We start from the raw sequence: 72,089 nt of genomic DNA on the forward strand, positions 1-72,089 counted from the left end.
CGCCATCTTCCTCACTCCAATATATCTGAGATCCCAGATCTCCAGGATGAATATAGGTAATTCATTTAACAAACTAGACCATGCTTTTTGTACATCAACCATATCTACTTACTTACTGTAGCACATATATATATTTTTATATAATCGCTTCATTTATTATTTTTAGTATCAAAATTTTAATCTGTGTCATTTGTTCCACAATAAACATATTGTTGAGATAATGGTCCCATTATATAAGTACTAGCTAGCTAGCTACATTTTGTACTCCCAACGGTTTATGCTACTATATGATTAATTTTATAATGTCCTTCAGAATATTCCAAATGATACTAGAAGTACTTTTAAAACAAACTCCCAATTTAATTAAAAGGCATCCTTTTTTTTTTTTTTTACACAAAAGGCTCTCTATCTCATAATATTAATATACATGTCGATAATAATTAATTATAATTTCAACAGGAAGGTGATGAAGGAATTTGCATTAAGGTTGGAAAAATTAGCAGAGGAACTCCTAGACCTGTTATGTGAGAATCTTGGACTAGAGAAAGGTTACCTGAAAAAGGCATTCCATGGATCAAAGGGTCCAAATTTTGGCACCAAGGTTAGCAATTACCCTCCATGCCCAAAGCCAGACCTTATAAAGGGTCTTCGTGCCCACACAGATGCTGGTGGGATCATCCTACTTTTCCAGGATGACAAGGTCAGTGGTCTCCAGCTACTCAAAGATGATCAGTGGATAGACGTGCCCCCTATGCGCCACTCCATTGTTATTAACCTTGGTGACCAAATTGAGGTATACTCTAATCTATATATGAACCAATTTGTGTTAATAATTAATATCATCATCGATCAACAAAATTTTGGAGATATCTAACGACTATGTATGATGCCATATATGCATTTAAATATAAATATAGGTCATCACCAATGGGAAGTACAAGAGTGTGATGCACAGAGTGATAGCACAAACAGATGGAAACAGAATGTCAATAGCTTCATTCTACAACCCTGGGGGTGATGCTGTTATATATCCAGCACCAACACTGGTGGAGAAAGAGGCAGATGAGAACAACAATTTGTACCCAAAATTTGTGTTTGAAGACTACATGAAGTTGTATGCTGGCCTCAAGTTCCAGGCCAAGGAGCCCAGATTTGAAGCCATGAAAGCCATAGAATCTAATGTTAATGTGGGTCCAATTGCAACAGCTTAATCCCACATTTTTAATTACTAGAATAAGAAAGTGTGTTGTCTGTTAAGGCCTTGGGGAAGTGTGACGATACTACCAGCTTTAAGTAAATACTAGTCGCTAATCCGTGCAATGCACGAGAAATTTATTGGGTATGATATATGATTTATTCTTGGTTTATTTTACTGCAATTGCAGATATTGAATTTATAAATAACACCCATATTAAACAGTTACATGTTATGAAATGAAGAAAAAAATGTATTGTATTGTTATTGTTATTATGTTAAATTGGAAATTACACCCTAAAGTTTGGGGTATTTAAATTTTACAAACTAAAGTTTCAAAATTTAGATTGTCCTCTTAAGTTCGGAGTGTTTGGATTTTACACCCTGACGTTTCAAAATTTGGATTTTACCTCTTAAAGTTTGGGAGTATTGGAATTTTACACCTCGAAATTCTGAAACTTTAGGGGATAAAATCTAAACACCCTCAAACTTTAGGAAGAAATTCCAAATACCCCTAAAATATAAGGGGGAAAAATCCAAATTCTGAAACATCGGGTGTAAAATTGAATATGTTCCCCAGTATAGAGCTCTTGATCTTTTTTAATTAATTTTAAAAAAAAAATTGATTAGTGCAGCACTTGAATTTTGATAAAATAAAATTTACAAATTAAGAATTTAATACATTAAAAAAGTTTGATATCCCTAAATTTATTGTTTAATGACTGTCTACGATAGTAACTTGCTGCAATACTTGTCGATATAACCACAAACCCCTTAATCCCACACTATCATTTGATTGAAAATCTGTTAAAATCCATAATTCATAACCCATAACTCATAGTTTCCCAATTTAAATAAATAAATAAAAAACAAACAAACAAAAAACAACAACCATATGAAATTCTATACCCATTTAACAAAATCTACTTCATATTGAATATTTTCTAATTATTTAACAAATAGACAATCTCTTCTATAATATCCAACAAAAATACCTTATAATAACCCAACTTAAAATTTGGAATGATAAATCCTATTAGTGGATAGCAATAAAACAAAGATTTTTCCTTTTGATTAACTATAACAGAGGCTAAATGTCTATAGTAGATTTTTGTATATAGAGCTAAATTAAATGACTGGATTAATAATAAATTTTCACCAAAAAGAGAAAGAGAGAGCGAAATAAAAAAACATTTTATATAGACAATTCAAAGAAAGCTTTTAAGAACCTGAGACCAAGAACTTAATCTCCACATAATAATATAGCTTTCACCTAATATGACAAGTAACATAGTTGGGTTTACAGTTTAGTTGTTTACATATTGATTATTTGTAAGACATGGAGCATGTACTGTTGTGTGCTTGTTAGACATTGAGCATGCTCTGTTATGTATTCTATAATTGATTAGTAATGTGAGTCAAACTTGAATTCAAGCTAATGAGACCTACAAAAATGGACATGGTACAATTTCCAAAATAGGAACAAAAAAATCAAGTATTTTGTCAACCAATTTTAGTGCATGAAACATAGAGTCTCGTTAATTAAGTCCACACCAAAATAATAAAGAATTTTTTTTTAGAGCAGTGATTGGCAGAGAGAGACAAACAAATCAAATCTTCAAAAAAACAAAATAGCCAAGCACTGAATTAAAAAGTGAAATCGAGGTGACCTAATTTTTGCTCTAATTAGGTTAGACAAAGGTCAAGAAAAGTTACCTACGTGTGGGGGGTTTAGAGACAAAGAAGACTCATGGTGGAAGCTATAGGAAGCAATTGTTGAAGCAATTTGAAAGTCGATGACCTCTTCTATATAAAAAGCGTAAAAAACCCTTTTAACTCTAATAATATTCCACTTGAAATCCAACGTAATTTAATTCCAAGCAATGTCAACCCGTTGCAATTGCTTCCAACCCCTTATTTCTCACATTCATGCTCTCTGTCAATGCGGTGCTTAGGTGCAGAGTTGGGTTTTAAAAAATTCAATTAAAAAAAAAAATTGTGCTGACGTGAAAAATAGTGGGAACTTCAATGGCTTCGGTTTTATATGTATAGGTAGATTATATAATTTATACCGTGAGATAGGTTTTCTATTTTTTTTGTTAAAAAAGAATGGTGATTTAGAATATGTTAAAGGAAGAACTAGGGTTTTGTTAGCATTTGGGAGTGCCATGGGCTGAGGAAATGGGCCAAATTAGGTTTTTTTTATCATACCAAATTTATTATTTTTGGGTATTTTGTATCAATTTTGCTTGATTGGGTTTGACTTTTATTGGATTAGTTAAAATTTTTGTGCAGCCAATTCTAAAGTCTAAATAATTTTCAAGGGGGATAAAATTTTTGTTTAATCTGTGATTTTTTTACCAGTGTTGAAGGAAATTTTAAAAAGCCAGGGCCCCTTTGGCTTCAACACAATCCAAATCCTAAATCTCAAAAACCTAGTCAAACTCTACCTCCACGTCGGTGAAAACACCCGAATAGCCAAATGGGTTCTCTCTAATAAACTCACTTCTTACTCTTTCATCAAGCCCTCTCAGATTGAAGAACAAGGGGATAATGATGATGATGAATTAGAAGAAGAAGAGCAAGAAGGTGAAGATTCTTAGGGTTTTGAATGTTTGAGTCCAAGATTAGAGTCGAGTTACTCTAGAGATTCAATTGAAGACTTCTTGTAAAGACCTCTTGTACGAGTTTTTAAATCTCATGTGTCTCTCACATTAACCGTTAGTTTTTTAACACCAAATTAACAGACGTATTGATTTGGCAGCTATGTATAGTTTAGGGATTAAATTGGCCAATAAAAAGTTTAGGGGTGTCTTGGCCAGTATTTGAAAATATAAAGGGTGTATAGACATTTTTCCCTTGTTAGATTGTAGAAACATTGTGTCGTGTGAGTTTTGATCTTTTTGGCGTAGTCATTGGCAACAAGTTGAAGGAGTTGGGGTGATTGAGGCCTAGAAAAGCTAGGCAAGTGGAAAGAAAATTTTAATATATGTGATGTTTGTAAACGTTGGTATTAGGTGGTTTTGATTTTTGGGTGGTTTTTTTTTCTTTGTGATTCTTTTGGATTTCTTTGTACTGATAGCTTTACCGTGTCATCTAAAGAAAAAGATCCTACAATGGTACTTGTCTTTATGGGTTAATGACTTAAGGAGGCATTTGGTTTGTTGTAATGTGTTCTTGATGTGATGCACATTATGACGATGTAACCTTAAAGTGTTTGGTTTATTTTATTTTCTCTAAAATTACCATAATCTAAAATTATAAAATATGTCACATCACATTTTTTTTAGAGATAATTACAATATGCTGTTAATCTTGCAACTCGAACATTTTCCCCCTTAAACCCCCAAACACTTTGTGCATGAGGAGATACCAATTCAGCTACAAGGCATTTGGCATGTCACATCACCTTAATTTCACCATCTTTCTAAACAATGTAATGTTGTATTCTTGTATTCAGATTACATTAATGTTAGTCCGTTTGGATTGAGGGAGGAGGTGGAGTAGAGTAAAATTGACCTAAAATTAACCTGTTTTTAGCCAACTCTAAGATTACAATAATATAATATTACTATGTAATGTAACATTATAGCGAACCAAATGTCCCCTCAATGTCATCCAATTTGGTATAAAATCTCTTTTACCGGCACTTTCTCTTCTCTTTGGTATAATCAATTCCCCCCCCCCCCCCCTCTGGATTTTGGTTAGTAGGACATTATTATTATTATTATTATTATTATTATTATTATTATTATTATTATTATTATTATATGTGAATTTAATTTGTTGATAGAATTGTATAGGGTAGTATTTCTAATGATAATATTCTATGAACATGCAGTCGAATCTAAATATATTAGATTTAAAAAAAATTATTATAAAAATGTAGGGAATGAACGTTGTTTAAGAAGAGGAATTGCAATTTCAAATCTTTTAAATTCTTTGAATACAGTAATTGATGCTTGGTTGAATTGTGATTTTATTTAGATTTTTCCATTTGTTAATTTTGTTTCATATTTGTTCGGTTTGAAGAAATTTACTTTTTTGGGTTTGATTTTGCTCACATTCTTTTTTTGAGTTGTGCGCATCTCTAAGCATTTCTAATCTAAAGAAGTTTTTGGCTTTCAAAAAAAAAAATCTAAAGAAGTTTTTGACGATTTAATAAAAGATCATGTTAACAAATGTCTTTATGGCAATTTTAATAAACTATAATAGGAAAATTTTGACTCAACTTTTATGAGAAATATAAAAAGCTATTAACAACATTTATTATTGGGTAAATTACAAAGTTAGTCCCTATCCTTTACACCGACTTTGAATTCAGGTCATAACCTTTCAATTGTGCCAATTTGATCTCTAATCTTTTTAGTGTTGTGTTACTTTAGTCCTTACTGTTATCTCTTAGATGGAAAAAGCTAATGTGTCAAATGGAACAATAAAAAATTATTTTCTATGCCACATCAATCAAATCTCCACACGTGAGATAAATTTGGGAAACTAATAAGAAGAATCAAAGCGCCGGGAAGTTCCAGCCCATATGTAGTTACGGTCATAGTCAGTAAATCGATAGTAAAAAATATCCAATTGATTATGACTATTTGGTTGGATAGCAGATATCATGCTGGCAGTGATAGCAAATGAATGTTGATGAGTGTTTTGCCTGGGCACAACATAAGATGCGTAGGAAGGCGTGCAACAGAAAATGAGATTCTTTTATATTCCAACTAAATGAAGATGGGAAGGTAAGGGGCTGTTTGGTTTTTTTTTCATCACTCATCACTCATTACTCCTCATTCAATTTTCGTCACTCGTCACTCATCACTTAAAATACCCCAATTTCCTATACCCACTCGTTTGGCACATTTTTTCAACTTCTCATCACTCAATTTTTTCTACTTTTTATGGGACCCACACTTGACTCTCACTCAATGATTTTTGTTAGCCTACCCATGAGAAGGTGATTTCTGTGAGATCCCTTGGCCAATTTTGGTGAGGATTTTTTCCGCAAGGAATCTAGATACAGTCTTAGGCCTCTAATGTAATCTTTTGGCTATCCAATGTGCTTCCAAAACCCAAGTAAGAGCATAGCATAGAGCTTTTTCTCTACTGCAATCTTAGGAAACACCTCCTTTTTAATTGAAGTGGGCCGCAATTCAATCCGATCAATAATAGAGTGGATCGACAGGTAGATTCCAGCATTGATCTTGGTGCCAACAAATATTTTTGGTTTCTCTACAAATATTCTAGTTCTTCTTCTTCATTTACCTCCTCCTTCTTCTCCATCAAACCCAAAACCCCATCTCCAAACCCCATTTCCCAAAACCCCATTTCATCAAAGCCTCCACAAACCCATCTCCTCCACTGCAACAACAATTAAAACCCATCTCAGTCTCCAAACCCCGCCGCCCACTTGACGAAAATATCTGCGATGAGGGTCGCCGCAACAACCCAACATACTCCCACCTCTTCTCCGCCAAGTAAATCCCTTTCAACTCGGACCCATCTCACCAAACCTCTGATGATCGGTGCAGTGGCGCGAGAAGGGTTTTTACGAGGTCTGGGCGGCGTGGGTTGGGTGAGCTTTGATCATTGAAACCCATTCGTGTTTGAGAAGTACAATAAAGAAATCTAAACAAGTAATGGGTATTTTGAAATGTTTGTTCTGTAAAGAAGAACAAAAAAAAAAAAAAAAAACTGATGCTTGCAGTGAAGAATAGTGAAAGAAAAGTTTGTTTCTTGATTTTTTTTTTTTTTTTTATGGGTCTAAGATGAGAAAGGCGAAAAGGAAGGAAAAAAAAAAAAGAATTGATGCTTGGCGAAGAACAGAGAAAGAGAAAGAACAGAGACAAAAAGAAAGAAAAGTGGAGAAGAAAGAAAGAAAAAAAAAGAAAAGAAAAGGGGAAAGTGAAGTCAAAAGTTGCGGCTGGTGGGTCCCAAAATGTGTGTGTATTTACAAGATTGCCATTATAACTCTATTTTCATAACTTGAAAACACCTATAATTTGTTTTCAGTTTCCATAGTTCATCACTCAAAAATCAGAGAATTGAGTGATGGAAACATAACTTGAAAACAAATCTAAACTGAGTTTTTTCTTTCTTCGTGGGACCCACATATTTTGAGTTATGGGTGATGGAAACAAAGTTATGAGTCATGAAAATAGCAAATCCAAATAGCCCCTAAGAGTTTCAGTCAGTCAATTCCAAGTAAGATCCATATAGATTGCATTATGTAATAACATTAAAGCATAAACACGATCAATCAACAGTGATTGAGAAATGTCGTGGGAAAAAAAAGGCACAACACAACAGCGACGAAAGTGAAATATTGGAAATGTATAACCCAGAAATAAAACATTTGAAAGCGAAAAAGAGTAGCCATACTGACAGCCACAACCTCTGAGGCCATGCTAGCCTCTTTGATCTGCAACTTCAGGGATTTTAAAGGAGATGAGGGAGAAGAGATGGATTTTAGGGAATTTAGAACCTATTAGTTTCCCTAAACTTATCTCACGTGTGTAGATTTTAATTTGGTTTTTTATTTTTTTTAAATTGATGTGGCGGTACAATTAGTAGTTGATGTGACTTGAATTTTTTTCTTTTATTATTCTATTTGACACATCAACTTTTCCATCCAAGGATAACGGCAAGGATGAAATTGACACAACACTGAAAATATTAGGGACCAAATTGACACAATTGAAAGATTAAGGAGTAAATTAAAATATGGTGTAAAGGATAGGGACTAATTTTGTAATTTACCCTTTATTATATTATCATTCTTTCAATAAAATGTTTCTAACAGTAGCTCCTAAACCAATACCCTAAGGGCATTAGTTAACATTTCATTTTATAAAATTAAGACAACATAAGAAAAATCGTTGCTCATGGTCAAAGGAAAAATGAGATTGACTCAACCAGCAACTCAAAACGTAATTCCCACGGGTCCTATGGTGACTCACAATTCACAAAGATTCCCACTCTATTTTCGCAACAAATAGTGGAGCAATTCCTGATTCATCAAAAAATAAAATACATAGCGATTCTTGCAATAACTCTGACAAGATAAGGACTAATTTTGAGTCCAATCAAGTTCCAATAAATGTACTACTACTTAGGTAAGATTTTTTTATCTTCTTAGAATTGACACTACGCTTATCATGGAATTCATTATAGCATAGGAACTGTTAAGCAATATGCTATAAATTATTATAAAATAGCCATGAATTTGGATTCTATTTAATATATCATGGAATGATTGGTGCTTTTGAAATTTTCAGATTCTATTCTCAAATTTAGAGTTTGAGAATTTAGATTGAGTTTGTTGCAATTGACTACAATTGTAGACGACTAAATTTCTTAGTTTGAAATAAATCAAACAAGTAAAATAGTTTTACAAATGCGAATTTGTATTGATGAATATGTAGTACAATTCTTTGTAATTACAAAAGAGTGATCCTCTGATTCGATCTCCTTGAAAGATTTGTTGATTGGAATTGTGGTAATATGATTTTGATTCGAACACCGAATATACTTCAATTTAGCTGAAGAATGGATCGAAGATCCTTGAAACAGAATTACAATGAATCTCTGGCTATGAGCTTGTTAGAAATCCTTTATTCTTCACGTTCTCCGTGTTCTTTGTGTGTTCTTCGTCTTCTAAGATTTGTGGTGGAATTTCTTCAGGGTTTTAGAGGCTTGAATTCGTAGAGCTTCACTGATTTGTGGTTTGTGAGGTTTCTGGAGGCTTTTGAGTTTGATTCTAGTGAACTTTGAGATCTAGGAATATGATTTGGATGATTCCTCTTCGATTGCTCTTCGTATTTGAAAGTTTGTGGTGGAAGTTCTTAGGGGCTTTGGAGGCTTGAATCCATAGAGCTTCCCCAATTTGTGGTTTGTTGAGGTTTCTGGAGGCTTTTAAGCTTGATTCCAGTGAACTTTAAGATCTAGACAAGTAGTTTGGATGATTCTGCTTCGAATGTTGTTTATATTTGAGATTGAAGTTCTTGAAGTTCCTGGAGGCTTCAGGGCTTGATTCTAGCAGAACTTCTGTACTTCTAAGTGCTTCTGAATCTTCTTTGATGCTGTTTGTGCTCTAGATGGCTTGGTGTCTCCTTAAATGTCTTAGGAAGACTTCTATTTATAGGAGTTTAGGGATGGGTGAGCGACACGTGGCGGAGTCTGATTGGTGACACATGTCACAGCCTGATTGGTCGACTTATGTCGTTGCTTACACGTGCTGGATTGCTTGTGTCATCGCTTACACATGCAGGGTTGCTTATGTCATCATTTACACATGCTGATGTGTTTTATGCCCTTATTTCAATGACACTTGGCAAATTTCTGTTGGTTTCTAAATAGTGATAGCAAAACCTAGTAGCAGTATGTGGCGTTTTGTAATTGATTGTATTTTGTGGACTTGGTAGTATGATGTGTCAGCTTGTGATAGGTTGGGAATTTTCCCTCTCTACAGCAACGTTGCCAAGTTAGGAAAGCAGTTTTTTTTTTTAATTTTATTTAAGATAGAATTCTACTCGAGTTTAACCTAAGTGCATATATGTTTAAAGCTCATTCCTAGAGACTTGAAGTCAGACATTTACTTCCAAACCCCATAAGCACTTATTCCTGTAGAATAACTATCACGTCAATGGTGCGCAGTAGTCGAAAACAAAATTTTGACTTGGTGGTTGTTTGGCTTTTTTTCTTTTTTTATTTAGCTGTAAGCATTACTCAATCCTAAACATTAATTAGTATTCATGTTTGTAGTTGTTTATAATGTAATATTGAAGGCGAAACTACACTATTGGTCCCTGAAGTTTACCTTGTGTGCGCAATTGGTCCCTCAAGTTTGAAGCGAGCACAATTAGTCCCTTAAGTTTTAAAACTGAGTTGTATTGGTCCTTTTACTAACTGCTATTAACGGTGTTACTTATGTGGCTAACGGAACAATGACTTGGCATTTTCGTAATGATGTGGCATGTTTTTAATTAAAAAAATTACAAACTAAATTTACATGTGAAAAAAAAAAAAAAAAAAAGAACCCATAACGTGAGGGAGGGAAGAAGCTAAACCCAGAAAAATTAGTACAGCAAAAATGAAGCCAAACTAAAAAGAAAAAAGAAAGAAAAAGAAAAAGGTGAACAAAACAGTAATATTAGAAATACCCAGAAAGCTAAATCCAAAGAATTTGAAAGAATGATAAGGAAAACACAGATTAAGAACAAAGCCAAGATCAGAAAAAAGAAAAGAAAAGAAAAAATAGTTCCAACATTGTAGACCACGATATCGCTGAGAAACTTCTTGTCAACTAGTCCACCGAACACGACCACCATCGATTTGTTTTTGTTTTAGATTTTATTGTATTATGAAGGTTACTTTTGGATTACTCTTTACAGAATATTAGTTAAGCAATGCTGAATAAGTCTTTTTTTTTTTTTTTGAAACAACGTTGTGGGTTCTTTGTCAGATAGAAAGTAAATTTTTTAATTTACTTGTGAATATTTTTTCCCACATGTAAATTTAATTTGTAATTTTTTTAATTAAACGCATGCCACATCATTAAAAAAATGCCAAGTCATTGTTTCGTTAGCCACATAAGTAACACCGTTAACAGCAGTTAGTAAAAGGATCAATACAATTTAGTTTTAAAACTTAAGGGACTAATTGTGCTCGCTTCAAACTTGAGGGACTAATTACGCACACAGAATAAACTTTAGGGACCAATAATGTAGTTTCGCCTAAAATAAAAATATGCAATAACAGTACTCTTTCTTGGGCCATTGTATTGGGCCTATTGGCCGCGGTAAACCAATTATGAGCCTCTGGGGTTTCCAACGACATTGGCACCAAGTGAGTCTAGGAAGTTTCCTATTATATCAAATTAAAATTTGACGTTCAAAAGTTTTAAAAAAGGGTAAATAAATAATAAATATAGAAGAAAAAAAGTATAATCCAAGAGAAAAAAAAGATACAAAACCTATTGTTTACCTTTCAAAAATGTTACGAGTTTAACTTTAAATTATTCAGTAATTAAGTGACCTCTATCCTGTGAACATGGACAAAAGCATTGTGTTTTTGACATGGGTATTGGACACAACACCCTCTTGTCTTCTTTTCACGAACACGGAAAGTGGGTCACAAATCCAAACAATAATAATAATAATAATAATAATAATAATAATAATAATAATAATACAGTTCCAAACAATTTATGCAGCCCATTCCCTTTCCTTTAAAAAATTGAAACTATACTATATATAACTAGTCACCACCATTAGGTTAATCTGTGTCGGTGACTAAGGTGTGTCATATTTCGTTTTCCAGTTTTTATTGAATTAAGTTTCTAGCATTTCCAGTATAAAAATATAAATAAAAAAGAACAAAAAATAAAAAGAAGGAGCGTGGAAAGTGGGGCATGGTTAAAGTTAAACACAAGGTAGAAAGTAGGGCAGGTAAAATTCAAGAGAAATGTTACATCCACAACATTTTTACAATATTTTCACAACAAATTATAAGTGGTTAGTTGTCATTGGTTCAAATTTGAACCTAACACTAAAATTACTTTTTGCCCCAACAATAACAACCAATAACCACCTGCCACTTAAGATTTGTTGTAAAAATATTGTACACATATCATTTCTCAAAATACAATGTAGAAAGTGGACCATGGTTACACGTTATTGAAAAATGCTAAAGTCAAGAATAAACATAGAAAGCGAATAGAATTTTGTACGAAAATCACTTCACGCATTATTCATCATCCATTTCCTCTAAAAACAACCATGCAGTCCACAGTCCACACTTTATAAATTGATGTCTAAATTGATGAAAGCAAAATCAACAAAACTTTAATGCAGGAGTTATTTCCTAATGTACTCTTTCCAAGAACGTGGAAAGTGGCTAGGTTTGAAGACTGAATTAATTCTTCATTAAAGCCTTAAACGTATTGAGCAAAAATATATTATGCGTGTGTTTGGCAAAAATTAAAAAGTAAACTTATTTTACTATTCAGCTTATTTTTGCTACAATTCATGAGTCCCACTACACTTCTTGGTACTATTCATGGGATCTCACTGTATTCTTTCAACTAACTTTTACTTTTATTTACAGTACTTTCAGCAAAAAAAATTCAGTTTCAGCAAAATAAGCAGATCCCAAATAGACCCTATATATCACTTTTTCTTTTTTAACACATTGCATGTCAATTTAAATAATTATTTATTTGTGGATTCAATTCGATATCTTATTAAAATCATATTAACTTATGCAGGAACCATTCTTTCCTCAATTTGTCCAAAAAGTTTTCAGTACCTTAGATGTTGTTCCTTAAGTTCCTCTCTTAAGATTCAGTCATGTGTCTACTTAACTAAAAAATACACTTCCATCCCATGAGAAAAAATCCACATAAAAAATCTTAAAAGGGGAACCTAAAGAACAGCACCTAAATATTGTACCTAAGTTTCTCTCTCTCTCTCTCTCTCTCTCTCTCTCTCTCTCTCTCTCTCTCTCTCTCTCTCTCTATATATATATATATATATATATATATATATATATATATATATATATATATATATATATATTCACAATCCAAAAGCCATGAATTTTTTTTTTTTTTTTTTTTTTGCAAAATGAAAAAAAAAAAAAAAAAAGATCTTTAGTGTAGATACATCAACCTCACGCCACGTATTGTAAGTGTAATACCACGTGTACCACCGAGGTCTTGATGGAACTATAGTTATGGGCACAATACATTTGTTGAATCACCACTGCTATTAAACCACTCAAATCATGCCAAGCATCATGTGAAGTGATTCGAGTACTTCTACCATCAAGGCACACCCTATGGTAAAATCCAAAAGTCATGACTAGTCAATTAATTTCTAACAAAAAAATATTTTTAAAAATATATGATTTTGATCAACAGATTAAGAAAAGAAAATTAATTCTTCTCAACAAAAAATAAATAAATAATCAAAGCATACTCTAGATAATTTCTAGGCATGGTGAAGATCTGTTATACCAAGATGGTGCTAGTGTAAAACTTCTTTAGAAAATCAAAAATACAAAAATAATATTGTCTTTGTACTTGATTTGATTGTCTAATTCCAAGCGCTTTTTCCTTTGTCTCTCTTTATCTTAGTATCTTACTCAAACAATGATGATGAAAAGAAAATAATGGCTAGGGCTCCATGTTAAGCAAAAATGGGTTTTTGCCCCTTTCGCCTAGAAGATGTAGCAAAATACCTTTATTCTGAAACTATTTAGCAAAATAGCCCTATTTTGAAACTCGATTTTCTAAAAATCGAGTTTTACATTGAAATTCGATTTTTAGAAAATCAAGTTATAGGCAATCAAACTTTTAAAAAAAATTTATGAAACTCGAGTTCCATGTGAATTTTTCCAAATAACTTGATTTTCATCAAATCGAGTTTTACATTGAAACTCGATATTCTAAAAATTGAATTTCAAAACAACGGCATTTTGCTAGATAGTTTCAAAACAGGGGCATTTTACTAGATAGTTTCAGAACAGAGGTATTTTACTACATCTTTTGGGCGAAAGTGGCAAATGCCTATTTTGGCCCTCCATGTCATATATACAAATTTCATCAGATATTTTCCTAGTTTCTTAATTTTTGTTACTTTTAGATTTTGGGTTTTTAGAGAGGGAATTTAATTTCATTATTTATTCATTTTATTTAAAATCCTTTCCAATTTTATGGTTGTGGAAGATTTGCAATATGGGAAATCACGCAAACATTAATTTTAATCTCTTGCTGACTTGCGGGGAAAAAAAAATCTAGGATTGTGTTCTTGGTTTTCTTGTTTTTCTAGAAAAAAACCTCTCAATTGTCCAAACGAAGAGACTAGTGAGGAAACTTTCTTTTACGTAGAGATGCCTCAGAGATTCCGATGCCTACCCTATGTGTAATAGAGAGCCTGAAACGATCATACATAGGCTTAGAGGGTAACCTTCTGCTTTGGTTGGAGATGAATTGTAAAGATGGCTCTCACAAGGTGCGGCACCATCCTCCTTGGAAGATTGTTTTTCCTTTTGCCATTTGGTGCATCTGGAAGGGCAGAAACAATTTTGTGTTTCAGAATAGGTCTACTCAATCGAACATACACCACGACATTGTTTTAAAGCCTCAGAATTTCAGCATTGCATCCATAATGCAAAACGTTTGGACAGCAAGACTGTGGTGAGAGTAAGATGGGAGAAGCCTCAGGTTGGGTGGGTTCGGCTCAACACTAATGGGTTAGCAGCTGGGAATCCTGGCAAAGCTGGAGGGGGCGGCATTCTTCGGGATGATCAAGGGCGTTGGATAGCAGGTTTTTCAAGGAATATTGGGCTATCAACCAACTTTATGGCAGAGTTATGGGCTCTCCGTGATGGACTTAGTCTTTGCAATAATCTTAACTATAGTGTTGTTGATATTCAAATTGATGCTAAAACTATTGTTGGTCTGCTATCTAAGCCCTCTTATTCTAATAGTTTTGCCATGCCTATCATTGATGACTGCAGGCAGTTAATTTCTCGGATTCCCCAGGTCCGGATAGGTCACTACTACCATGAAGCAACTTCTTTTGCAGATTTCCTGGCCAAGGTGGGATCTGTTCAAACTAGGGAGTTTATTTTGTTTAGCGATCCGCATGTGGGTCTTGAAGAGCTTATAAGCTCGGATGTTGTTGGCTTGTACCATAACAGACTACTCTCTAAGCTCTCTTTTCCCCCTTTGTTTCCCTATTTTAATGAAGTTTCCATTTTACCAACAAAAAAAAAATTCCTATAACTTTCCAAAATTCTCCAATATACACACCCACCCCCATCTGATTAATGGAAAGAGAACTATATAAATTATAAAGACACCACGAAATTACTCGCTAGCCTCATCTTCTTGGTAGGTGAGAACAAAAAAGGGGAAGATGCATGCAGTAAAGAAAGTGGGGGAATCAAATCAATGACTTGCTGCAAGTCTTGCTATAGCGTTAAAGACTGTAAGTCAAGGGTACAGGCACTCAAATAAAGTCTTTAAAAGAAAAAAAGAGATGCAGACATACTTCTAAGAAATTGAAGTAAAAATAGTAAGAAATATAACAGAAGAAAACTTCAAATCTTGAGGAACAAAGAATTGCCTATTTGAAAAACCCACATAAATTAAGTTCATAATTTCCTTTAGCACTTTCATTAAACACGATGTTTCAACACTTGTGAGTTACTAAAATATGCATTTATAAGCATGACACCATTAGCTACACAATATTTATGTAATTGGTATATTTTGTGGTGTTTTATATGTATAGTTCGAAACCTACCTCTAGCTTTCCCTCCCCACTATCAAAATCAACCTATAATAAAAATATTTAAGCAAATTGGAAAACCTAGGTGATCAAAAAAAATTAATTAAATCTCTGCTACCTGTACAGATTGTACTCCTTTGGTTGACTATAATTATGTGACTGGCACGAGAAGTACTAATGACACACACTTCTGCATGACTTTGGCCACAACTCGCCACATGGCGAGTTGTGATTGGTTAAAATGTGTCCCCACATGGCCCACTAATACACTCTAACCAATCACAACTCGCCATGTGGCTAGTTGTAACACAAAATTGTGCAAAAGTGTGTGTCCCTAGCATTTCTCCTGGCTATACTAGTCATCAAGTCTATAGTTTACGCCTTGGGTTACGTTAGATCAATTGCTAATTCTTTTGTGATTAAATAAAAAATTTTGATTTAAATTTTATTTAGACTAAAAGTAAAAATCAATTTTTATCTATGTCTGGTGATAAAAAAAAAATTATTATTATAAAATTGATAGTTTTTTTTTTTTTTTCTGAGAAGGATAAAATTGATAGTTTGACTTTGATACTATAAACTTAACTCTTATCATATAAAAAAGGAAAAATAAAAGAAAATAATTGTATTTACCATTAACACTAAAGCAATTTATGCAGCTAATTCCATTTCCATATATAAATTGTACTTTATGCTTTATAGTTTTTTTTTTTTAAAAATACTAAATATTTTTAACACACAGAGGGAGAGTGGAGAAGGTCTTAAAGAAAGCTAAATTCTATATAACGGGATCTTCATGAACTCCTCCATCATATTCTGTTAGACTGTATTTGTCATATATTCACTAAGCTTATTCAAAGCAAGTGTAACTCTTTTCCATTAGAAATATTCTCATAGTCAAATTAATAATCTAAATCAAGTAATCAAGTAATCAATTAATCAAGAAATCTTCTCTATAAAAATAAAGACTAAAATTTGCCATCCTTTTATAAGACCTATAAAAACCTCGCTCACTAGTAGGTTGTCCATGAGTTACGTTTCCATGACATTTATCCTTATTTTTTCTATGCTCCAACAATGCCATTTTAATAAAGATATTTGCAAGTAATGGCTCTATGTCATGTAATACTTGCTAAGTGCCATGTTGATATTGAATAATTTCCATCACCAAAATTGTTACTGTTTTATACGTTAGCCACCAAACCAAGACAAGTTAAGGTTTTGATATCAATTGATGTTGTGAGTGTGGAATTATAAGAAACGTAACATACGTCTATTTTTAAAAAATAATATCCAATTCACTATAAAATAATAGAGAAAAACTCTAATTTTTATTAAACTAAATCAGAATTGTTAAAAAAAAAAATTTTAAAGTTTACAAACAAACTTGAAGACCTATTTAAAAACTTAATAAAACTCGATAAACAAAAAAAAATATTTTTTAAAATAAGTTTTAATTTAATATTTAACAATGATAGAAATAGATGATAGATCTAAAAAACATTAAAACCATCTATAAATTAGAAAATGTTAACTCTAAACTAAAAATAACAAAAATTATATAAAAAAAATACTAAAATTAATAAATTATAAAAATTAAGTCGTAAATTCTGTAATAGGGTCCGTTGGGTAATATAGTTCTAGTAACGTTATTTGTATTTTTTGAAAATACGTGTAGGTGAAAAAAGTGTGTAGAAATACATGTGATGTTGTTTATAAACTGAAAACATGTGTTTAAACACATGTACCAAACAGGTCCTATCAAAATCACGTGTATTTTGTTTTCTTTTAGAATTATGCTAGAGACACAACCTTTGGCACAACTTTGTGTCACAACTCGCCACATGGCGAGTGATGATTAATAAAAGTGTGTCCCTATATGACCCACTGATATACTCTTACTAATCACAACTTATCATGCGACGACTTATGACACAAAATTGAGCCAAAGATTATTTCTCTAGGATAATTTTTTCTTTTAAAAAAGACAATGGACGTGGCTTTCAAGAGAGAAAAAGACTCGTTTTTTTATTGTTCTACTTTTTCAGTACGTTCACTTCTTTCACAAGAAAAAACAATAAAACTTTCATGGTACTTTCTTGTTTTTCATATGTTGACAAATTAACTTGGACTTGTACGGTAAGTAATCAAGCTTTTTCAGCCACACATTTCACATCGAAAAAACACAACAAACTTTAAAAAAAAAAGGTGTTTACTGGATATAGCTGGTTCACAGTTCACACGGTTAAGATGTGTGCCTTTAAATCTTGTTGTATAATGTTCTATATGACACTATATGTGCATTTTGCGCCCCCCACATCTGCATTTTCTATAAATTTTTTTTTTTTTTTAGCTTAGCGCCTCTTGCACTGTTCATGAACAATGCATTTAGATATGTGAACAGTAAAAATTTTGTGAATAGTAAGCTTTTTTTATTATTTTTTTATTGTTTTTAGTTTTCAGTTTTCAGCAAAATAAGCAGTATCTAAACAGACCTTATGTATCATTTAATGTTATAATTAATAAAGTTATTTTATTATAATCTAAAATAATGATAACATGAATATTGAACATTATCATATAGTCCATGAGATGTATAGTATGTGATTTATATGAAAACTCACAGAAGATATAAATTACAAGTTATTGTAAACTCAGAATTATAGTTCGTAGTCAGTGATGAAATTGGACATTTCATTTATGAAGACTATAACATATCAACTAAGATGATTTGTCTTAATCATGGAAGTGGAGATTTCTAGTTGGTATGTTGATATGTTTTAAGAGTTAAAGACATATTGAACTGGACCACTGTGAGATTTATTATTCTCCTAACAACTGTCAAATGAATAATAAATCTCATGACTTCTATTTACATGAACTCTTAATCCTGAGAGAATAATGGACCTAATCATGAAATGTAGTTTACTTTGATATATCAAGAGTGAGATCTAAAGACAAGATCAAAATTTTAGTATGTTGGGCAGCCACATTTAGTGTTGATGGAACATATATTCTCAAGATGGAATTCATAGTCTCAAACGGAGATACAAAATATTCTCTTGAAATAAGTTTAATGGGATTGGTTATTCAGAGTGTTAGGTCTAACCACTTTAGTAAGGAGTTACTAAAGTATATATTTATGAAATTGGATTTTATAAATATATGATGAATAACATAAATGATTAAACCAGGTACTCAAGGACTAAGATATAGTAATTTACAAAGTGGCAGTCTACATTAATGATTTTGTATTATTACGAATATTTTATGAAAGGGTTGCATGTATAATAAATTCTTGAAATATAATTTATTAATAAGGCCTAGAGTGCAATTATATTTATATAGTGATATTAAATATAGTTAATGGTAACTTTGGATTTGTCAAGAATTAACAGAAAAGCCCAAAGCCCATTGGAGCTAGTGTCTCATTGGTCCCTTTTGGTCCCACTCCAAGCCACACACTAAAGCCCAATTGAAAAAGCCCAAAAGGCTAGCCCAATTAGATAATCAGTTAAATACAAAGAGAGAAACATACAGAATTTTATGAGGGGGTGTGACATCATTGTAAAATGGTGTGTATGTGAGTGCGAGACACTATATTATTCTCCCTTTGAAAACTGACTGAGAGACCACACTTCTTGAACGTAAAGTGGAATTGGAGTGAAGATTAAAAGTGTTCTTGAGTACTTCTAATCCTTAATTTTGAATTTCACCGCATTAAGGTACGTTCTCTTATTCTTGAATTCTGACATTTGCATAATACATGTTAATAATTGCGAATGAAGTAGATCTATTAATTTTCCGTTACGTATGTTTTACATGCGATACAAACAAGTATTTAACCAACACACACCTCATTTTTTACACTAATAAAGCAATCAGCCAATGACAATTGACTAAACAATGGTCTAAAGTTAAAGTTGGCTAGGCTTGACTACAACGTTGAATTGTCGTTAAAGGTATTGAGTTTTTACAGGAGAAAATATCTAAGGGCTTTTCAGGAAAGTGAATGGAAAGCGATCATCTTAGAGTCCGTTTGGAAATGTTGATCTAGTAGCGTTATTTATATTTTTTGGAAATATGTGTAGGTAAAAAAGTGTGTAAAAATATATGTAATATTGTTTAAAAACTAAAAGCTATTGTTTAAGTTGTGGTACCAAACACTCCCTTATTCACGAATATCCAAAAGCCCTGATTATTTGACTAATTTTTAATAATAAATATTAATTATTATCCTATTCATATTTAAAAATGATTGTTATAAACGGTTTAATAAAGTTAAGGTTGTGTTTGGCATTAGCTTAAAAGCCAATTTTTTTTACTATTTAATTTATTTTTATTATTATTTAGTTTATTTTTGCTACTATTTATTGGTCATATTCACAAGTCACACCGTATTATTTCAGTTACCTTTTAACTTTATTTACAGTATTTTCAGCAAAAAAATTTCAAATTTAGCTAAATAAGCTATTTCCAAACGGACGCTAAACTAATTGAAAAATCAAAGCATACTTTACATGATTCTAGTGTGCGCTTATAAGCTGTAGCTTCACAAGGCATGCATAGTGAAAAATTATTAGGGAAAAACACTAGTCCAACTACCACTAATTACCAATTACATCTCAAAGGAAAAAAAAAAAAAAAAAAGGTTGTAAAGGACAAAAAGAATTGGGAAGAAGGGACTCAATATCGTACCGGGTGGTTATTTTAGTTTGGTTAAAAAAATAAAATATTTCAGTACCTATTAATACCGGTGTATTCTTTCGGAATTATCACTAATTTTATATAATAAAGGAGAGCACGTATTATGCTACTGAATTATAAGGCTCTTGAATTTTACATGGAGACATTTTTTTATTATTAAATAGCTAATTATCATGATTTCTTACTCTGGCTTAACCAAAATTGCTAAATTCCACTCACAATTTTTAATGAGACAAAAATTTTCCTCTCTTTCGTATTAATTGAGTCACTTTCTTGAAAGAAACAAACAAATTTACGGATGCATGAGGGAGAAATTGCCACCAGCAAGAAGACTCTATCCTCCACCATGTATCTCTTGTTTATTAATTTTTATCGTGTTTTGACATATAATCAAGTGTGTGTTTGGCAAAAATAATTTTTGCCAACTTATTTTACTATTTAACTTATTTTTACTATTATTCATGAACTTCACTGCACTTTTGGTACTATTTATGGATCTCACTGTACTATTTCACCTAACTTTTACCTTTATCTACAATAATTTCAACAATTTTAGTACTTCATGCTTTCTTTAAATAGTAGAATATATATACCTTATTCAAACACAATTATAATGAATGCCTCGTGCTAGAATATAAAGTTCTACGTACAAACATAATCATAATAAATGTCTATTAATAACTATCATAATTATCAAATTTCAAATTAAAAAAATATTATGTTATATTTCTCATGTATTGCATGTGTTGCCAAATAATTTAGAATATTTTAGTAACTATAATGATTAGTCTTTCCTAAATCCTTCCCAAGTATTTTCTATTGTTTTCTTTTTTATTTTTAGGTCATGTAAAGGATATCCTTAGGGCAATTGTTAACAAACTATTTTAGGAAAAGTTTGATACCACTTTTATGAGAAATAGAAAAAGCTGTCAAAATATTAATTGTTTTTTTTTCTTATAAAAACTTTCCTAAAATGATTCACTAACCAATACCCTTAGAGAATATGTTAACATTTCCCTTTATTTATTTATTTATTTATTTTTTATACCAGATAGAATTCTACTCTAACTTAATCTAAGTGTATATGTGTGTGAAACTCTCTCATAGAGATTTGAATCCCGGTCCTTGCCCCCCACACCTCACAAGCACTTATACTTGTGGAGTGACCATCGCACCAATGGTGTGCGGTGGTTTATGTTGGTAAAGTAGTGACGCAAATTGAAATGAAAAATATTGAAAAAGTGAGAAATTGGTGGGAGATCCAACCGGTTTTTCACTTATAAGTACTTTTTCTTTTTCTTTTCATTCATGCAAAATATTGTAACAACTTTTTTTATGAATACATTAATAGGAAGAAGGGATTTGAAGTTTTGACCTTAGTTGTGTATGAAAAATTATATACGTTTTGAAAAAGTTTCAACTTATGGTGTCCGCTTTTAATAATAGTTTTTTATCATCAGACCAAGATACCGATTAGTTTTTGGTGTAGGCGAAAATTGAATTTCAGATCTCTTATACAACCATAAGAGATTTTACCAATTGAGCTAACTGAAACCCACAAAAAAATTGTATACATTAAATTTATATTATTGTGGACATTGAATGTACAAAATTATCATCCCATGGCAAACTTGTGAATGATTTCAACCGAAAGTTTGGTCAACAACATGTTTATGCATAAAACCAAACTAATGAGTCAAATGAGGGCTTTATATAAAACCTTATTCAACCCAGCCTATGCACATCCCACCCCAGTATTTCTATTAGTATGATATTTCTTTCTGGTTCATTACCGGGCCCATCAATACGCTACACTATTTTTTTGGGCCTTGCTCTATCATCAAAACTCAGCCCAGCCTGGCCCGTTAAGACTTCATTCATTCCCAGCCCAAGTAAAAGCCCATATCTCCTGCTTCGTCTTCTTTGCCGTAGAATCTGCCAGCTTATAGTTCAGCAGCCACAGAAGAAAGCTAAAAGCTCCAAACTTTGGGAACCCAAAATCAGAACAATGGCCAAGACGCTGATGGTGCGTCCGTACGTTTTCGCAGCATCGTCACGAGCAGCCAGAAATCTCTTCGTCCGTCAAGCTCAGCCAACGAGACCCTTTGTCTCTGCTGTGCTATTCAACAGAGCACGCACCAGTTGTACCAAGCTCCAAACTCACAGTAATAGTAAAAACAGTGTTGCAGAAGAGTACGGTTGTGGAAATTCATTGGGGTTCTGGTTTGGTCCGGCGAGTGGTCGAAGGTTCAGCACACGGGCCACGAATGTCAACGATGCTGGGTCCATCGACTCGCCTCTCATGCACTCCATGGAGAAAAAGGTTTGCAACTTTCTGATAAATGATATAAATTTTTGATTTTGATTATTGGGTTTTGTGCTTTTATTGTTTTTGATTCTGGGAAATGAAAAAAAAAAAAAAATTAACTAGCTTTGCTTGTTTTAGTTTTGCTATGATAGTTGAATTGTTTGAGAGTGATGGGGTTGTGTTTTAATTATGCTTTTTTTTGTTGTTGGGTCTTCGATATTTGATGCCAATTCTTACAAATTAGAGTTTAATTTGTTTTGTTTTCATCCATTTTTTAATTTTTTATATATGTCTTGAAATGGGTTAAATTGCTTTTGAAGATCAATATGGATGCAATGGAATCTATCTGTAGAATCTCACTATGCTGGGTCAAGCAAATACTTCATTGTGAACTCAAATGGATTTATCAACATGACATGACATTGCAGTTGCTAAATTGTTTTCCAATATGATCTAACAAGGTTCCTAAACAAGAGCTTGAAGTGAAGGCTCTATTGTCTTGCCTAGAAAAAACAATAGCTATTTTGGAAAGGCATCGCCATTTAGGCCATGATTACCCATCTGAATGAAATTTCTGATATATAAGCTCCTAGCTTCATGCTTCATGCTTCATATTATTGAATAATACCACCATCCTTTATTATTGTATTTGTTTTTGGTAATTTACATAGCACCCAATAGGTCCTGGACCTACAACCACATCCTCCATCCTTCCTTATGAGAGGAGGAAGTGCAATTTGAGTCAGAATCCATTGGCACTGGCACAATCCTTTATTTTATTTTATTGATAAGTAAATAAATTCATCAAACCAAATACTCAAATCAAGCACGCAGGAAGAATAACATAAAAAGTGCTAAAGAGAAAAACATAACGATTATTTAGTGCCCAGGGAGTCTGAAATCCAGGAACCCCTCAATCACAAAAGACATTGAGCACGTTGTCATCCACTCATATAAGGAATTCAAAAACAGAAACTTCAACTCCATCATGCTTAGCTTCTAGCCCTGAAGCATCTCGCATTTTGTTCATGCCAAATACTCCATATGAGACACAATGGGACCACTAACCAAATGCCCCTGCTGTTCCTCCTCCCATACAGCCCCTACCAGCTCACCAGAAGTTCTTATACTGAATACAGCACTGCCACAATCCTTTATATTGGAGGAGGTTTTAGAGAAATTTAACAGGAGGATGCAGGAAGAAGATACTGCACTCTTCTATTGGTGTGGAACTGGAGATGGAGGAACGGGTAACTTTTTATTCTGCATACATGTGTGCATGCGTGTGTGAGTGAGATCCATTCTCAGGGGAATCATAGGCTTTAAATGGATTCGTCAATCTAACTTTTCAAGGAAAAAGTCATGTCACCACATTTTCCCACTCTCATATCTGTCATATTTTTCGGTGTGCATGTGTGTGTGTGTGTGAGAGAGAGAGAGAGAGAGAGAGAGAGAGAGAGAGAGAGAGGTGATGAAACTGTTCACTGGCAGAGATCAAAGAAGAACCATGCTGAAATTTCACAACCACATCAGTTGCTATGGAGTTGGACTTGTGGGATAGAGAGGAAGGTTACCTTATTTATGCACTAATTGATGTTGGAGGGCGATACTGATGTGAATTATAACAGTAGCACTCTGTGAAAAATTCACAGAAAAAACGAATAATTTGATGTTGAGTGTTAACATCTACTGAAAAAAAAAAAAAAGTTTGTGTGTCATTTTTTAAGGAAAGCTTGTGTACACCTCCAGTGTATAGCTTTTCTCATCTCAAAGTATTGTTTATCAAAATGAGTCTACAGAGAAAAAAGAAGGGAGGGGGTGTGGTTCTGTTTCTATTTCTTTCTAGAGTTGATTATGTTTGTCCTTCTTAATTCATAGGCTGTTAGTTTTTTATTTCAATAACCATATTACCAGCTCTCTTTGCCAATAATATGTTGCAATTTGCCTCAACAGATCAAGGAACATCTCAATGCAGAATCAGTCACTGTAAGAGATGCTTATGGCGATGGTCGGCATGTCAGGTAAGATCATGTTATTGTTGGCTTATGATTATAGCCAAATAATAATTTTGTTATATATTATTATAGCCAAATAAATAAATGCATGTGAACCACCTTCAATTGATGTTTTTGGGCTTTTGTCAGATGAATTAATGGAATTTGCTTGGTAGAACGATTAATGGAAGTTCTCAGTATTAATTGTTATATATATATATAAATATATATATATATATAAATATATGGTAGTATACAAATGTAGGTGCTTATCCAAACAAATCTGTTGTTAATGATAACATCTTACTTTCTAGGTGTTCTAGTGGTTCCATGTTCTGATTAGCACAGCAGCTTTCTCCACATAGTATGATATAATTTTCTCCTAAACAAGAATTTGGATGAATTGTTGTAACGGCCATTGCCAAGTGTTGGTCACTTGGTCTCCTCAAAAAATTTCAGAAAACCATTGTTCACGATAGATATCAAGGATCTTTCCATTCCTGACATCAGTGATCTTTTTTTGCATGGAAACCTTGTGTTTCCATAAATGCAAACTTGAAGATGATTGACCCTATCTGCATTTCTGTGACTCACTTTTTATTGTTCATCAATGCAATTGGGAGAATGACAATGACAATGTGTTACTTATCAATCATTTAACTTGGAGCAATGCAGGTATAATCAAAATGTTGAAGTTCTACCCTGATAAGTTTGAAAGACCATGCCTTTGCAATATAATTTGATTGAAGTATCACTTAAAGAGTTAGGGCAAATTTGTTTTCTTTATTGTACTTATTGTTTTTATAGTGAATCATTATTATATCCTTTAATCTTGCATTTACAAATTAACTTTAGTGATTCATTGTCTCTCATTTTTCTTTGAGTACGTACGAGAGATGTCTATGTTTGAATATGGTGGGAAAAATGCACTTCTGCCCGTTTCCTAGGCAGCAAATGAGTTTTGGTTCTTGATAATTGTGGAATATTGAGTTTTGGTTGGTGATAATTGTGGAATGTGCTTGCAAATTGCCTATGGTTCAAATGGCACTTCTACCCTCCACGCCCCATAATTATGGGGTGGTGGGTGAGGTATCCCCTTGGATGCATGAGGATATACCTAGCCCCAAAAAAAAATGTGGAATATGCAGGTGAAATTTTTTTTTCCTTCTATTGCTTGTGAGTTTGGGCTTATCAATGTGAAAGGCTTACACTGTTAGTTATGGAGGTACCACCTCTCATAAGGGATGTTTTCATTTATTATTCTATTAAGCTAAGAATTTTCTCTATGCAAGTTACGATAACCCTATCTGCATGAATATCAGACCATTTGGATCATGTGGTTAATTAGTTACGAAACTGATTTATTCTGCTACATGCTTGCAGCATTGATGTCGTCTCTTCAACCTTTGAGGGACAATCGGCTGTTAACAGGCAGAGGATGGTGTACAAAGCCATCTGGGAGGAGCTTCAGACCACAGTGCATGCGGTTGACCAAATGACTACCCGAACCCCCACTGAAGCATCAGCTGAAAAGTGACGCAGCCTGATCAGTAGCTAGACTCCCTTTAATGGATTTCCTGGTTGTAATGAAATGAAACTGTTGCATATGTTGCCTCATGCCTGTTGAGGAGTCCCTTTTATATCTGAACAGCTTTCAGATGACAGGATTCATTGCTAAAATTATTTATTAGTCTCTTGGGATGGGTGGTGACTCCCTTTTTCTCTCTTAAAAAAATTAAATTTTGTACTTTAATCTAGCTTCATCGAAACCTTAAAAAGGACCCCTTTTGATGTCCCTTTTTGCCAATTCTATGCTTTACCTTCTCTAGTTATTACGTGCTGGAGAGTGGAATCGTGGATTTGTGTTGTCAGCATAAGCTTCATAGGTATACCCAAACTAGTGATAACAACATAGACTAGCATCCGTTTGGAACAGCTTATTTAGCTTAAACTTAAAACTTTTTGCTGAAATTGTAGAAAAAATGTTAAAAAAATATTAAAAAATAAGTTGAATAGTACAGTGAGACTTATGAATAGTATTAAAAACAGCGATGCTCATGAATAGTATTAAAAAGTGCAGTGAGACTCATAAATAGTAGCAAAAATAAGCTAAAACTAGAGATAAGCCGAAAAATTCAGCTCATTCCAAACGCACACTTCATCATCCAAAAAATCCCACACCAATCGATTTCACTGTTCACAAAATTCGACATCAATCACTCTCACCTTGTTGTCAAATGTCCTCTACTTGTGCCTTAGTGACTGTTTGGATCCACGTATCTGCGTCCACATTTGTGCGTTTGCGCGTTTTCTCCTTCTTCTTTTTTTTTTCTTCAACGCTTATGAACAGTAACCAGTATTGTTCATGCACGTGATTACACTATACAAGAGACAAAGTGACTGTTACACACTTTTCACGCACAGTTCATGGGACCCACAAGCACTTCATTCAGAAAAAAAAATTATTAAAAATGAGTCTCACGATACTATTCACACATTTAAAAATTATTTTGCTACAGTGTTTTTAGTTTTTATTTTTCAGCAATAAGTTATATCCAAACAGATCCTTACTCGCTGAATTTGTACAAATACATATTGATGATGAAGCCCATTTATATGTGCATCATGGTTTTTTTTTTTTTAATAACCTTCTTTTTCTTTTTTAATTTGTGTACGGATTTTTTAATTATAATAATTTGTGTATTTGAAATATATGTTTGATTGATATGCTTATTATTAAATAAATGTATTTAATATGTTTGTGTGAAATATAATATAAATAAATAAAAATTATATTATTTTATGTAATAGGAGTATGAGAGTAAATCCATGTAAACTATATTTTTCTTACTCTTATTTTTCTTTTTCCTAACCAAACAAAGGAAATTTATGTTAGTTTTCCTCCATTTCATTTTTCCATTCTCCTAACCACACTAATCCTCCATTTCATTTTTCCATTTTCCTAACCAAACGTAGTGAAAAATTAAATTATTTTTTATCCTCTCAGTTTTTACTCTCCCAATATTTTTCATCCTCCCAACAAAACAGAATCTATGTTACCTAACATAGGTCCGTCTTTGGATATTAAGGTATTGTACCTTTTTTTTGTAAGCACAAATGATTGCACTATAACAATGGTGTACCATTCCAAATAAATATCTTTCTAAGATGATGACAACTTCTCAGGTTTATATCTTTTGAAGATGATAAAAACTTCTCAGGTTTATGTATGGCTAACCTATATGATCTTTGGGACTAGGTGTGACCTTTTTAGAAAGTATTGTCCTATGAAAAAGTGGGCTTGTATCTATAATTGGGGCACTAGAGTTCTTGGTGAGACCTTTTTAATACTCTGTTTATTGACGCTAATTTTTATATGGGATCTCCACACTAATAACACTATCATCCTAATATGGAATTAAAATCTTCACCTCCCTCGTTTATTAAAACTAATTATGATCACTCACCATTGTCAGATCTTATTTGAGTAAATACATTATCACAGATCCAAGTCACTTAAACATATTTTCTTTGATATTGATGACAGAGCTCAAGATCCTCTCTAAAGAGGATGAAATTGTATAAAATTCAAATCTCTCTCTCTCTCTCTCACACACGAAGTTATGTGTTGATATTTGATATTCTTTTTCTTTTTCATATTTTGTGAAAGAACAAAACTTAAATTACCAAATAAAAAAAAAATCTGAATTCAACTTCTTTTTTCAATTTGTTAATATCATAAATTTTGCTTATCTACTACCTTTTATAAAATTGAGCAAGTTGTATATTATTGAGTAATTGAAAGAGCTATGAGTTATATATATATATATATATATATATATATATATATATATATATATATATATATATATATATATATTGCAAGTCTGTGTTCAATACTTCCTGTAAAGTTAATATGATATCACCACTGGAATATGTCACCTCTGCCGGGACAAATTCCTGAAAGGATGTTGCATTACTGGATTTTACTCCAGAAGATGCGCCTTCATGCATTACAATAGGGTATCCCGCTGGGAACCTTTTGTCTTGAGGAAAGTCCTGTGCAGGTGCTTTTCCCTTGTCCTTCTTCTCTGCCAAAGAAGGTAAGTGCTTTAACTGTGGCAAATTTGGCCATTTCAGTAAAGACTGTAACCAAAAGCCTGGTAAGTTAAAAAATAAGTTGAACATGTTAAACATTAATAATAATGATCAAAATGAGTTATTTCAGATTCTTGAATCTGCTGCTTCAACTGATTCCTTTGAAGAGGACTTTTCCTCCTCATCTGATTCTGATTATCACTCCCGTAGTGATGTTTCTAAATCTCCTAATATTAAACTTGGATGTAGAGATTCTTGTTGTAATGTGATTAAATCTGTTAAAATGTTAACCAAAAGTAAAAAGAATGATGATTTACTATTAACAATGATAAGTAAGATTGAAGATCCTAATTTACAGAAAGATTATCTTGATAAGTTTTTGAAAAACTTAACAAAAGAAGATAAGGTTAAAAGACCTAATTCTACAATAAGTTTTGAAGAAACCTTGAAAAGATTTAATAAAAATAAATCAAAAGAAATAACTATTAATGATCTTCAACATGAAATAAAAATTTTTAAACGAGAAATAATTCAATTAAAAAATGATGTTAAAACTATTAAACATGATAATGATCATCTTAAACAAGAATTGTTAATTCTAAAAATTGATAAAACTATGGATAAGTACCAATCTGATGATGATGAGCAAAAGGACGAAGATGAATCCGATCAACCAGCTTCTCCTTCTGGTAATGTTTCTGATCGTACTTTGATTAATTTGATTGATAATCAATTGTCTCTTGTTAAACATATGCTACCCAAATGGTACACTAAAGTCAAAATTGTTATTGCTCATGATTATGCTTTTGATGTAGTTGCTATGATTGATTCTGGTGCTGATGTTAATTGTATTCAAGAAAAACTGATTCCTTCTAAATATTTTGAAAAATCTACTGAAAGATTAGTTTCTGCTAATGGAACAAAAATGAAAATCAAGTATGAATTAAACAATGCTCATGTTTGCCATGATAATGTTTGCTTTAAAATCCCCTCCGTACTTGTTAAAAACATAACTGATAAAGTGATTCTTGGTTTGCCTTTTATTGATTCTTTGTACCCTTTTCTTACTGAAGATGATGGAATTACTACTGATCCTTTTGGACAAAAAGTAAAATTCAAATTTTGTTCAAAGTTTGAAACTCATATTGATAATGTTAATAAACATCTTAGCTTTTGGTTAATTACTACTACTGTAATTCAAAGATATATATATATATAATTTGATTTAAATTGAGTATTAATATGACATTTATAGTATAGATTTTTAGTTTTAATCTATTATGAGATCATTTTTGTTTTAGTGAAACTTTTAACTTTTTATAAACATTTGAATTTTTATTTAATACACTAGATGCCGCATTTATTAAAGAAAAAAAATTTTGAGAAACAAACACACAAGGGAGAGAGAAAAATGTTCTAACATAAAGGCACACCACAACTCCACTCAAAAGTCATGGTAACTTTTAAGGGAGGGTGGGGCAAGTTATACTACACACAACACACTCTCTTAAGCAATGTGAGACAATTACCCATTCTTTTTTTTCTTTTTTTTCTTTTTTTTTTTAGAAACAAACACACACACACACAAGGGAGAAAAAAATGGGTTCTAATACAAAAACACACTACAACTCTACTCAAAAGTCATGGTAACTTTTATTATTAAAGAAAAAATTGACCCCGCTAATAAAAAAGTAATACATCAATCATTCATCATTGTAGGCCACTATTATTCTAATTAATCTCTATTTTCTTTTAAATTTATATGCCATGTAACATTTCACTATTCTTTCTTATCCCAAAGATCAATAAATTACATATTATAAAACAATAAAAAATAACAATAAATTTAAAGAAAAAATATTTTACTTAAGAAATTATGGGAAAAAAAAAAAACATATTGAACACATAAACTAAAAAGTGCATTATTGGAAATTGGTTGAGAAAACATAAAGCTACTTAGACAATATTTTATTACTCATAATAAGTAGGTTTTTTATTTTATAATTTATAATGAAATTTATTTAGCTAGATTCCTTAAATATAATTTTATTAGAACAACTAAAATTTTGTCTTGCATAATTCCACAAAAAAATAATGAATTTAAGTGGAGTTTTTATAAAATTTGTATAAGCTGCTTATAATTTTTATTACTCTTTATTGAATATAACAAATTTTTCACTTGTTTTTGCGCTCCATTTGTTTCGACATTAATGTTTTATGAAAAATGAGTATATAAAATAAATAAATAAAAACATTTTCTAGAAATTATGTCATTTTTCTATGTTTGGTAGCAACTGTAAAAATGAGCTTTACTCATCTATTTCATATGGTGTGAGATAAAGTTGTTTTATGAAAAAAAAAAATTAATGGAAAAAAATCTCAAAAACAAAAGTCATGAGTTTTACATTGATCAAAGATTTTTTTTTTACCTATTTTTTTATGTTACCAAATACAGGAAAACATGAAGAATTATCTTCACATAAGGTTTTTTATCAAAACCTTAATTTCCTTAGTCCTAACAGAGCTCCATCTCTGGACTTGATAGTGCAACTCAGATACGAAGGCAAAGAAAATTTGAAGTTTGTACAATATATTAATACAATGTGAGATGAAACTCATTTCTTCCTTTCTTGTACAATCAACTGAAATATTTGCATCTTCTATAAAAATAAAAATAAAAACTGAAATATTTGCACAATGATGTAGCACTAAAATATTTCCAAAGGATTATTATGGGTGCGTTTGGATACCGTTTATTTTGTTAAAAACTGAAAACAATAAAAATAATAATTTATTATTACTGATCACACTAAAAAATACTGTTCATATGCATTGATGCACTGTTCATGTCTCATGAACAGTGCACCAGGTGCTGGTAAAAAAAAAAAAAAAAAAAAGGCTAAAACGCCAAACGTGGACGCACTAGACGTGATCCAAACAGGTACTATAAATAAATAAAGAAAAATGTTTCTAATAGAATCACGTCTAGCGTTCACGTCTCTTCTCCTCCAACTATCAAATTATTAAAAAAAAAAATAGTAATAATATTATCAGAAAATTAATTAAGCTGAAACGAAATAATACCAACAATATTGAGCTTGGAACCTTCACTTTAGTATTCTACATGATGTTTGTCTTTAAAAATCAATCTTCAACGTATATTCATCCATTGTGTCGCCTTGATGGTCCAGAAGGTGGAACTGGCTTTGGTTTTTTGTGAGGGAACCTAAATTTTGGGGGATGAGGAGATTCATGATGGTGGTGACAGTTCTTGTGGCATTTATGGTGGTGGTAGTGGTGGTGGTGGGTTAAACGATAGATTATGTATTTTGCTCCATTTCCTAAGTGGGGGACAAGGTAAATAAGCAAGAGAAGAATTAGCACAAACTGTTTAGAAGCCATGAGAGCAAAGATTTGACCTTGATAAGTACTGCTTATCAGTGTTATGCTTGCATGTATATATATATATATACTGCTGTAAGAAAAAAAGTGAGTGATAAGTCAAAGAAAAAGAAAAGTTGGGTTCATATGGTACCTTAGTTTGGGAGATTGAAAATACAGAAAAGAACAAAGTGAAAGACTCAAAAGGTAAAGTTGTCCCAAACGATGCACTAATTGGGGGGTCTAAAATGTCAAAGTTTTGCAGTGTAACTGACATTGTTAGAGCTAAGTTAACATTGTTTTTATAGAAAATTAATATGGTTTTGACAAAAAGGTAATGAGAATTAAGGTGAGAGTATTAACTGAGGCAGAAACGGGTTTGCGAGATTGCAGGTGGGAATAGATGAAAAGTGTTGGAGCATCTCATTTATAGGTTTCTTACCTTTTATTGGACTTCTCTCTCTCTCTCTCTCTCTCTCTCTCGTAAAAGTCATGATTTTACATGAGATATGGGGTATAGCTAGAGGTGTAATAAATTCATCAGTTGCAATGACAATAAAATAGTTCACACTACTTTAGTTTCTCTCTCTCGTAAAAGTCATCATTTTACATGAGAAATGGGGTATAGCTAGAGGTGTAATAAATTCATCAGTTGCAATGACAATAAAATAGTTCACACTACTTTAGTTTACATTTCTTTTAATAAAGGGAAGTCAAACTCAACCCTATATAAATAGTTGGCAAACAAGTCAAACTCGAGCTCATCATTTTAGATGAGGTGCAGTTGTAGGCGCTGCTAGACTAAGCGGTCTTTCTCTAAGTTTAGTTCACCATTATATATATATGTGTGTGTTTTTCTATAAAAAAAAAAAAAGTTTAAATTTGAAATTAATTCATTAGTATTGGGGTTGGCGAGGCCATTTAGCGTAGGTTTAATGTAAGTTTAACTCATCACCGTGGAAAGTGAATTGCTTTCAAGATCCCACATTTTTCATTTAGCCAAAAAAAAAAAAAAAAAAATCTTGTGGTATTTTTCAGTCCTTTGACAGTTTTGGTAGCTTGAGAATTTATTTTATTTTCATAATTGCAAAGAACATCTCACATTCAATATCAACTCAAACCAAGTTTGGAAGTTTGTTAAAAGCATTTTAAGGTTTTGGGTAATTTTTCACATATAGTATAGGCCTCTGGTTTCTTCTTTTATAATTACTAGCATGTAACTTCATGCAAACGCATGGATGCATTTAAAATTAAACAAAATATTTATTATAAAAATATAAATAATTAGTCAAATTAATTTTTTTTAAAGCATGTAACACATGCATTCATGCATACATATAGATACATTTAAATAATTAGTCAAATTAAATTTTTTTTAAAGCGTAACACATGCATTCATGCATACATATATATACATTTAAAATTAAACACAATTTTTATCATAAAATATAGATAATTATTCAAATTATTTTTTTAAAGTAAATGTAATTAGTCACATATTAAAATTCTTACCAAAATTGGATTATAATTTCAAATTCTAATTCAATTTTCTCTAAGCATTATCTATTAATATATATATATATATATATATATATATATATATATATATATTGATGACTTATAAATTTGATTTTTTTTTTAGTTATATGATTATATTTTTTATGGTTTATTATATTAGACTCCTCATTTTCTACACTAAATTAACTAATTTAGCACAAAAATTTTAAAATTTAGATTAGATGGGACACGTGACACAAAATTATACTCTAATTAAAATTCAATTTTTACACTAAATTAACCCACTTGGCACAAAATTCTAAAATTTAGATTAGATGAGACACATGACTCAAAATTTGACTTTAATTGAATTCTAATTTAAAATTTAATTAGATTTTCTCTCTGTTTTACCTATTATTATATATATATATATATATATATATATATATATATATATATATTATAGAATTACATTGTGTTGTTAATATAAATCTTACATTATAGACTAAATAAATGTATACAATGTTCTACACATTTACAAAAAGTGTGTAATTAAGAATTTTCCTTATTTTATTTTATGAAAATATTAGCCTTCTTCTTGCTAATGGTCTTATGGTCCAATGATATATGGCCCTACCTTATGCGGTTTAATTCTTTACAATTACATTTAGAAGAATAAATTAAAATCTAAAATAAAAAATCTGAAAACAAGCCTTCCTATAATTATTTTTATATACAAGTATTACACCCCCTCACTTTCATAAATATGAGTTCCATTTGTGGGACCCACACGTGGGCTCTACTCTTATGTGAGAAATAAAAGTGTAGAAAATCAGATGCGCGTAATAATTTCACCTATACTGCCATGATAGATCACATTTTAATTCATCCTAATTTGGTTCTCTCATTTCATAGATATTTGGTTGAAACTATCTCAAAATATTAAGCCTTCTTCTTGATAATGGTCTTATTCTAATGATATTTGGTCCCACCTTTTTTTTGAGATAGTTTCAACTCACAACATTCATTCCTAATGGTCTTATCATCAGATCAAGACACCAATTAGATTTTTATGTAGACAGAGATTGAATTTCAAATCTCTTATTTAATCATCAAAGACTTTATTAATTGAGCTAATTAGAATCCACAATATCTAGTCCCACCTTATGCGATTTAATTCTAGGGTTCAATTCTTTACAATTACACTTAGAAGAATAAATTTATTAAAAAAAAAAATCAAAAGTCTAAAAACAAGCCTTCCCATAATTATTTTTGAAGGGATAAAAATAGGAGACGGATCTTTCCTCCGGACTTGAAGGGACAGAGAGGAAGAAGACGGATTAACACCGTAGGAAATGCGTATAGGACGGTGTAGGTCATTGAGTATCCGTCATATATGGATTGGTTATAAATTCTTAGTTGTATGTCACCTGATATGTTTGAGTTGACTTTTGCTTTATCTCCATGCAAGCGTGTACACTTGAAATTCTTACGTTACACGTTTGTTCATAATAAGAAGACTCCTATATGAAAAAGAGTTTAAGAAGGAAGTTGTATCTTAAAAGGAAAGGCAATTCTACGTTAATATAAATACCCCAGAAACCCTAAACATCAAGGTACGCACAATTGACTCAACCCTGGCACTCTAGGGTTGTACAGAAATTCTAACTTGACCTTCGGAGGGTTTTTGCCTGGCACCACACCGGTGCTCTCTTTTAGGTCTTTTTGTTTTCTCTTTGCAGGTGTTGTCTCGAATTGGAGAGTGCTTGCAGCTTATTGGTGATTTTTTCGACTTCATCAATTTTTATATACAATGTATTACACCCCTCTCCTTCATAAGTACAAGTTCATGTGTGGGACCCACATCTGGGCTATACCCTTATGCCAAAAAGAAAAGTGTAGAAAATTGGATGCGCATAATAATTTCACCTATATTGCCATGATAGATCACAATTTAATTCATTTTAATTTGGTTCTCTCATTTCCTAGATTGTCTATAATAAAAATCGTTAATACTGTTGGAATGATCATATTAAATTAAAGCACTCAGTAAATGTGATACCCTGAAATATAATTATCATATCGAGAATAAATCTTTTGTTCATGTATTGAATCGTATCGTGGGAGAGCTGAGCTTGCAAGTGTGTCTGGTAGGGAAAATAATTGAAATAAATCTTGGCTCTCTGATGAGAAGTGCAAAGAGCTGTTTTTGATTAGTGTGGTTTACGGGATGAACCAAAAGACATTGAGGCACACAAGAGTTGAACATCAGTGTCTTTTGGTTCATCCCATTAATCACACTGACAGCAGAGGAGACTGAAGCTTTGATGAATAAAATCCAGGGATTCTGTTTTGTGTTAGTAGGAATTGTATTAGTGTGGCTGATATTGTATTAGTGTGGCTGATATTGCATGAGGAGGTTCCTGCCATTTTAAGAGATGCTGTTGTTAATCTGATTTAGTCAAAGTTTCAATATGAATAAATTTGCTATCAAAAGACCAAACCTTGAAAATTAATAAAATACTATAAATTCATATAATAATTATACATATATAGAATCAAAGTAAAGCATTTATACTCACTCACCTCTTACCAATCATTTTTAGTATTTTATACTTTTTTTCTAGCTTCATATTTGACTTCATTACTTTTTTTGGTCATAGAAAAATCTAGAATATTTTCAGTTTTTAGAATCTCTTACATTTTTCCATTGTGTATAAAAGATTATAAACACTCTCAAAACAAGTGCTAGTTTTACACCAAAAGTAACATATACAAACACGAAAGTAATATATAGACTTTTTTAAACAGTTTTTTTTTCTAGCTTCGTATTTGACTTCATTACTTTTTTTGGTCATACGATTTTTTATTGAAAAAAAAAATCTAGAATATTTTCAGTTTTTAGAATCTCTTACTTTTTTCCATTGTGTATAAAAGATTATAAACACTCTCAAAACAAGTGCTAGTTTTACACGAAAGTAGTATATACAAACACAAAAGTAATATATAGAGTTTTTTAAATAGACTTATAATATATTACACAACCAGAATACCACTACAAAATAGCCTAACCTTTGTAGTAGCCTGGGGTTATAATAATTATACATATATAGAATCAAAGTAAAGCATTTATACTCACTCACCTCTTACCAATTATTTTTAGTATTTTTATACTTTTTTTCTAGCTTAGTATTTGACTTCATTAGTTTTTTTGGTCAGGATTTTTTGTTGAAAAAAAATCTAGAATATCTTCGGTTTTTAGAATCTCTTACTTTTTTCCATTGTGTATAAAAGATTATAAACACTCTCAAAACAAGTGCTAGTTTTACCCAAAAGTAGTATATAAAAATACAAAAGTAATATATGGAGTTTTTTAAACAGATTTTTTTCTAGCTTCATATTTGACTTCATTACCTTTTTTGGTCATAGGATTTTTTATTGAAAAAAATATAGAATATTTTCAGTTTATAGAATCTCTTACTTTTTTCCATTGTGTATAAAAGATTATAAACACTCTCAAAACAAGTGCTAGTTTTACACGAAAGTAGTATATACAAACACAAAAGGAATATAGAGTTTTTTAAACAGACTTATAATATATTACATAATCAGAGTACCACTACAAAAGGGTCTAACATTTGTAGTAGCTTGGGGTTATAAGGACTGAAACTTTAACACACAACAATGTGAGATAAACATCCTTTTTTTTTTTAGGAAACAAATATACTTATTGGAACACACAAACACGAAAGTAGTATATAGGATTTTTTAAACAAACTTATAATATCTTACATAACCAGAATACCACTATAAAAATGTCTAACTTTTGTAATAGTTGGTTTCTCATTTAAATGATGATAACATTATAACACTAATCAATCAATCATTAATATCAATCAATCATCAATATATATATATATATATATATATATATATATATAAAAGTAGAAACCTCATGTAGAAGTGCATAAGGCTCTGTCATGTGATGCTTTGTATGAGTACTTTTTCGTTTAGCCTTTCACCTCCCTTCTTCTTATCAATGATTAGTTTAAGTCATAAATGTAAAAAATTAAAAGATTTGGTTCTACTACCTTTCCCAACTTCTTGAACTCTTCCACTTTTAATTTCAATTTAAAAAATGAAAAGTTTTCTCCATTCAGTATTAGTTTTCATACTTTTTTATATATTCCAGTTTCACAAAATATCGAAAGGCCAAAAGAAAAATAGGACTGTGGAGATAGAGAGACAAAGAGTGAGAAATTAGTGTAAAAAAGAGTATGAAATTGGCTTTGGTTTCAGGTGCATATGATCTAAACTTTTTAACAACACTATCTAAGCTTGATACAATGCTTTAACAACATATGGGGTTTCTAAAAGGTATGTGTTTTTTGTCTTTATTTATATTTTTGAAAAGTGTTTAATCATTGTAAGTAATTAAGGTACTCAGAGGAAAGTAAAATTAAACGTAAGATATGATATAGTATAAGTTTATATTTCCTTGTTCAATTATTGTTTTATTTTTAATCTTTTGGCGTGTATATTTAGTTTTGCAAATTAGAAATTATAAACCTTAAATCTTAGATGTTTAACCTTCAAAAGTTCACAGGTTTTCTTTTAAAAAAATAAATACCTCTAAAAGAGAAGAAAATGAAATAATAAAAAAATATATATTGAAAATGGTCTAATGTAAGAACTAAATATACATGTATACCTGATCAAACCAAAAACGGCATATTTACTCCAAAAAAAAAAAAAACCAAGAAGGGCATATAGTGGCATTTTTAGAGTCTAATTAATTATGATTACTTATGGATATATTGTGTTACAATTTTTTTTTATTCATTAATTTAGTGACATATAATCCATAATCGAAATTAATTTTCTAAACATTATAACACATATGAGTATTATAAAATAACTAATAATGATTGCGTGCATCGCATGGAACATCCACTTGTTCAAATAATAGCATCACATTAGTTACAATGTTTTGCTCTTTGTATATTATTATTATTATTATTATTATTATTTACGGTTGACATGGTTATACATCAAATCTCCTATATTGAACTTCTCAATCATTTTCATTAAAAACTAAAAGGAATTATTTGTAATATTATAATAGCAATATCAGTGTAACTCATCATGATTCATACTACATGAATCTCTACAGTATACACTATCAATATTTTTTTTTTTTTTGATAAGTAATAAAAATATATTGAAATAAAAGGGGTGTCACCTGAGTATATAGGAAGTATACATCAAGGACAAAAACAAATCAAGTACATAAAGTACAAAAGTCTATGAAACCATGGACAGAAGAAAAAGAACGAAAGCCAAATATTGTAACCCAATCCAGAAGAGACTTAAGAAAGAAGAGTTTAAGATCTAAAACAGATCTCTCTAAATTCTCAAAATGCCGATTATTCCTCTCCCTCCAAATGCCGGTTATGCCAGTTATTCCTCTAAATCTATCAATATTAAGAACAAAGCAACCCACAGACTACCAAAACTGAAGCATAAATTACAATCATGGCAAAAGCAGAAGCAAAAAAGCAGACAAAATCAATTGCAAAAATCATCGGCAAATATTAAAACTCATGGCAGAAGCAGCAGCAGCCATCAATTGGAGAACATATCTAAGGAGAACCTACTACACCAGAACCACCACTCAAGGTAATCTGTTGGAGCTAGTAGAAATTTCAGAGTAAAAAATTAATTAAAACTGTAACCATTCTCTTCACTAATATTTGATGCATTCAAATTTTATACAAGTTAGGAATTCTAAATGTGTGTCGTTTATATACAAATCTAATCAATGGATACAGGATACTTATGCAATTACTATAATGCTTTTTCTGTTGACCAAATAGATGGCCTGCTGTACATGAATTTATGTGGAAGCAGATGCTGATAGGAAAAGAGAACAAGCATCTTCATAACAGTTGTGCTTCCAAATAATCATCAATTGAAGGAATAAGAAAAAATATGTAGTCGTTCCTCCTGTGCAGTGTTAACTAATGGAGGGCAGCATTGGATTCATGCCAAGCCCAGATCCCCCAAAACTATCAGGCTCTGCATGCTTCATTTTACCAAAATAGCGGATATGACGCAACAGCCTTGCAAGGAAGGGGTTGTGGCATATTGTTGAGCTATCACACACAACTGCCACATGTTTGCGTGCCCTAGTTATGGCAACATTCATTCGCCTACTGTCCCCAAGGAATCCAACAGCTCCTAAAGTGTTTGACCGCACCTAATACAGAATGGAAACAAGCATCATACATCGTTAAGTAATACAAACATGAGTAGATGAAATTATTTCAATAGCCAAAGTTGGTCATAGATTTTGGAACTACTAAGATTCAATGATTTTTAAAGATTGAAGTGATCATCACTAACTGTGAGTCATTTGAATGTAAAACCATCTATGCATCAGTTCACGAGAATTGTATTGACAGGTGAGGTTATAAAGAGATTACACAATTACAAACCAGACCCAACTTAGGAGCATTGGTGAAACGTAGCATGCCTTTCACATGGTATTAAGACACATTACATAAGATTCTTTGACGAGAAGACTGATCAATGTATTCAGCTAAAGGCCCTTGGTTATCTAATGTATGATCATAGTTTTCAAATTCCATTACACCCATGTATAATTTAAATAAAAATCTACCATTCAAGTGTAGATCAATTGAATTGTAATACTGTCACCTAAATTTTGCTAAATTATAAAGGACATGACATAACGAGATAGATTGTGATTAAACATAGTGTATATGATGCTGCCAATGCCTATCCTCTTCTTATTTTAAAACATGCCAAGTAAATATCATTGGAAACTATAAATGGTATAAAAATCAAATGAAACTAAGTCACATGATATACTTTTTACATTATATCTTTTTGAAAAGTAAGACATTAGACATTATCATCATGAGAGACCTCACCAATCCATAGAGAGAGAACACCAATGACCAAAGATTTCTAGTAATTGAATGATATCATAATGGGAAATCAACTATCTTACTGTTTTAGAACAAACAAAACCAATCCACAGTTATTATATTGCTCTTAACAAGATTCCAACCATCAAAATATTCTTAAGGTTGCAGTCCAAACAAACAAATAAAAATGAAAAAAAAAAAGTAAAAAAGTGACTTTCAAGGTGCTGTAACCTGCCATACAATCAGAAGACTCACACAAGACCCTAATAAGAAGGGACATCAACCGAACCATTTCACCTCAACCTAAAACACATTCTATCCCCTCCACTACCTGTACACTGGTGTTGATACAATATATAGGAAAGAGAAGCAACCAGCTTTAGCTCCCAATCATGGATTGCTTCGACTAACCTAGGATTCTAATAAATTGAACCTACCCAAAGTATCCAAACACAGCTATAGATGAAGTCTTTATCCATAGCAACATGATACAAGTTACAGATCATTTTGAACAACCTATCCATACCATATATCATGTGGACCTGACTACCATCACAAATTGCAAATGCAATATTACTTGAAAACAGCACCCAACCACCGCTTTTCCCTTCCTATAAACCCAACCGTGAAAACATTTTGATAAGTATAAGCTGAATCCTTTGAGAAAATTGAATTCTATCATACAGCTGTTTGCCTCCCCATCCTTCATATAATTCAATTACACAATGTTCAAGCCTTATAAACAAGAACCATGTGGTTTTATCGTCCTATCCAAAGTATCCAAATACAAAGCTGTAGATGAGGCCTTATCCATATAGGAAGATGGGATACAAGTTAGAGATCTTTTTAAGCAACCTCTTCACATCACGCTTATCCCTTTCTATAAACTTAATCATGAAAACCAGCTGATACGTGTAAGCCAGCCTTTTTAAGAACCAAAAAAAAATTTCTGTCCAGCAAATTGCCTCTGTCCTTTCTATAATTTAAGCCCCCAAACAAGATGCAAGTTGCAACTCAGGTATGTTAGGGGCAAGAACCCACCTTACAGCCCACTCCCCTATTATACTCCTAACTCCTTCTATCCCTTTATGTTGGTCTTCTATTACATTCTGGAACATCTCAAGATATAGTCCTATCAATAGGCATAATAATTTTCCTAACATACTCATTACTTTATTTGAAAAGTCAACACCCTTTTTTCTTTAGCTTTAGCTTAAATTAAACAGGTAGTTTTAGAAATTTATAGTTTTACTTTGAAAAGACATGTATTAATTGATGTTCCGTAAAGAAGTTGGATTTTACAAAAAAGACCAACAAAAAGTGACATAGGGAGTATCTAGTGGCATTTTAATCTATTTTTAGTTTTTCCATGGGCGAGTTTCTTACAATTAAATGTTGATCTAAAAATTGCACAATGAGAAGATAAGTTGTTGGACCACATACAATTGTTTTATTGTGCTTTGGATTTATCTACCATTAAAGTTCATTCCTCGATCTAAAACACCGGAAAACTGACTTGGCAATACAATATATGCATATGATGAGTCAAAATACAAAATCAGGTTGAGCAGCATCTGTTCATAGAATATACAGTATAAGGTTTCTGGAAGGTATCAAAATAATGTTCATTTTTTTAAACTATTTGGCAGATAAATGTGACTAAAGATCTAAAATAAGAACCATACCATTGATATAATTACTGCATCAGCTTCCCGGCCTTGAAAGCTATCAATGGTTGCCACCTCAATACCTGCAGCCCCCGGAAGCTCATCAAGTCTGTCCCTCAGGAGTTTTACTTGAGCTACATAAGGAGACTGAACAGCAATAGCTGCTGGGCTAACACCTGTAGAAATTATTTAAAATAAATATGAATGTCCTTGTTTACTCAACAATTTCATATGGGAGCCATAAAAAACATTCAACCAGTACAAATGCTTGATTAGGTACACTTCACAAAACAAATACAGAGATCCACAACAGTATCAGCAGATCCAGGTGTTAGTTTAGCCAATAAGATAGGAATATAGGGCTATGAAAGGAATAAATTTGAAAAGAGGCTACAACAGAAACAACTTGAAAGCTGCTTACAGATGTAAACTGCTACAAGTGCATAGTACATGGATTCTCAAACAGGATAGAAGATTTCTACAAAGAATGATGATCATGAGTTAAATTACATTGGTTGTCATTTCAGGTTAGTCAACCAGGTTACATGGTATCAAGTAGAGGTAATAGTGGTGTTGTTGGTTATAGTACTAGAGTTAACAATGAAAATTTATGTATTAAATCTTTTGTTTTCACACCTTAGATCTATATGTGCTTAATACCAGTGAGCTATATGTGTGTGTGTCTAAGCGAAAATTTTATTACCAAAAAAATGGATAAGAGAATTACACGTAAAAGGATGTGTACAAAGCCCTTTCAAAGACTACAACTCACAAACAAAGAGAATAATTCAACAAAAGACATCGGAGGGACACTGCCTATGGCATGTATCCAATCAAAGAAAGTATGCAAAACACATTCTTTGATTACATTAGAAGGATGCTCCACTCCATCAAAGACTCACTAGTTCCTCTCAAGCCATAGATTCCACATGACACATACAGGCAAAGCTCGTCACAACTTAGCTGCTCTATGATGCTGAATATAACCTTGCCAACACTGCACCAATTCAAACACTAATTTAAGCATCACCCAAGTTCACCCAAACAAAGTGAGGACGCAGGACCAAATATCTGTTGCCATAGAGCAATGGAGAAGTAAATGATCAATAGATTTCCTGCTACTTTTACTCCTACAACACCAATCAACTATTAGTAAATACCTCTCACAAAGGATATCAATTGTCAGGATTTTACCATGAGTTGCAGTCCACACAAAGAATGCCACCTTCCGTGGGACCTTAGCCATCTAAATGCTCTTCCATGGAAACAAAAGGCACGTAGTACCCCTAAATTTATTATTATACGATCTAACCTCAAACACTCCTTCTTTACTGGCATCCATAACCATAAGACTCAATCAGGACCAACAAGGAATGCAATTAGCATAAAGAATCTAAAAAAAAAAAAATATCAACCGATTTCAACTCCCAATCTTGGCAAGGCCTGATGAATTGGAGATTCCAATGTTGACCCCCTTCCCCCTTTTCCCCTGTTCAAGTAGGTTATCAAGGGACAATGAGATTGAATCCTCCTTGTCTACTGCCAAGGCAAACAGGTTTGGAACAAGTCCTTAACAGAGCTGTCCCCACACTGAATGGTTGTCTAGAACCAGACTTAAGATCCATCTCGTATCTCAAACCATAAGTATTTGGAGAAAGAATCCCATCCCCCATGTATACCCTTCCACTGGCTAACTACATGTGCACCCCTGTATCTGCTCCGTGGAGCAACCTCCCCATCCTTCACCATATTTTTCATAAATAAATCTCCTGCAAATATGGTACCGTTCTAGTCTGAATTTTCATAACCACTTCCCAATAAGTGATTGAATTAATGAACTGAGTGTTTTAATACTTAAACCTCCCCCTTTGATGGGGGAGCAAACCACACTCCAATCCACCAAATAAAACTTTGGAATCACCAATACCTCCCAGTAGGAAATCATTCTGCAGTTTCTCCAACTTATGGGCAACATGAGTAGGCATTGTACCCAAAGACATGAAATAGGTCGGAATGGAAGATAGCGTACTCTTGATCAAGGTCACCCTTCCTCCTTTGGATAGGTAAAGCTTTTTCCATCTTGCTAACCGTTCTCCCACCTTTTTCAAAATAGGATTCCACATATTGTTGGATGTGAGAAAGAGAGAGTGAGAGACAGAGAGAGGAGTCCTCAGTCAAATTGAAATGTATACATGCATCATAATTAAGGTAAGGACTGGTAAATTCCAAAGCCATGAGCATCAAGGGTCACATTGAAATGGTGCACATAATTGAGCAGATTTGAACCTACCTTTTCAGCCTTACTTTCATTTCTCTTTAAGCCATCAGATAAGAAGGTATGCATATAATATGTGCATTCCAAATGATAATTTGCAAAGTTTGAGTACTTCTCATATGAAACGTAAAGCTTCAGTAAAATACTCTCGTATGAAATGCAACACCTCAGTAAAATATTCTCATATGAAATACAAAGCTTCTTTAATAGGCATGGTTCATCATACAACTGCGTTTTAGGTTAACATAGAAAATAGAGTAATAATATATAGCACTTAATCCCAATTGACAAGAATATTTACCAGCATAAATCAAATAAAAGACATGTTGCACAACAATATCAGCTTCCCCTTCATTGTAAAATGAGCCTGTGCCAGCTGGATCCAAATGCTCTTCACAACCAACTGACAAACTTCCGTACGGCATTCTTGTATCAAGCAACAGCAGTGGACATTGAGTTATCCAGGTGGGCTGCATAAGCGTACAGAAAATGTTAGTGATACTAGGCACCTTTAAAGTAAAAGATACAAGGATGATACTAAAACAGACAAGATAAAAACCTTCCATCAACAATAACTATGGCAATGATGTAGTCAAAGGCTTTGAGAAGATAATGGTCCATATGGGATCATAATTGTGATTCTAAATCACTACGTATATTATATATAAAAATTCCTACAAGATGAAAGCACTAGTAATCACATATATCCCATTCCTGGACAAATACTAGTCTTGTTCAATTTTCAGTTATCCACAAATTAATATATCCCAAGAAGATAGGAGGTTCAAGCCACCAGGATTGTTTTGACCTGTATGAATTGCTTAAAATAGGCTAGTGTGAGGCTCAGTCTGGAATGTTGTGGGTTTAAGCCTGACTAGCCCAATAATCTACACTAATCAAGAGAGAAACCAGATATAGAAGCTACTTACTGGTTCAACCAGTCGGACAGATATGGGTTTGAAAATTTAATGTATGATTCTTTATGTTGACTAACATGTCCTTTGTTATTAATTGCATTATAGGTGTCAAGTAATTGAAAACCATTAGACTAATATAATTTGTTCACTGAAGAAATTTCATAGTAATCGATAAAATTAACAGAAAAGGAGAAAGAAGTCGTGAAATCCAAAGGTTGCAAAAACATATAAATGAAAGGTGGATTCTCAAGGAAAAAAGCAGAAGTCTCTACCAGAGAAGCTATTGATAATTCTTTCTTAACCTCTGATTAATATTGAAGTGTATGTCATTTGAGGAACCAAGATGTGCACCATAATAGATTGAAGAACATGAATTATGGCTTAACCTAAGTGCTGTGGCCTGTCTCTAAGTTCTGGGGTAAAAAACAACAACAAATAATGGCTAGTTGGAAGAAGCTCAGAATAACTTTTTTTCTTTTCTTTAAGATGCATTTCAATTTGCAGCTTATACCCCAGAAATCAAAAAACCTCCTAGAATTATATAAAAATATAAGTAAAAGATTAGAGATGAATACGATACCATAACAAATGGAGAATCTACAAGAAGATGAGAAAAGACAGTCGAGGAGGACTTCAATGATCCACCATACATCTCTTTTGATGCCCAACTGGCAATTGCATCATTCATACGGTACTGTGTTGTTAACTTGGTGGTAAGAATTCCATCATGCAAAGTTGCAGCTCTCTCCATCAGTGATACTCCAAGACCACCTTCCAAGGCTTTTCTTGATAGAATCACTGGAGCTAGCTGCCACTGGTCACCAGCAAGAATACAGCGCTTTCCCTGCAACACCGGTATCCAGCAAGATGGTTCAATTGCCTGACCAGCTTCATCTATAACAACCAGGTCAAAGGTATCCAGCCTTCGAATAAATGGATCAGCTGCTCCAGTGTTGGTGGCAAGCACTACTTGAGCACTAGATAGTACTTCCTTCACAGTCTCCTTTTCCTTCTTCTTCACTGTCTTTCCCAATTGTTTTAAAAGCTGACGTATGCCAGCAGCTAAAGAATCATCCTTTAGACAATGTCCAAGGTCTTTTCTGAGATCTGACTTCTTTCTTTCAATCTCCATTACAAAATTGGAAAGCTTAGATTTCACAAGTTCACCCAAAGACTTTGATGCCACAGTTGAAGATATGCGTGCTGGATTGCCAACCCGCACAATGTCCAATCCAATATTTGATAGTTTTTCAACCATGTTGTCAACAGCTGCATTTGTAGGTGCAGTTACAAGCACCCTTTCACCTTGTTGAACAGCAAGCACTATAAGTTCTTTAAGCAAACCTGTCTTTCCAGTACCAGGTGGCCCTTGGATTATCAATAAAGGGCGCTTCTTATTCAAACCTAAGGCAATTGTTCTTTGCTGGGAATCATCAAAAGATCCAGGCCTTGATTGTTCATCCAATCCTTCAGCCCAATCTACCAAATTATTCTCCTCCAGCCATGCAACATCTTCCTTGTCTCCAAATAGAGTAGCCACAGCAGCAATGGAAGGATTTCTCTTCTGTAAACCATTCTTTTGAAGCAGCATCAAGGCTTCACAATTGCGCTACCAAAAAAAATAGTATAACAACTGAGTTAATATTTAAGTAGACTGCACAAGCACCGAAGAAAATGGTAACCTAAGATCCCAAAGAAATGATAATTTCTTCCAGGTGGACAAAGAAGTTGATTTTTCACTTGTGAATACTGACGACCATCTAGACAATGTGTTTATGTAGATGGTACAGATGCAGCTGTCAAAGACCACTTGCTTTAGTATGCCTATGCCTTTATCTAATTTCACATAAATGTTATACCCCCCAAGTCATGAAATGTTGGTTGATGTTTCTAATTGTTTCTTTGGAAAGAGAGTTTTACCAAAAACCTGAGAGGAATCTTTTCATTCACTATTTAGAGATTTGAGGTGACATTTTTAATATATTTAAACCCTAAATGTCACACACTCACACTATAAAGTAATAATGCTACCCTAAAAAAACATTGTATAAAAAAAGGAGCCAATTATATGAAATTTCTGCACAATGATTTAAACTAACAATTTTTTTACGGGAAGAAAAATGAGTTTATTATTGCATATATTTCAAAAAAAAAATCATAATAGGCTTCATTTTCTCAGTTCCCATTTAAGCATTACCAATAGGTTCTAATGAAAAGATTATCTCCAGAATCCAAGCATAACAAGAAGCATAGCTTCACTGATCTTCAAGAGACAACTACTTCCCAGTTCCATAACATTCCCTTCACTGCTAAAAGTAGAGATTGGAAACTTTGCACAAGACTTTCAACACTGCCATCTAAAAGCAGTGAGAACTTTTTAATTCAAAACTAGGTGAAAATTTTAGTGCTAACATATACCATTTCAGGCCAAATTTTTGTATTGCAACACAAATTGCTTTTGGGCTAGCTTTTAAGATTTATGCCACAAGCAACAATACACAAAAAGGATGAATTTACAAAAGAGCCATTAGTGAAGTACCTCATATGTGAGTGTATCCGCCAATCCATGGATACGATCAATGCGCACAGTCTTGCCAAAGAGCTTCGAGAAGGTGGGATCACCATGACGAGACTCTAAAGCCACACTGATGCTACATCCATCCTCCCCAAGATTGTTGACAAACCCTTGCAAACAAGAAGTTGCACCTGCACCCCTACTATCACATTCCCTCACACAAACCATATCTCCAGGAGAGAGATTAGTAGGTGGTAACCGGTGGTTCCCCTCAACCCTGAACAACACCAAATGCATTCCACCTAATCCTGTTTACAAAACCCAATTTCCATCCTCAGATAACAAACTCACAATCGTAGACTAAAATTCAACACAATTACAAAAGATTCTTCATTCATTACTAATAAATTACTAATTGTACCAGAAGCTTAAGCTATAACATTCTTTTTTCACATGTAGGCCTAAACTGCCCTTATCAAGTGGGACCCAACACTTAATAATTTACTAATTTTTCCAAAAACTTAAGCTAATAGAAAATGGTGAATTTAATCATACAATTACAATAAATAAATAGATAACATGTGTATGCAAGTGTGTCTATATGGGACTATAACAACAGACCTGTGGATGTGCTGACTGAATTCAAATTGCAGAGGGTATCACAGAGTTCTTTTTGAGCCTGGCCATGGGTAACCAAAAACCCAATTTCCATCCTTAGACAACAAACTCACAATCATAGGCTAAAATTCAACACAATTACAAAAGGTTCATCATTCATTATAGATTGTCTCAAAAACTTAAGCTAAAACACTCTCTATTCACATGTGGGCCTAAACTGCCCTGTTTGAGTAGGGCCTAACACTTGATAATTTATTGATTAAGCTATTAGAAAAGAGTGAATTTAATCATTTAATCTAACAATTACAATAAATACATCCATAACATATGTGTATGCAAGTTTGTCTATATGGGACCACCACGCATTCTTGGTGCGGTTTTAACTTTATAAGTATAACTGCTTGTGGGGTATGGGGTAAGGGTCGGATCAAGTTTCTAGGAAGAAATTTTACACATACACCTACTTAGATTAAAGTAAAATTTCTATCATGAATAAAAATTTAAATTTAAATTTTAAAAAAAAAAAATTTTAAAAAGTGTCTATATGGGACTAAAGCAACAGACCTGTGGATGTGCTGACTGCATTCAAATTGCAGAGGGTATCACAGAGTTCTTGTTGAGCCTGGCCATGGGTAACCAAAAACTCGATTGGCTTGGAAGAATCCAAAGTATCATCCGGTGTAGGAACAGCATCCAATTCCTCCTGTGTGAACTCCAATTCAGAATCCCTTTCTATACGAAGTAGTTCCGACATTCGCCTCGTGAACTCATCAATCCTGCTCTGTATAGCCTTAACCTTCTCCATCTCCATCCCTAACACACCTTGAACACTCTTCACCTGCACTGTTTTCCTCGCTATCGCCTTATGCTGGGCTGCAAAAATAACACACACACACACACACACAAAACATCTCAACCAAAATTGAATCACAAAAACAAATTAGAACGAGACACTTTTGTACTCCAAAATCACCTGAATTGGCAAGCTCCTTGAGAAGCTTCCAGGACTCGGATTCACGCCAATTTTGCATCAACGATTTACGCTGCGACGCTTGTAGAACATCGCGAAGCTCTCGCTGGAAATGGTCGAAGAGAGTTGGATAGTGAGTGCTGGCTTTCAAGCAAACGGCTTCGAGACCAAGAGGCATAGGGACTGCATTGAGATAAGGCTGAGCTTGAATCACAAAAGTGAGTCCAGGCTCCATTCTTTGCCTCACCTCCATGAACTCACCTTGAAGCTCCGCCAACGCGAAATCCGACGCCATAGCTTTCATTCCCTGGCATATCCAATTCACTACGCTCTTACCAAGGTCCTTTCGCCCCAGTGGATCCCCATTCTGGTACAAACCGCGCACGCTCTTCCCTTTCTGCTCAATCGCTGGCTGTTGCTGTGTTTCTAATGGTGCGAGGAGGGTTTTGGATTTGGTCTTGGTTTTGGTTTTTTTGCGAGTAGTAGTGGTGGTGGTGGTGGTTCTTCTCTTTGTGGTACTTGAAGGCTCGCTAGTAGTGCTACTAGTGATGATGATTTCGGAACGGAAGTTTATAATGAGCCGTTGGAACTGGTATTTTTTTGGTGTGTGAATGGATGCATTTTGATTATTCTGATTTGGACGGAAACGAACGGTGAAGAATGGTAAGTATTGCTTTACGGCCAAAGTGGTTGTTGGTGTTGTGAAGGGGTCACACAAAAAGCATGACTTCACTTCCATTTTCAAAAAACAAAAAAAAATTTCAGAACCAACTCACCCAGCCAGCACCTAAGAAAAAGGAGCGGCCAGGTCTGGTACTGATACAACGACTATAACTGAAAATGGAAAATATACATATATGGGTGAACGAAAGAAGCAAGTAGATATTTATTTAAAATATGAACCACTTAATAAATGATATTCGAATATAGAGAGAATGAGAGTCGTTATCGTGTACCAATTGGGGGGTCGTTGGAGATCCACAACGCGTGTTGTGATTGGCTGAGAGTTGATTCTGTGATTCAGTGGCGTGGGTGGCCTCTGCGTGTGGTTGGTTGGCTGGCTGCTGCCCACCCTAACGTGTACTGTTACTGTTCGTTCTGTCATCTTGTAATTTCTCTCTCTATTTTTTCTTTGGTGTTTTTTTTTTTTTTTTTGGGTCAAGGCCGACTGTTTTTGTGGCTAACAAAAATCCATGGAGTAAAAAAGTTTCAGCATTGTTCCAACTCACAAGCTTCGAAGACGTGTTGCTCCCTCCGCCTTGGAATTATAGGATTTCATTTTCTTTTCTTTTTTTGGTAATAGAAGAATAAAGAAAAATAAGTGGGCTGGGACCCAAGAAAATCTGAGAAGATAGATACCGAACACACCTGTCAGTACCGAACACACCTGTCAGATTTTGGGTTTGTTTAGCTGTCCAGGCCTCGGCCCTGTTCTTTTTCTTTTCTTTTCTTTTCCTTTTTTTTTGTTTTTTTTAACAAACAAGTTTCTAAGATCCCTTCAAATGCGAGACTAATTACTACAAAACCAGAAGTTTCGGTTTAAGTGATAGTTTAAAAGTTTAAAAACCGTTGCAGATTTAATTTCACTTTCACTTAAGTTGGTAAGTTTCTCCATGATGGAATAGACTTTTGTGTTTTGTCATGTCAGTGGACGATAGATATTCACCACAAATTAACTATAACAAAAGTTGTCATATATAGCTATTCACTACAAAATTAACTATAAAAAAATTGTTTGAATCAATTTTAGTAGGCAGATTAGCTATCCACGTTAGTTTGAACTTTTGAATCAATATTAGGCAATATCTATTCCCGTGAGCATTAATGGCTTTGTCCTACTGTAGTTGTTGGGTTCAATGCAATTTCACCTTTATAAACTAAAAGAAAACAATAATATTAATGACTCCCATATTTCTAGTCCACATCTCATAATTTTTCTTTAAAATTCAAATTGTAGCTTGACTCTTCCCTACCATCCATCACCATTGCTGAAGAGTTTCACTTCTTGTTTGTCAATGAGTTTTGCTTTCTGTTTGTTACCATGTGTTGGGTCTCCTTTCTCTCAAGTATGATTTCAAAATCTCACTTCTCTCTTTGTTTCCGTTCCAAGCTCATAGATATTTGGTTTTTGCTATTTTTATGTTTGATCTCTCTCTCTCTCTTTCTCCATTTCAAGCTTTTTCTTTGCTTGATTTTCTCTCTCTTTTTGTTCTTTTCCTTTGAACCGATCACTCGACAAATATGACCTACCAAACCAAAGAACCGGGACAAACGGTTTTGACTGACCATTCGATCGACAACGGGTGAGAAATTTGTTCACCCGACTTGAGCAGGTTGGGTGATGATTTGATGCCAAACTCATTCCACGCCGACCCGTCAACAGCCTTATTTTGACCATTCTCTTAGGCACATGCAGTCCCACATCTTACACATCATTACAAGGAGTAATCTCTTAGAGTAGCTCCCAAAATGAGGACAAGAGGATTTGAACTTAAAATATCAAAAGACCTTAAAAATTACTTACAATCTAATTAGTCATTTTCTAAAAATTAAAAAAATACTATTTTAATTCTTAAATTTTATATATAAAAAAATTGTACTTTAAAAAGTTATCTTTTATCATTAAATTATTAAAAATATCATTTTTTTTGTCTTAAAACGGTTGAAAATATTTTACTTTTTGTCCTTAAACTTTATCAAAATTTGTTTTGTCCTTAGACTATTAAAAAATTCCTTTTTTTCCATCTATGTTTTTGCCTTTAAATAAACTACTAAAAAAAAGTCAGTCTTTACAAAATTTAGGGACCAAAAACAAGTTTGTAGTAAATTTAGGTTCTAAATTGTTGATAAACACGTGTCTGAACTTTTTTTAAGAAACAACACGTGTCTGAACTCTAAATGCTGAGAATACAAAAAAGAGTTGAAACTTTTTTTTTTCCCTTTTTTTTTTTCATAGGGAAAAAGAGTTTAGCTGTTGCACAGAGTCAAAGAGAGAGAGAGAGAGAGAGAGAGAATCGCAATTGGAGGGATGATGAAATTGTTCGATGCACACTGTCACCTGCAAGACCCAAGAATAATCAGTAAGGCGCCACAGCTGATTGCCACAGCTCTCGACACTGGAGTTGTTCGTTTTGCCGTTAATGGAGTCTCCGAGGTACCCTTTTTTCTTTCTTTCTTTCTTTCTATTCTTTCTATTCTTAACTTTTCTAGTCATTTCTGAATGGTGATTGTGGTTGCAGAAAGATTGGCATTTGGTGAAGCAGATGGGTGAGAACTATCCTTCTGTAATTCCATCTTTTGGCCTCCATCCATGGTAAAAACTTCATTACTTTATCATTTCAAAGCTAAAGCTCTTTTCTTTTTTCGACCCAGATGAAAAAAAAAGTTGTGAATTTCTCTACTTTTGAAGGTTTGTTGCTGAGAGAACTCCCAACTGGTTCAACACATTGAAGGAATGCCTTGAGTCAACTCCCTCTGCTGCTGTTGGAGAGGTCCATTTTCTTAGTACATGTGAATTTGTTGTTTACTTGATTGATTATGTTGTGTTGTTGTCATAGCTTTTTTTGTCTAAAGGTGGTACATTTATAGTACTGAAGTATAATTTTCTTCATTAACCATTGTGGGTGTTAGTAATAGTATCTAACTTTAAACATGTATTTGCTTTCTTTTCTTTTTTTTCCTTTCAGATTGGTTTGGATAAAGGTTCACATGGGAAACAGATTGATTTCACGGTTCAGGTTTTGCTATCCCAAAATTTTTGTTGCTTAATGATTTTGTAAGTTTTTTCCTCTTCATGGGTTCTGATGTTTGTTTCTGACCTCTTCACTTTGCAACATTCCATGAGTTGTGTTCATGTTAGGCATAGAACAAAAGGGCCAGTCTCAGTCCATTTATAATTGACAAATTAATCCAAATTCTGTTAGTGGAAGTCGTGTTAGATTTATAGCATGTGTCAATTAAACTCGTAGAGATGCAGATTTAGTTTTGTTTAGTCCGGTACTCTTGTTTTGACTTGGTGTTATAGGGAATTCTCCATGTGTATTTGTTACAAGTCTCCTTCATGAAAAAGTCACAAAAATGCTGTATATATAGAGTGGTTTTTGAGATATGTTATTTGATGCTCATTGAATAATGTCTGATATCCTTTTCCCAGTAGACTTTTTTTTTTTCTTTGTTATTGGCTCAAACTTGTATTAGTATAGGACAAAATTGAACTTTTACTGTAATTCATGGTATTTATGTTTAGTGCTATAATTTTAATCAGCAAAGGACAGAATTTCTTGTGGAAGTTCTTGAAATTATTTGCATTTAACCATGCCCCTTTTTAAAATTCCTAAGTACGCTTGTAAATATTAGTTTATTTTATGCCAAATGCCAATCTTTCTGTAACCACAATATGATAAACAAAACAAAAAGGAAAGTAGTTCCCCTTCTGGCCTTTCATTGACTTTTTGTTGTCTTTACAGATTAGTGATTACCATCTGTAGGTGTAAAAAGAATTGCAACAAGCATAAATATAACGGACTCGTGTTATTAGACATGCTCATTTATGTTGTGTTATATTGACAAGGAGATGTCTGCAGTTCCTTTTTTTTTCAAACTCTCTGTTGTCTGACAAAAGCTATTGCTTCTTCTTTCTTTTATTTTTTTTCCCCTTTTCCATAACTATTTAATAGATACACATTTGACTTTAGAGATGCTTGTCGGACTGTATTATAGTCATAATTATTTATTCTAGATTGAAGTGTTCCGGCAACAACTTGAGCTTGCAAAAGAGTTGAAGAGGCCAGCATCCATTCATTGTGTTCGTGCATTTGGCGATCTTCTTCAGATAATGAAGTATGCTTCTTAATGTTATTTGTAATAATTTGAATTTTGTACTTAGAAATTGTAGGGAGGATAACTGGAAAAGTAATATGGTGTTAACCAATGGCCTTAATGAGACTCTGCAGTCCTTGACGGCAGGGTCAGATCTCTAAAATACAAATAGAATATGCATTTTAGTTGTCTCGCAGTGATTTCTTAAATGGAAATGGGTGTTCATGCATAGTTCTCTTATTTGTTTTTATTTGTGGTTTGGATATTGCATTTGCAAATTTGTATTTTCTAGGCATTTTCATTCAAATTTTTTATCTAGACATTGCCTTTCAAGTTTTATTTTTATTTTTTGTTCTCTATACTTTTCATCCTTTGTTCGTTGCCCCTATGCTTTATTGCTAATCTTCATATCGATTCTCCTTCATGTCTCTCAGGAAACTTAAATTATAGTTGTGAATCAAAAGAAGCTAAAATTCATGAGCTTTCATATCTCAATTCTTTATGATGCTTACCTCTCCTTGTGTCTTCCAATGAGAGGATTGGAGCTTCAATGGAAATAATATTTGTTTCTGATCTTCATATTGATTCTCCTTCACGTCTCTCTGAAAACTCAGTTTTTAGTTGTGAATCAAAAAAGGCTGAAATTCATGAGCTTTTTCTTCCAATGAGAGGATTGGAGCTTCAAGTGAAATAATATTTGTTTCTAATCTTCATATTGATTCTCCTTCATGTCTCTCTGAAAATTCAGTTTTTAGTTTTGAATCAAAAAAAGCTGAAATTCATGAGCTTTCATATCTTTGTCTTCCTGTGAGAGGATTGGGCCTTTAAGGGAAACAATATTTGTTTCTACTAATCCCCACCTTCTTAGGAAGTTGATACAAAAATCCAAAGCTTTGCCAAGGCCTTGTTTTCCCTCATTTGTATTTGTGCAAATATAGCAATGAGTTAACAGTCATCTTATCTTTTCTCGCTTCTTATGATTGCATAACTTCAGATGAGGAAGGAATAGAAGAAATAACTGAACCATATTGGCTACAATTAGGCATATTTGCATGGAAAAAATCATGAAATATGTTATGGTGCCTTTGGATATTTTGCTTGATTTGGGAGATAAAGTTCTTACCTCCTTGGTTTAGTTATTTGCAGAATATCATGATGTGCTGATATCTTACATTTTGATGTTTGCTCTCTAATATTTACACTACCTAATGCATACTGTAAGGCATATATCTAGACTTTAGAGGGCTCTTTTATATATTTCTTGGACAGAGTCTTGTGCATTAGCTTTCCCCAAGTCCTCAAGTTTGGTATCCTTAATACTAGCATCACTCCCTGTTTTTCACCCTTTTTCTCAAATGTGTTATATTACAGTATGACTTTCAAAACTTGGATAACTAGTGTTTTGGTTATTTATTTTTGGACCTCAGTCTGAATTTGAATAGAAATTTCTTGTTATTTATTCCTAAACTCAACTATCAGTACTATGTTTAAAGAAACACTTTTAGAAAAATATAAAGACACTCTCAAAAACAAATTTAAAAAACTAAAAAATAAGTTACAACTAGCTGTAGCCCAAATGGCACTCCACCCATGGTGGTGCTGAGAAGTAATAGGTTCTATCTTCAGAGTGTGTGAGCCACTTTACCAAAGAAAAAGTGAAAAATCAAATTTTGTTTACTTATAAAAGAAACTAAATATTAAGTTATATGAAAATAAAGTATTAACAAGCTATATGAAAATAAAGTATTAACAAGCATCCTAGATTAAAAAGATGCAAGCACCCAAAAAGTTATTGAATTTATTCTATGGAAATGCCACATCTTCTATATGAATATTTTTTTCAAAATAATTTTTATCTATAACATCCTCCTTACTTGTATAATGCTTAATTCTTCTAAATAAAGGAGAGACGTTTCTAACAGGCTGACACTAAGTCCTCTCTCAATAAGTGTGTAAGTTCTACTTCTATATATATTAAATTTTCTTTCTTTCTTTATTTATTTATTTTATGTATCCTAATCTAACTTGATTCCTCGTAAAATCGAGTTCAATCTGTTTATAATCAATTTTGAATTTTATAATCTGACCTTGACCTTGGATTAATTGGTATCAGATCTGATTTAATTAGATCAAATTTGGACTTTAACCCAACCCATTGACAAGACTGCTCATTGATTCTTTATGGTCTATTGTTTCTTTTTGCATCTCTCCCATGATAATTTAAAAATTATATCATGACATACGCAGATAAAGTCTGGCTCCAAGCTGTTTATTTTTTGATCTGTGGCTTGTACATCTCTATTTCTAACAAGTACTTGCTCTCTATCTATATATTGTTGTATCTTCAGATCTATGGGACCTTTTCCTGCTGGCTTTATTCTTCATTCATACTTGGGCTCAGGTGAAATGGTACCAGAATTTGCCAAGCTTGGTGGTTACTTTTCATTCTCTGGATTTCTTATGTCCTTAGAAGCTCAGAAAGCAAAGAAAATGTTAAAGACGGTTAGTTGATCTATTCTTTTTTTGTCTATCAAAAGAAAAAACTATGGTTAACAAATATATCGTTGACTGCTATATGGCTTTGATTTTACTTTTTGGCAAATGCGGAAAATTTTAGTGATTCTAATTCCTTTTGTAGGTACCTTCTGAAAGGATTTTATTGGAGACGGATGCACCTGATGCACTACCAAAGTCAGAACTAGGTTCACTGTTTCTGATTGATGGAGATCCTTCCATCCCTGAAGAGCTCCAAGGGCAAGGGGGAAAATTAAGCACTTCAAGTGATCTGACCCGTGATGAAAAAAATGCATCAACACTGCCAAAAGAGACATTTAATCATCCAGCAAACATTCAGAATGTGCGCGCCTTTTGCTTTCACCCCCATTTTTTCCTATAAATGCATTAGCTTATTTTTTATATCTGTCCTTGTGCCATCTTTGACTGATTAATTACCTTTCCTTCGCAGTAGTGCAAATCAATTTCTAGTTTTTGGCATGCTCTTTTCCACCTTGACCCAAGTAGAACTAGGGTGAATTACAAATAAGGGTGTAAAAAGGCAGTTCAAAGAGACCAAGTGCCATATGAGATAAAACTACAAAAATTTTTGACAATTAGTGGAATGGAGAGTCGTGTAGGTCTGGCCCGTTCCCAAAAATTTTTGATGGTAAGATTCATGCATATTAAAAGGGTTAAAAAAAAAATAAATAAAAAAAAAAAGAACTTTTGAAGTAAAAAACCGATACGTAGAGGGAAAGAGTGGAAAGTAATCTTTTGCTTTATTGTGGGATATAGGATAGATGGGGAGGGGGGGGGAGGGGGCAGAATACTGCAAGTTGTCTCTCTCTCTCTCTCTCTTAATGATTGATGATGAGGACCCTTGAAATTACTAACACTATAGCAAAAGGAAATTGGCCTAGCCATCCTCAACTAGTTGAGTGGTAAGAGCATTTTGGTTTTATTAAATCACTAGAAGTTATGTTGATATTAAATATATAGGGGATGGAGGGGAAGGATCATGGGTTCACTCTTATTTGGGTACAAGATTAGTATTTACCTATAAAAATCATATATAATACCTAGTTCATGCTTACCTCTTAAGGATTTTTGGAAGATATTAATATACTGTAGTCATACAAGATAGACAAGTGCTAAACATGGTTAAAGGTGAAGTTGAATTTAGGAAACATTTTTGGGGTTCATGAAACTACTTTGAGCAAGTAATAAGGGTTCTCCCACAATTCATAGTAATAGAAAATGCTCTCATTTCTTGTTAGGGTGTTTAGAATATTTTTCACAATTCTACATTTGAGTACTGATCCTAGGCTATCTCTGTACTGTTTTTTCTGTGACGTATCCTCACAAAATAAATATTTGATCTCAAGGTTCAAATATTGTAATTCCTTACCTGTCTTTTCAGGTACTCAGTTATGTTGCATCTTTTCTTGATGTGACCAAGGAAGAACTTGCAGAGATTAGTTACAAGAATGCAGTGCACCTGTTCTCTTATGATGGTTCAAAAGTACTCCAAGAAAATTAATTACAGTTTTTCATTATATACGAGTACCAGGAACAAAAATGTCTTTTCTTTGAACTTATTTTTTATCTAAAAATGTAATATACGTACCACCTCCTGGATTCTCATACAAAACTATTATTGCTTCAAAATCAAATTATCTGCAATACTGCCGTGCATCTTTTATCTTTCAGCACTTTAATAGAACCCAAAGAATTATTTCTTTTTGAGAACACCCTATAAATCTTCTGATGTTTCTGGGACAAGGTCACAAGGACAGATCTGCCTGTCCCAGAAAGAGCACGCTTCTAGTGATTGGGTTTCTTTAGGGCTACTGTGAATTTGCAGGATGTTTTTGGTAATTTTAGTTCTGCATTGGCATTGAAACAGCTGATGTGTATGACAGGTTTATCCTATCCAGTGCTGTTTTTATATTAGCCATTTTAAAGTTCATGTATGATGTACTGGGAAAATTATGGGTCTGATTATTTTGTGAGTTGTCATTTGTACTTTGCAATTCTTAGTTCTTCCTTCTTGCTCAAGATAAGGTCAACCAGAATTTTCTGTACATATCCTGGTGGTTAATGCTACTGGGTATGCAAATGCTTTCCTTATAGTGGCAGCTGTAGAAATTTTTTCAAGGTATTCTTTAAGAATTATAAATTACACAATCTAATAAAAAGATAAATCTATATATTAACAATAATAACAATAAAAAAATACATAAAGTTTACAATTATTTTCTACGAGTTTTCATATTTTAAAATCTAGCAAAATAATAAACAATAAATTATAAGTTCATTTGAAATATTAATAAAATTATTAATTATTGTTGTTTAATTCTTTCATTCATTTGTTTGTCTTTTATAAACTATAATTTGTTATATTGTTGTTTCATAAATTATAAAATTGTTAATTGTTATTTAGCCTAACATAATTTAATTTGTTTGTTTTTTATAATGTATTGGTTAATTAAATTATTAATTATTGTTTATTAGTTGTTTCTCCCAATTAATTATTGGTTAATTAAATTATTGTTTATTAGTTGCACTAGCACACACCCTATGTGCATTTACTTCCCTCAATTCAAATATCACACCCCAGCCCCATACCCCCACTCATCAGACAATCCCCATTGCCCCCAATCACAAGAGCCAATCAGATAAATTCACAATCACAAATCACAATACACTAAAAGATAATTAATTGTATCTTACCAATTCCAACGGACAGAGGCAAATATTAATAAAATTATAAAATAAAACTAAGCAATCAGCCAATCATAGTTCAAAGAGGATCAGATAAAGTCTCAAAGAGAGAGAGAGACAGGGAGTCTCAAACCAATGTCACCACTCACCACCGTATATGTAAGAGAGAAACTCATTAACCTGTATATGTAAAAGAGAAAAAGATGAAATACCTTGAGATTGAGGGAGTAGAGAGGCTTGAGGTTGAGCTGAGGGGCGGCGCAGTTGGGTAGCACATTGAGGCATGATCAATCTCTAATGCCCAATGTGCTCTAGAGCTCAAGTTTGAGGCTCGATGTAATGACCGATGTGTTCTGGAGCTCGCGCCATCTGTTGGTTGTTGTTGTAGATGACTGATGACTGATGAAGGTTTTTTTCTTTAGGTTAGATTTCTAATTTTAGTTTTTACTTTACTTGATGAATCGGTGAACGTGTGTATTGGGTTTTGTTTTGTTTTTTTTTTTTTTGAGAATCCGTGGGTTTTTACCATCTATAATCTATTGGGTTTGCTTTACCTTTTTTTTTTTTTTTTCTTTAGATTGAGTTTGCTTTACCATTTGTTGTTTAGGATTGATGTTGGACTTTTTTTCCCTAGTGAGCTTGCTCTGTTACAATTTTTTTTTTTCATATATTTGAGGGTGTTCCTAATTTTTTTTAAGGGTAAACAAATAAAAAATTTTAAATTGTTATATATAATTTTTTTTTTTCAGGTTAGGGTGTTCCCAGGAACACCCTAGGTTGAACGTGGCCGCCACTATTTTCTTCCAATGTATTGATGTAGAAGTAGACAAGAACTTCGAAGTATTTGAACAGAGACACTGACGGTGTGCAATTAAGGTTGTTCTAGTGCTATCTAGTCCCATGCGCAGTTAAGGCTAGGTCTGGACTCTAGATTTTTATGACTGAGACTTGGTTCCATGCATCACTATGGTATTAGTATGTATTAGTATTAGCAACCATGCTACAGACCTAACAAATTTCATAACTTTTTTCTTTACACCAATCATAATTTGTCACCTCAACAATTGTAAAAATAAAAAATGTTGTGAACTTGGTTTTCGCATTAGACTATTTATAGTACAAGTATTAGCATTACCCTGTGCCTTGATCAAGGGGGAAAAAAACAACCAACAACAACAAAAATCGTGCAGATTACAAGAAGTTAATATAAAAGTGACTTCAAGAACCCTAGAAACTTAAAAATGCAGTTTACAGCTTCAACGTGTGAGTTTCATCGTTGTGTCTTAAAGTGTAATTTTATAGGTAGTCAATATACCGTTGCTTTTGTTTTTGGGAAATATATATCAAATCAAGGTAAATCTGGAAATTTCATAAAATTGATGGAATGAAATTTACAATCATATTCCTTTCCTTTCCCCCAACTGCCACAAACAGACTCTTAGCCGTGGCCACTGAGTCTTTTGTGTTGTCTTTTGTAGTACATAACTAATAACCTGTTTAGCAGTCAGGCTTTACCTTGTTATGGTTGTTGTACACACATACCCATTGGAGTATCCTATTTAGTTACAGAAAAAACTATGCGAACAAAGTTTCTCTCTAAATTAATTTTGAGAAAATTTTTTCAAACTTCTCATATATTTCTTTGGTGTGAATTTTGAAAATCTAACTATTGAATTTCATGTTCCTCACATTCTTAACATGCATATCAAATTTCATTCAAATCAGATATTATTTACTATTTGATCAATTAACTTAATTTTTATATACAACTTTAGATTACAAAAACTTGAAATTATAACATTTATTTGATGACATAGTAATTAATCTTTGATTTTCTTGAAATTTTATAAACATTAAGGATGTAATAAGAACATGCAATCTAACAGTTAGATTTTCACAATTCACAATCAATATAAATATATATGATGAGTTTGTAAGGTCTCTCTCCAAACTAGTTTGGAGAAAGACTTTGTTCAAACTATGCAGCATGTACAATATTGAAGCATCGAATGCAAAGAACTTCCAGCAGTTTTTACAGTCATTGCATTTTTCTCGTGTTTCTTAGAAAACCTTACTGTAGGCTTTACTTTTCTTCCTAAAGTCTTAAAAAGCAGATATAATATGCTAGCTGCAGCTAACCAGCTCTGGAAATTTTATCTGTACACATTAATATATTAATGGTCAAGAAACGTTTTAGCATAGTAATCGTCATGAAAATCCAGTAACAATTTTCATTTATGATATTTACATAATCTGTTAATGCTGAAGTTTCCATTCTGTTGAAACAGAAAAACCATGAATTGTGACAGTGCTTCTGTTCGTATTCAATGGCAGCAACTCCATCTCCTTTCTCTCTATAAACAAAGATGAAACCATCAAAGCAACAACAGGCTCAAGCTTCTTCTTTGCTAATCACCCTCCCACTCTTAGAGAGTAGAAGGTCTTTCATATCTCTGAAACTCCTGAGCTCCTCAAGTGCATCAACTGCCTTCCGAGGCATAAAGAATCCAGAAGCTGTAGCAACTCCTCCTTCAAGCTCCGTCTTCATTGAGTGGGATGAGTAACAACTTGGATCTTGGCGCAGAGGAGGTGCTGTCCTCAGCATGCGAACAAGTTCACCAACAGCAGCATCTTGTGATTTTCTACCAATTGGCAATGACTGTGAAGTAAACTCCGAAGCTTTTTTCCCATCGAGATTCTGACTGCACACCCAAATATTTACACTAAGTAAAAACAAAATGATACTAAAGCTGTAAAGCACACACATATTCTAAAAAGACAATACAATAAATGTGAATGCAGATCTAGAGCCTAAGAAAATGCCAGAAGAGAGTATTGCGTAACCACAAACTCATGTACAAGCAACAAATGACTGAAATGGATTAATTTAAATAAGCATACAACTGTGTTAGTTCCAAAAAAATATATTCTTGACGTGCTCTCAAGCTGATAAATTAGAGCTCAGACGTCACCCATCAAGAATCGTGATCTCTTTTATTCTTAGACCTATAATACTAAATAGGGAGGAAATATTTGGAAAGATTAAATCACCAAGCAGTAACTCCTGTTAGAAACAGAGAGCGGGGGGGGGGGGGAACCAAAAGTCCACAACTTTGGTTGTATTTACTTTATCTTCCTGAACAAGGAAGGCTAGCAGTGCACAGCTAGCACAATGCCATTCCCCATGAACACTAAGACCAGAATACTTAGGCAACTGACAGATGCATGATGGTCAGATAAAATATGAAACTGCTGCCTGCACTTGGCAAGTGAGAGAAATGTCAAATCCCTGGGTTGTGGCTGGCAAGGGACCAAATTGAGAATCCAATATACAGAGAACAGACATGCAACTGGCAGGTGCATGAGGGACAAGTAAAGTAACGCAAGCCAGGAACCAATGGACTTATCAGGGGGCTTTACACAGACTTTTAGCGTGCCATGTGTTTAAGAGTAGGGAAAAGTCCTTAAAAGCCAGATTCATCCTAAAACCTCATTCGACAAATATAGCCTCCTCCACAAAGCAACTTTGACTAGAAATAGGTACGATTGAATCATTATGGTTGTAGTGTGAATCTAAGGTTTTAATCAATTCATAGGATCTTACAAAAAAAATTCCTGTCAATAATAAAGAAAACAGAAGTTTGGTAAACCATATGCATCACAAGGTGTGCTTCAAGTTCCTAAGGATAAAGCAAACTCACTCAACTGTACTACAACAAAGACTTAACATGCCCAGCTCTTTGTGTAATGTGTACATTATGGAGTCTCCACGTCCACAAAAGATAAGTCAAGGCCCAAGATCAGGCCAGTGACAAGTAGACCAATGTGTAAATCACTACGGTTGAGACATTCATGAATGATTCGGATGATTATTCTTGTTTAAATCACTACAGCTATGAATACTTTCTGCCTTTTTCACAGCTTAGTGGAGGACAAGAGGCCTCCTTCCAGGGTTTCACAGGCAGGTATACAAGAAAGATCACGTTAGGAATCCCAGTGGCATAGTCTAATCTGGATTGATTTGTATTAGTCATTGATATTTTAATTGGCTGGATTGTATTGTGTTGACTAGATATTTTAGTCAGTGATATTTTACTTGTAATTGTTAGTCGGTGCAAGTAGTTAATGATGAGCTGGCATATAAGTGAGCTGGCATGAGAAGTTAGTTAGTGTTTTGGTTAGTTAGTTGTTAATTGGAGAGAAATAGAGAGAGGCTCGGGTATATAAGTTGTAAGTACACGATTGAAGGAGTTAACAAAGAAACTACTCAGCTATTTGCTCTTTTCCCTTATCTCTCTCTCATCTTCTCTCATAACTTCATCTTCTTGTGTTCTTAATTCTGGAGGTCAGTTCCCTCGAAGTAACTACCCTTATCTTCTTAAGTCTTGAATTGTCAAGAACTTAACAGATCAACATCTCTTTTGAAAGTGTCTTAACAATGCAAAGCTTCTTAGTCAAAATCCAACAAGAGAGAGCATAGTACTGTATCCATTTAGAAGAACTAAAGCTTTTGATGTTGCTAGTTGCCAATGTAAAAAAGAATCAAAGGTATACCAGAATAAATATCAGGAAGGAAACAGTATATTAAAAGAAGAGGGCGATTTGAACATTGTTTGACAAATAAAAGGTAGTCTGAAGTTAGAACATAATTATGTTGCAGAAAGTAAACCAAATGAAACTAAACCTAGATTCTTGTATGCAACACATTAATGGACATGTAACAAACCAAGTTCAAAATAATACCGCAGAGAGAAAGAGATGTTAATAAATGATGAAACTGAGAAGAGACAGAGAAATGGAGAAATACATAATAGAAAAGAAATAAAGAGAACAAATTGTTTCATTGCCCATCCAAACGAGTTTTTTGTGTTTTTCTTCTAGAATTTTTTTTTTTTTAATTACAACTTTCCAGGTGTGTTTTCATCAAAAACCAACACAAAATGGTTTTGAATTTTTATTCTTAAAAACAGGTTGATGACTTGATGCAGGACAACCTAGGCTCCCCACCTAGATTAGTCCTACAGTTGACCTTAGGCTTCCCACCTAAGATGTTTGGATTCACCACCAAACAAACGCAAAGCAAATTTTGCAAAGAATTTGAATAATAATAATCATAGTCTAAAAATACAAAAGAAATCATCTAAAGCTTTAAATGCAACTTCTAGGAATCACAATGATAAGGATAAACTCTTCTAAACAAATCCTAAACAATTTCAAATACTAATCTATAATCCTAACCAATCTCAAATACTAATCTGATAATCCTAAACAAATGCTAATGATAAACAACTAATCCTAAAATTGTCCACTGAAAACCTAAAATGAAATATTTAAATAACTTTTGGTTATGCTCCTACATCACAGGTTTTTGAAAAACAATTTTCTCATTACATTACCTAACAGGCCCAAGAGTGTTGGCTGGGTGTTTCTCTCTCTCAACTTGTTTATTTCTGCTTTCATGTAATGAAAATACTAACATTATGAATCAGTTAAAGACCACCATTGCAACCATCAGGTAAGCTTTAAGCTTGCCTATATTTGTACTTCCTTCTTCCTCCTTTCCTCTTCCTTCCTTCTTTCCATTACTTAAGTTCTTTACCATGAAACATGCTAAAGATGGTATTACAGGCTTCCCTAGTCCAAATAGATTCCTCAACTACGACAAAAAAAAAAAAAAAAAAAAAAAAAAGAAGACAGACCCCAAGCATAATTGCTCTCAGTGAATGATGATCAGACCCGATCCAACCAAGCCATTTCCTTTCCATCATAAAATGCAAATCAAGATTGTGAGATAATTTATTTGCTATATTCAGACCATTAAAATCAAACAAACTTCAATTTCAAAACCCTTTTTTCAGAGTGATTATTCCTCAAAATATAGTAACCAAGCAGCTCAAGAAGCTGCAATCCTATAAGTTATAACCAACAGTAGGAGAACTATTAAGAAGGGTGCAGGGAAAGTGGCTGGGGAAATTAAATAAAACCTCTGAAAAGTACTATTTTACTGGCATAAAAACATTGATACTAAGCAGAAGATGGTTTATGACTTGTAAAACTATAGTTATGAGGTATACTGAAGTACCTGGCATGAAAATCCGATGTATCAACATCATCAACATCAAAGGGATATGAAAAGTCAATATCATCAAATTCGTCCTGGAAAGATAATCTGCTGGAGCTTCTAGAAAATCCAATACGTGGTGAACCACTGGAAGATAACAATCCTGAGAACCGCCCTGAATCATCTTTGCTATCTCTGGTCACCTATGAAACACGTAATAATTGGTCTCATCAGATAACCACAAAAATATTACAAAACTTCAGGAGTGGGATGTATAACTAAAAGTATCAGGATTGGGAAATCGGGACTACCTTCTGACCAGTATAATGATTTGCTGTCACAGGCTGCATCTCGCCAGACCTTAAAGACTCTATTTTCCTAAAGTATGTGATTCCAGATGGAGACTCCTGTGATGAAGGATCAGTCCTTCTGCTTCTGGGAGATAAAGGTGGAAGAGAACTTCTATTTGGATCAGAAGAATTGGGAGAAAGGTGTCTAAAACTTCTGCTCGTCATTGGAAGTGGTATACTTACAGGGGCAGTTTCTGAGCGTACACGTGTCTGCATAGGATAAGCATTAGAAATGTATGATGGGGAAGACGGGGATGGAGATGGCGAGAATGGAGGTGAAAGTTGATAATCATCATAACTGATAGCCTTTTGATGGGTTGGCGCTCTATAATGTTGAACTCTATTGCCATGAATATCTGTAGGTGGAGAAGGATAATCATATGGCATGGAAGATGGATAATATGCAGGTGGAGAAGGATAATCATATGGCATGGGAGATGGGTAATATGCAGGTGGAGATCCAACAAAGGGTTGATTCTGTGCAGAAAAAGCTGCTCTGTGGAAGCCACTTGTCCAGCTGTGTGGACGTTGTGATGGCACAGGAGCTGGAGCTTGTACTCCTCTCAACGTGAAGGAGGTAGCACTAACACCCTTCCCCGAGGAGGGAAGCGACCTTAAAGGGTCAGTGTTGGGGCTACCAACATAATCTGTTATAATCTTTGGTGGCATTGAGGTTGAGGGCTCAAGGTTGAAATCAGATAGCGTTGTACGGTATGTCACAGATATGCAAAGGCGGCCAGGGTAGGCCTCTACAGCAGGGAAACTGTGTTCCTCCATCATTCCTTCCTCTGCCCTTGAGAATGGATCACTAAATGAAGACACCTTGTAAATGATATCAAAATTATAAGTCCGACTTGATGTACTTAGCTGCCGAAATATCCTATATGCTGGGAGTAGCCTCATTTGTGAATAAAGAGCCCGTAAAAGAATTATCGACTTCTTATATGTTTTCTTGTAATAGGCAGAACTTTCACTAGGTTGAGCAGCTACAACTCGTGGATATTCATACTGAACAACCCACCTCTCTATAACTGTCTCAACAGATCCCCCTACTGCCATAGATGGGGAATTAGACCCTTGGTGGACAAGAATCACATCAATTATCATTGGATCCATCACATTCCTATGCCAGAAATTCAAGTTATCCAGAGCCGCAGGGCGGTCACCTAGTACTAAGTTGAACCATTTGTCACTCTTTCTGACCTGAGAACCCAACGACAGATCACCACTACGATCATGTGGACGAAGAGAAGGAACCCTTGAGTCTAGAATGATATGTAAGCTCTTCAACAAAAACTGTGAAACAATTTGTTCCAGTTTTCCCGATTCGGGCTGAAGATTACTTTGCAAATCCATCTCTCTCAGCAAAAAATGTCAAACTAATAAATACCCACCTCCCGATCCCTCTTTTTCACATTCCACTTCCATCCAAACAATCCATAACCAGAAAAAGCCCACTCTTTGCCAAACTCAGTTAAAGACTACCAACATGAATTCTGAAGCAGTCCAAAAAAAACAAATAACATGTTATGACAAATTCAAGGATTAAAAGAAACGAATACAAACACACACACACACACACACACACACAACCAAATTACTGTAAACAAAAGAAGCTATTCAAAAACTGTCCCTAAGCATCAAATCAATAACCCAGACAACCCATACCCACATAGATTAACTCCAAAAAAAAAACTAAAAATTAAAACTTTACCAAAAATAAACAAACCCAATAAGCTGGAAAAGAAATCAAGCAAAAGAATGAGCCATAACGATTGGAAAAGCAATGGATCAAGGAATTGGGTTGACGAAAAGAAAATAAACTAGCAAGCAATATGATATATGATTCAGTAACCAAAAATAAAAGAGAGAGAGAGAGAGAGAGAGAGAATGTGAAACTTACTCAAAGAGAAGAACGAATGGTATTGTGGTGTGCAAACCAAAAAGCAAATTATTGGGGAGAGATTATCCAAACCCAAATCAAAGACGTAGCAGCAACAATTGAAGATAGCGTAAAGCATACAGATCTTTATTTATTTATTTATTATTCAGATATTTGGTACTTATATTCATTAACTGAATTTTAATATAAGTATATATACGAATACTAAGGAATTGAAGCAAATGTTGTCGTTTAGTTAGTAAAACAACTAAAAGCATCAAATGACACAAATATCTCTTTTACTCTCATCATTAAAATTTGCTAATAGACTCATTCCCTTTTAATTTCAGAATGTGTAATAAATAATATAATATAATAATAGATTAATGAGACAAAAACAAAAAATACGTTTTTAGTATTATGAACGTGGAGTTATCCCATTTGTCAATAACTCAATTATGTATTAGTGTCATTCTACGGCACCTCATATTTTTTTGGGATACGGTATCTACTTAAATCTTAGTTTTAGATACCACTTATTTTAAACTGATCCGTTTATTTAATTTTAATAAAATACCTACTACCAATCATATAGGTTTTCTATGAAACCCAAAAAAAAAAAAAAAACATATGGGTTCTTCTTTTATCAAGTGCTTGAGAGAGATCTCTAATTAACGGGTTCTTTCCTCTGGTTGCCTCTCTCAAACCTTCATGGCTCTGTCTCCTTGAGTTCTGTGTTTAGTATTCATATCGTGGTTTTGATTTTTAATCTTTTTCCTATTTATTGATTTTAGTCACTAGAAAACCTTAGAAAGATCAAAGCTTACTCTTAAATGACCTTCCTCAAGTCATGAAGAATGGTTTGATACTTTTTCTTTTACTTAATCATTTTAATTTAATTTTCAAGTTTGATTTTTACTCTTCCCTGATCTGTTGTTTGCTAATTGGCACAATATGGTTTATATTCCTCTGATTGTTAATTCTTCATCTTCTTCTTCTTGCTTTTTGGAGAAATCTTTTAAACCTTTCACACAGAAGGATCTCTCTTTATTCACGTGTCTTTTTCCCTCTGCTTTTCACTCACTTTGAATTCACTTTTACTTGATTGAGGCACCCTATAACATTTTACTTTTGTTACTATGATTTGTAAATATTAAATATCATTTGTGGTTTCATAAGTAATTTCTATTGTTGTTTTATAACGTTAATTTCTATGCATAGATTTGGTTATGGCAGTTCCTGATGAGCAAAAATAGTTTTTTCTAATTTGATTTGGGTGCATAAAGAGATCAGTATCACTTTGGTTGTTCTTCTTTCTTATCTATTGAGAATAAAATCTTACATTTAATAGGTGCTTTTTTTAAGTAAAATATCTTTCATTTAATTTGTGTTTCTTTTAGTCCAACTTGTATGTATTACTCTGTGTGTGTGTGTGTGTTTTTTATTGATCAAACTGTGTTATTTATTCATACACATTATAAAGTTTTTAACTTTGTGTTATTTAAGTTACAATATATTAGTGGGCATGCATGCTAAGTGTTTGAGAGAATGACTAAATATGTACAGCAGGTTACCTACTAGTGGGTACCTTACTCCCAAAAAAGATGAAGTATATAGTAGAATTACCCATATTTAAAATAGTAATTAGTATTAAGATTGTGGACTGTAGATTTTTTTTTTTTTTTTTTGTATGATACTTTACTCTCAAGAAACCAAGTATTGGATAAATTTTGTTTTTTCTTTTTTTATTTCTTTTGTAAATTTTATATTTTTAAGTGGATTATAAATATTTAAGATAGCAATTTGTATTTAGAGTGTGGAATGTGGAGTGATTATCCTTATACTTTTTTTTCTTTTTCTTTTTGTATAGTACTTTACTTTCAAAAAATCAAGTTCTAGGTAAATCTTTTTTTTTTTCAATTTTTTTTATTTTGTAAATTTTATATTATTAAGTGGATTATAAATATTTGAGATAATAATTAGTATTTAGAATGTGGACTGTGTAGTGATTTATCTTTATCTTTTCTTTCTTTCTTTTTTTGTTTGTATGATACTTTACTTTCAAGAAATTCAGTACTGGATAAATTTTGTTTTCACTTTTTTTTTTCTTATATAAATTTTATATTATTAGGCGGATTATAATTATTTAAAATAGTAATTAGTATTTAGAGTGTGGACTCTGGAGTGATTTATCTTTTCTTTTTCTTTTTGTATGGTACTTCACTTTCAAGAAATTAAGTACTAAGTATTTTTTTTTTGTATTTTTTTTTCTTTTGTAAATGTTATATTATTAAGTGAATTATTAATATTTAAGATAGTAATTAATATTAAGATTGTGGACAGTGGACTGTGGACTGTGGAGTGATTTTCTCTTCTTCTTTTTTTCTTATTCTTTTTGTATAAAACTTTACTTTAAGAAATCAAGTACTCGGTAAATTAGTAATTAGTATTTAGAGTGTGGACTATGTAGTGATTTATCTTTATCTTTTCTTTCTTTCTTTTTCTATTTGGTATTCAAATCGTGGTTTTGATTTTTAATCATTTTCCTATTTATTGATTTAAGTCACTAGAAAACCCTAGAAAGATCAAATCTTACACTTAAATGACCTTCCTCGAGTCATGAAGAATGGTTTAATACTTTTTCTTTTACTTAATCATTTTAATTTAATTTTCAGGTTTGATTTTTACTCTTCCCTGATCTGTTGTTTTCTAATTGGCACAATATGGTTTATATTCCTCTAATTGTTAATTCTTCATCTTCTTCTTCTTGGCTTTTGGAGAAATTGTTGACACCCCATTTTGCAATCCACATTTAACCTCACATGGAGGGTAAAAGGGTAATTTTGCATTGGAAATATGCATCTTGATTCTGGTCATTAGATCCTTAATCTCATGTCACCAAAATGATCTTGATGTTGTAACGATCAAATCGACTGGTCATAAGCCCTAATTGGACCATCAAATTAAAGTTATCATCAAATCAAATTTTAATGGTCAAGATGCACTATCACAAATTGAGTCCAACTATATGTGATTATGAACAATTGATTCCAATTGGTTATAATTATAATCAATTTGAGATTAATGATGTGTCATAATTTGATTGGTTAAGACTACATTTTATGGTAAGGTTGCATACACCTAATTAACTAGATAATTAAACATTAATTATTTAATGAGTAATTTTTGCAATTATCTTTTAATTATAGTAAATTTGGAATCAATTAAGTCTGAAATGAGAGTGATTGGAGCCATTTAACATTAATTGAGAGCTAATTTGGGACCTATTAATGTTAATTGTGCTAAAACCTTTTTTTAACACGTGACCTCTGCTCACCATTTCATCGATATCTCTCAGGATATTTTGAATCTGTGAATGAGGTTAATTTTCCCAGAAACTAGACATCTGAGGACTTCAATTTGAGCACAAGAACGAGACAATTCCAATCAGAATTGAGTCGGATATGATTTTTCGAAGTTGGCTCTACAGGCTGTTACAGCAGCTACGGGAAAACCGAATTTTGGCTTGCTCCTAACTCCCACCAATCTATACATTTAATGCTCTAGATTTCCCCTAAGGCTAAAATGAGGTCTAGGTTCATGATACTTTATCAACCCTCATTAATGGCCTTCCATTCATATTTCCTCCACCACTACTATATAAACCCCTCCTCTCTTTCATTCCAAGACACAAAAACCCCCTCTCTTCTCCTCTCTTAAGTTCTAGGAAGTTGAGTAATCTTGTCATATCTTAGTTTTCTTGAGACTCAAGCTATTGAGTGAGACTCATTCTTCCTCTCCTAGCTTTTCTTTTCCTCCACCCTTAGAACTTCCCTTAAGAGTCTCCTCATCCATCATCTGGATCTTACATGAATGTATAATCCCTTTCCTTAATTGTTTTTTTTCTTTTTTTGTATTGTCATGATGAGAGTTTAAGATTAAAGCATGATAATAATCATTTAAATTCCTTTGAATATGTTTGAATGTTCTTAATTGTTCTTATATATTTTTCACATGTTCTTGGTTGTTCATCATATGTTCATACATAACATTAGTTTCGATCTTAAATCCACATCAAAAACATGAAAAATATGTTTGTTTAATAATTCTTTTAAATTCTTGAATTTAGAATATCACCATCCACACACATTCACTAGAATTTATTTTTCAATCCAAATGAAATACTTAATAAATTAAATTAGGGTTTATCACATGCACACACTTTAAATTCAACATGCAAATTGATAAATAACATATTAGATGATGTGATATGAATGTTGGCCACTATAGTCTAGAAAACCAGTTTCACCGGGTAAGGTGGGTGCCTAACACCTTCCCACCTTATAATATAGCCTCCAAACTTAGAT

General features: G+C 33.0%; 5 protein-coding genes across 6 annotated transcripts in view; 3 read left to right on the top strand and 2 right to left on the bottom strand.

Annotated features, from left to right (window-relative positions):
- LOC142618544 (1-aminocyclopropane-1-carboxylate oxidase 1-like) overlaps positions 1 to 1,422 on the top strand; it is a 1,894-nt gene extending 472 nt beyond the window's left edge. The window contains exons 2-4 of the mRNA XM_075791493.1: positions 1 to 56; positions 460 to 793; positions 918 to 1,422. The exon at positions 1 to 56 is cut by the window's left edge and continues 171 nt beyond it. Of these exons, the coding sequence (XP_075647608.1) occupies positions 1 to 56; positions 460 to 793; positions 918 to 1,211 (684 nt within the window). The 3' untranslated portion in view covers positions 1,212 to 1,422. The remainder of the gene's footprint in view (positions 57 to 459; positions 794 to 917) is intronic.
- A 20,706-nt stretch (positions 1,423 to 22,128) lies between these two features.
- On the top strand, positions 22,129 to 26,291 carry LOC142618545 (protein BOLA4, chloroplastic/mitochondrial). Its single transcript, XM_075791494.1, has 3 exons — positions 22,129 to 22,521; positions 24,460 to 24,527; positions 25,884 to 26,291. The coding sequence occupies exons 1-3, from the start codon at positions 22,207 to 22,209 to the stop codon at positions 26,035 to 26,037; spliced, it is 537 nt and encodes a 178-aa protein (XP_075647609.1). The 5' UTR covers positions 22,129 to 22,206; the 3' UTR covers positions 26,038 to 26,291.
- Positions 26,292 to 39,167: 12,876 nt separating this feature from the next.
- On the bottom strand, positions 39,168 to 50,464 carry LOC142619316 (DNA polymerase alpha-associated DNA helicase A). 2 transcript variants are annotated; one of them, XM_075792378.1, is made up of 8 exons: positions 50,348 to 50,464; positions 49,395 to 50,225; positions 48,986 to 49,294; positions 47,828 to 48,111; positions 45,869 to 46,897; positions 44,673 to 44,841; positions 42,115 to 42,272; positions 39,168 to 39,735 (listed from the first exon to the last, which is right to left on the bottom strand). In XM_075792378.1, the coding sequence occupies exons 2-8, from the start codon at positions 50,128 to 50,130 to the stop codon at positions 39,493 to 39,495; spliced, it is 2,928 nt and encodes a 975-aa protein (XP_075648493.1). In that variant the 5' UTR covers positions 50,131 to 50,225; positions 50,348 to 50,464; the 3' UTR covers positions 39,168 to 39,492. The 2 variants fall into 2 exon arrangements, with proteins under 2 accessions (XP_075648493.1, XP_075648492.1); XM_075792377.1 differs by lacking the exon at positions 50,348 to 50,464 and having other exon boundaries at positions 49,395 to 50,290.
- A 1,854-nt stretch (positions 50,465 to 52,318) lies between these two features.
- LOC142621268 (uncharacterized) lies at positions 52,319 to 58,388 on the top strand. Its single transcript, XM_075794586.1, has 8 exons — positions 52,319 to 52,545; positions 52,631 to 52,704; positions 52,801 to 52,882; positions 53,078 to 53,128; positions 54,130 to 54,230; positions 56,558 to 56,711; positions 56,848 to 57,066; positions 58,126 to 58,388. The coding sequence occupies exons 1-8, from the start codon at positions 52,420 to 52,422 to the stop codon at positions 58,243 to 58,245; spliced, it is 927 nt and encodes a 308-aa protein (XP_075650701.1). The 5' UTR covers positions 52,319 to 52,419; the 3' UTR covers positions 58,246 to 58,388.
- Positions 58,389 to 61,572: 3,184 nt separating this feature from the next.
- Positions 61,573 to 67,897, bottom strand: LOC142619801 (autophagy-related protein 13a). Its single transcript, XM_075793087.1, has 4 exons — positions 67,744 to 67,897; positions 65,802 to 67,336; positions 65,512 to 65,693; positions 61,573 to 62,131 (listed from the first exon to the last, which is right to left on the bottom strand). The coding sequence occupies exons 2-4, from the start codon at positions 67,194 to 67,196 to the stop codon at positions 61,822 to 61,824; spliced, it is 1,887 nt and encodes a 628-aa protein (XP_075649202.1). The 5' UTR covers positions 67,197 to 67,336; positions 67,744 to 67,897; the 3' UTR covers positions 61,573 to 61,821.
- Positions 67,898 to 72,089: the final 4,192 nt, after the last annotated feature.

The sequence above is a fragment of the Castanea sativa genome, chromosome 12, assembly GCF_040712315.1.
Source record: "Castanea sativa cultivar Marrone di Chiusa Pesio chromosome 12, ASM4071231v1".
Lineage (NCBI taxonomy): Eukaryota > Viridiplantae > Streptophyta > Magnoliopsida > Fagales > Fagaceae > Castanea > Castanea sativa.

Excerpts from the sequence above, each read along its gene's own strand:
- LOC142618545 (XM_075791494.1), top strand. The coding sequence starts at position 22,207 with ATGGCCAAGACGCTGATGGTGCGTCCGTACGTTTTCGCAGCATCGTCA. Across the intron at positions 22,522-24,459 it reads TGCACTCCATGGAGAAAAAG|ATCAAGGAACATCTCAATGC; the intron begins GTTTGCAACTTT and ends TTGCCTCAACAG. Across the intron at positions 24,528-25,883 it reads GGCGATGGTCGGCATGTCAG|CATTGATGTCGTCTCTTCAA; the intron begins GTAAGATCATGT and ends ACATGCTTGCAG.
- LOC142619316 (XM_075792378.1), bottom strand. The coding sequence starts at position 50,130 with ATGGAAGTGAAGTCATGCTTTTTGTGTGACCCCTTCACAACACCAACA. Across the intron at positions 49,295-49,394 it reads CAAGGAGCTTGCCAATTCAG|CCCAGCATAAGGCGATAGCG; the intron begins GTGATTTTGGAG and ends TTATTTTTGCAG. Across the intron at positions 48,112-48,985 it reads TGCAGTCAGCACATCCACAG|GATTAGGTGGAATGCATTTG; the intron begins GTCTGTTGCTTT and ends TTTTGTAAACAG.
- LOC142621268 (XM_075794586.1), top strand. The coding sequence starts at position 52,420 with ATGATGAAATTGTTCGATGCACACTGTCACCTGCAAGACCCAAGAATA. Across the intron at positions 52,705-52,800 it reads TCTTTTGGCCTCCATCCATG|GTTTGTTGCTGAGAGAACTC; the intron begins GTAAAAACTTCA and ends CTACTTTTGAAG. Across the intron at positions 52,883-53,077 it reads CCTCTGCTGCTGTTGGAGAG|ATTGGTTTGGATAAAGGTTC; the intron begins GTCCATTTTCTT and ends TTTTCCTTTCAG.
- LOC142619801 (XM_075793087.1), bottom strand. The coding sequence starts at position 67,196 with ATGGATTTGCAAAGTAATCTTCAGCCCGAATCGGGAAAACTGGAACAA. Across the intron at positions 65,694-65,801 it reads ATCATTATACTGGTCAGAAG|GTGACCAGAGATAGCAAAGA; the intron begins GTAGTCCCGATT and ends CGTGTTTCATAG. Across the intron at positions 62,132-65,511 it reads ACATCGGATTTTCATGCCAG|TCAGAATCTCGATGGGAAAA; the intron begins GTACTTCAGTAT and ends TTGGGTGTGCAG.